General features: G+C 41.6%; 2 protein-coding genes and 1 pseudogene across 2 annotated transcripts; 1 reads left to right on the forward strand and 2 right to left on the reverse strand.

Annotated features, from left to right (window-relative positions):
* Nucleotides 1–15,013: 15,013 nt before the first annotated feature.
* Nucleotides 15,014–17,500, forward strand: LOC137900655 (LIM/homeobox protein Lhx1-like). Its single transcript, XM_068744779.1, has 5 exons — nucleotides 15,014–15,183; nucleotides 15,463–15,683; nucleotides 15,954–16,228; nucleotides 16,837–16,993; nucleotides 17,112–17,500. The coding sequence occupies exons 1-5, from the start codon at nucleotides 15,014–15,016 to the stop codon at nucleotides 17,498–17,500; spliced, it is 1,212 nt and encodes a 403-aa protein (XP_068600880.1).
* A 7,791-nt stretch (nucleotides 17,501–25,291) lies between these two features.
* On the reverse strand, nucleotides 25,292–49,959 carry acaca (acetyl-CoA carboxylase alpha). Its single transcript, XM_068744171.1, has 53 exons — nucleotides 49,730–49,959; nucleotides 49,043–49,175; nucleotides 48,603–48,741; nucleotides 48,408–48,517; nucleotides 48,041–48,122; nucleotides 47,852–47,950; nucleotides 47,481–47,587; nucleotides 47,267–47,377; nucleotides 46,958–47,167; nucleotides 46,703–46,873; nucleotides 45,754–45,915; nucleotides 45,447–45,610; nucleotides 45,196–45,346; nucleotides 44,969–45,072; nucleotides 44,635–44,862; nucleotides 44,293–44,443; nucleotides 44,061–44,195; nucleotides 43,689–43,835; nucleotides 43,409–43,597; nucleotides 42,816–42,916; nucleotides 42,432–42,520; nucleotides 42,188–42,312; nucleotides 41,812–41,925; nucleotides 41,277–41,390; nucleotides 41,091–41,180; nucleotides 40,854–40,972; nucleotides 39,589–39,612; nucleotides 38,409–38,552; nucleotides 38,207–38,309; nucleotides 37,940–38,047; nucleotides 37,786–37,842; nucleotides 37,512–37,556; nucleotides 37,140–37,181; nucleotides 36,671–36,886; nucleotides 36,407–36,562; nucleotides 36,097–36,321; nucleotides 35,491–35,646; nucleotides 35,266–35,412; nucleotides 34,301–34,570; nucleotides 33,949–34,046; nucleotides 33,701–33,821; nucleotides 33,405–33,515; nucleotides 31,435–31,578; nucleotides 31,227–31,347; nucleotides 30,411–30,507; nucleotides 30,224–30,320; nucleotides 30,004–30,139; nucleotides 29,750–29,927; nucleotides 29,553–29,665; nucleotides 28,795–28,949; nucleotides 27,894–28,064; nucleotides 26,725–26,861; nucleotides 25,292–26,631 (listed from the first exon to the last, which is right to left on the reverse strand). The coding sequence occupies exons 1-53, from the start codon at nucleotides 49,957–49,959 to the stop codon at nucleotides 26,505–26,507; spliced, it is 7,074 nt and encodes a 2,357-aa protein (XP_068600272.1). The 3' UTR covers nucleotides 25,292–26,504.
* Nucleotides 49,960–53,112: 3,153 nt separating this feature from the next.
* LOC137900304 (T-box transcription factor TBX3-like) lies at nucleotides 53,113–56,242 on the reverse strand (annotated as a pseudogene).
* Between the last annotated feature and the right edge of the window lie 4,706 nt (nucleotides 56,243–60,948).

The raw sequence follows: 60,948 nt of genomic DNA on the forward strand, positions 1-60,948 counted from the left end.
CACTGGATCATTGGAATCCATCATGAGCAGCCGCATTGGTCTCCACATTGACAGATCACATGGAGTAGACAACATACATGGGCAATGTCAAAAGAGAAGAGGGAATATTATCTGATAGGAGAGGGAAAAAAAGATGTGAGTGAAAGAGGGAGGGGGGGGGGACCAGGAGACAGGATGAGGTTGTTGTGGTCTGAGGAAAACCAGCATAGTGGAGCACAGATGGAGAGAATGTGAAGAGCTTCACCTCTGGTCACGGAGGAGTGTGCTGTGGGGGCTGGGAGGGCTAAACGAATGGGAGACATTTATCATTATCGGCTCATACTTTCCATCCCTTGCTCAATGACACCCCTCATACTGTTGACATAAATCATGATTTCTCCATAATAGATCCTCATTCCACCACAGAGGGGAATGAAATGCTATTCGTATTGATTTGAGCCTCTCCTCACTCCTCACACCTCCTCCTAATATTTCATCTGGGAAGAGTGATGCATAACCATTATCAAACCCATTCTTATTTACTTAGCATGGATGCCCGGAAAAGCTTGTTTTGCCACGGATTAATTTGGATGCGTGCGAGAGAAAAAGAACTGATGACAACAGTTTTTTTTTTTTTTTCTGTTGAAGAGAATGAGAAATGCGTGAAGCTCAAGATGAATGTCATTATCTTTAACAAGTGCTTTGGTCTGTTAGCCTCCATAAATCTAAATGTCATGCTTTGGGCTCAGACACCGAGAATCCAAAACCATAGTAATGTGGCCATAATGCATTTTCTCACTCAATAACATGTTGAACTTGGACCAAACCATCTCATCGGCCTCATAGAGGGGGCGATTTCTGACAGGAGGCGATGAGGAACAAAAACAAGAGGACAGCTCACTATAACTCAGTCTGAGTTGAGCAGGTATTAAAACATTAATAACTCCGCTGCGTGTTTGAAGTTCAAACACATTCATCAAGTCCTCCACATCTGAGCCCTTAACATGAAATAATTCACTGCAAAGTTCTGCTGCTAATTTCAACAAAGGATCAGTAACAAGGAAAAGTATTATGGTATAGTAGCTAAAATATCCTTTAATTAAAAATTACTTTAATATGCATTTTTTAAAAAAGCTAGATCCTTATTATTAAATGACAGAGTAGAGGCGCACAAACTCCAAATAAGAATTATTACCAAGATCATTAAGAGTGATAAATATTTAATTTGAAATCGCTCTTATAATTAGACATTAAAAATGTATATGTTCTTTAATATGTTAACCAGGAGGCACCACAGGATTGTGTTTTATAAGTATCTTGATGAATTGCTTGTCAGCAAACACATTTTCAAATTATACAATAATTCGTCATTCTGTGTTTCAGGTGTGGCTGAAAATGTCTGAGGAAACGTTTTAAAAGGGTTCCACAGACAAGAGAGTGACTCGTCATCAAGAAAAACAGATTTTGATCATTTGATAATCCTAAAATATTGTAATATTTTTAGATTTAATCTGTATTCATTTTTTAAGTACTTACTAATCTTATTCTACTAAATTGTGTTACTGCAGTTAAATGTAAAATTTACTATTTCTGCCTTGACTAGTAAAAAATAAGTTTATTGTTTTTATTTAGATAGACATGTAATTAGATTACTTGCACGAAGTCCTTTAACTTTCTAAACCCCTTCATGGACACTTAATTCAATTCTTTGGGAAAAGAAATGTGAAGCGAGGTCATGAAAGAGGGAGAATTTGTTGCTGTCACGACATTTTCAATAAAATCTCAATTTTAACTTTATCTGTTAACTTTATCTTCTATTTCAATAATTGATGGATGACGGGTTTGTTCCGCTGAAATGTAATGATTCAAATTGTGGTTGTAAAATATTGCTGCTTTGGTAGAGGATTGTAAAAAAAACTGTTTCAGAGTAGATTCCTGACAAGTCTACTTTATGATACCACGGTTTCAACTGTGCATATGTGGATTAAGTCATGCATGAAGCACATACACACAGAGCCTAAATTAATGACTGGAGGGTTAATTACAGTGTTCTCCGCTTGGATTGGAATTTATTTCCCTAATGATAAAACATGACTATCTCCCATCATCTTTCAACATCAGCAGCGTTTGGTTTGCCTGTCGAGATCTACGCACTCCACTGGCTTTCCAAGAAATCCTAATTAGGAGAAAAATATTATTTATCTTTAATTAGCAGAGCAAATTAATATATATCGATGTCATCTGTTTGTTGTGAGACTTATGAATGTTGCAGGTAAGATCACCATGACGATTGCAAAAGAAAATGACAAAATCTGTATGTATATAGACAGGTTAGCTCATTCCCTTTCCCTTCTTTTAAAAATGTAGCACGATTGTGAAAACGATGTGTGTAGATGCCATTAAATGCTCACAAATCACCATCTTATGGATCAAATATAATTGTGAAACATAACAGATTTTATTTCTTCACACAATAGAAATAGACAGATAATGGAGGAGGGGAAAAAAATCATCCAAAACGTAAAGACAAATAATGTTTCTGATATAGATAAGAACATAAGTGGTCCATCTAGTACCAAATGCTGAAACTGTAGCACTCCAGTCGCACAAAGCCACAGATGATGGGGAGTTGTTAGTAAATGGGAGGGTTATTATGGCAGATTGTGGGGGCTAACGCCTGTTGCCTTTCCATCTGCTCACCTTTAATGGCAGTTTACAAAATGTTTATCCACAAGTGTCATAATTTGGCCTAACAACTACAATTATGCCATTTATTTTTAGACCATATGTGGAATAGAAAAGACAACATCTCTCATTATAACTTGAATTTGTCGTCGAAGAAAGGATGCAGCCGAACTGTCGTTCAAACGACACTGAATTTTACCGTCGGAGCATAAAGTGTCTCCGATTGTGAGTGCCTGAACCTAAAGTAGGCCAAGGTTTTCACTCCTGACAAAAGCAGCGGCCAAGCAGCCCAAAAAAAGCAACAGGAGAATGGACAGTCGCACGAAAGACGTCAACAGCTTTGAAATGGGGGATTGGGGATTTAACGCCTTTGATGACTTGGACGGGGGACTGCTGGATAATTCATGGAAATATTATTATTATAAACTTATGAGATTGATTAAAGCTGAGCAGCTGTTTTTAATCATTTCATAATGTATTTCTTTTTTTTTTTAAAGTACTTCATTAATTCGAATAACTTGAACTCTGTCTGTGTTAAGAACGTGTCACCAGTGGTTGACACCCAGCATCCCTTTTGTGACACAAATACGTAGCGCTTAAAATATTCACCTTTTATTATTCACAGTGTGGAAACATAGACACACAAAAAACCAATTTGGGGAGCCAGTTGTGTATTAGCTCATAATTTTAACATTTTGATGGAGGCGTAAAAATGTCCAAGTTGGTATATTGCTGTTGATGCCATGTATTATTTGGTGTATTAGGATGGTGAAAATACTAAGCTGGATTCAATTTACCAAATAATCAAGTGTTGATTATTCCTACAAATCTATTTACACCACCCACATTACATTAGGGAATAAACATGGAGGATTGGATTTGTGAATGTCATCATCTTGTTCTTATTGACAATTACAAAGTCGAGACTCTGAGGGCGACAAGTGTGACTGATTTTTATGCCTTTATATAATAATATGATGTTTACATGCTCTGGATGAACAAGATGTTTCTGATAAACCAACCCTAACACTAAACCTTCATTTACATGATAGCAGCGCCACAGCATCACAGTGAGCATACCGAGGTCAGACCTCTGCTCTGTGGCCTTCGACGTTTGGGAGAGTGTGAGGCTGGGATGAGGGGGGGGGGAGGGGCTCACCCTCAATAATACACATTTACACATGCTTTCCAGCTTCCTTATCTGAGAGGAGAACAAAAGGTAAAACAATGAAAGGGCTCCAGTTTTTGACAATTAGGTGGAGAAAGCTGTATTACCATATTTGCTTTCTCATGTACAGCCAATTATGCTTAGATTAGATTGTTTGTTTGCTTGTTTTCATTCATATTTCTATTTATGCTATTTTGCAACGCATTGTATTCCATTTCAAAGTCTGATTTTGACTTAATTCAAATTGCAGATCTTCTTCTTCTTCTGCATTTCCTTTGTAAAACATGTGACACAAATAATGGGCCTTGATAAAGTAAAGGTTGCAGGCAATACATCTGGGCTTGGAAATAAATAAGTAATTTACAGTCCATTTTCTTAATATTCCAACAGCACCTGCTGGTTTTCTTTAATAGATCTGAATGTAATGTGTGAAGGCTTATGCCTCACCTCATGGAAGTCGGTGCCTGCGCTCTGCATGTCATACTGCCTTACTGGAGGAACAGAGCTCAGCCAGACTGAGTAACACCCAGAAAGAGTAGGGGGTCTTTATGTGCTTTCTTAAACCATCACTCTCTTCCCATTTGCTTCCCCCCCTTCCCCCTGCCATAACAGCATGATTACCCATCAGAAACACAATGAGGGGGTTACACATCCCCCTAGTCACAACCTGCCCCCACCCCCCCTCAGACCTGTACGTCCTAATAAGGATTATACAAGAAGTTAACAATGAAGGAAGTCTTGTGTGCGCTGTTAAATGAATTCTAGTTTGTGTTACTTTTCACTCTGGGCTTATTCACCACCTCATGTTTGAACATAAGCTGTAATCCTCTTATGCATCAAAGGTGGACAAATCATATTAATTTAGACATTGCTTCCCCAGAATCAACGGCACATTATGCGCCACACACAACCTCACCATCTGTTCCACGTCCTAACCTGCCGATGACAACCTAATGCACCTCTACCCTCATTCTCTCTTCTGATTTTTCCATTTCTGGCGGCCTACATCCCTCCTGGTCCAGCTGCTTCACCTTTATCACAGTTAACAACTGTGTACTGGCAGAGGTAGGGTTAGTGCTCAATCGAGGCTTTTAGGAAAGGACTGAGCCATTTTCCGGCAGTACAGGACAGGAGTGTGTTATGCATTCAACCCACAACCCGGAGATTTAAAAGAAAAAAAAACACTCAGTCAAAGAAGGATGTCAGAAAATGTTTTAAGAAAGGGAAAACAGCACAAAATCTGGGGGCTCCTTTCCATCTGAGATGAAGATTACATCAATTACAATTTAAAAATAGAAAATAAACAATATTGTTTGTAGTCTGTTGTTTCATTGCTTACAAATGACTTTTTATCAACATGCTTTCAAATATTTTACTTCTTCCAATGGAGTCCAGTTGATAAACTTCTCCTGTCTTCACACAGCGGTCGTTGTGCCTCAGGTGGTAGGGTGGTTTTCCGCTTAACAGGGTGTCGGTTCAATCCCCAGCCCCTGCAGTCAGTATGACAGTATGCTCCCAGCAATTCTTTTGCGTGTATTCATGGGAACAAGTTCTATTTTGCTTTGACGCCGTGCACTATATCCTCTGCCACGCTGTGCTGTAAAGTGCTTTGAGTGGTCAGTTTAGTTATAAATATAAAAGTATGGTCCATTTACCATTCACTAAGCATGAACTGCCTTTCCACATGTCTAAATGAGCCAATGTCATTGTAAAGCAAATTCACATGGTCAAAGCTCGGACCTTTAGAGATAGAACAAGATGAAAGTCTGATTCAGTGTCCTTTACCAGCAAGAGAAGAACTGATTTGCTGTGCTGTGCTGTGTGATTTCCTTAGTCTTTCTCCATCCACTTTTACTCAAGAGGAAATGTCCTCTCTACGGATCAAAATTTTAGCTGCGCAACCAACTTCCTTTCGACTTGAATTTTATCAACCTTCTGCCGGCCTCTCAATCAGACAGCACACACACACACGCTCTGACATGCATTAGCCGCAGACTGACTGATATTACCTCACCCAAGAGAATTCATGTTCAAATGAGTCCCTGACTTCTCATCTCTTTTTCTTAGCCCCGCTGCTTCTGGTCGGTTTTCTCCCCAAGCGCTGCTCTTGTCACTCAGCTGTCTATGAGACGTCAGGCTTCCTCCGCGTCCGCCAGACAGGTGCTGGCAAACGTATGATGGAGTAATTTGCCACAGAAGAGAAAAGCATGGCAGATCGGAGAAATGTTACCCGAGGTGGTGGAGGAGGACACTTGAAGGTCGAGGGTGGGAAAGAGAGAGGTATCCGTTCCATTCATCATGAGTACTGACAGACGTCCCAGCTCTCATTTTCCATCTTACCACTCTACATGTTTCATCTCATTAATGCGCTGCATCCTAATTCACCATCTGAAGTTGGTTCCTCGCAACATTTATGTAAATAACATTTGTATTTGTTGCACTAAAGTTATTTATTAGCAAGGCAGCGTTATTTAATGTAAACCCTGACTATGTATGAAATTTAAAAACAAAATTGCTGTGGGTAACAATGAGGCCCGGCACATAAAATAAATATATGAGATTAGTTTCATTATGACAGCAGTGAATGTTCTGTATCTCATCTAATATAATTTATTCAGTGAGATACTGACCTGTTAAAATACACAGCAGTGGATGGTCATGGTTCCTGCACATGACTGTGATGTCATAACGGAATGATGTGATGCAAATATACTATATTATCATGGAAAAATGTCTTTAATATAAAATATTATTTTGGGGGGAAATAATTTGTATACCAAATTATTCACCCAAATCAACTGAATCCAACCAATTGTGTTATTTTTGTGCACCGCAACAATAAATGCAATTACATGAAGAATAAAGCAGGATAATCTTTTCAATGCTTTGTTCACATGTAACACTTCAGAGGATCACGCTATGCCAATCAAGGATTATATGAGCTTCATGAGACAGATTGAATGATGAGAGGTTATGTCTTTGGGTTGCAGGCAGGGAGGTGTGTGAAATCACAGGAGCTCTTCAACGGATGCAGCGGAATAAAGCAGTGTAATCCTCTGGAGGAGAAATAGCATTAAGACATGATGCGATTAATAGGAATTGCAGAAGAAATAAGACAAACAGATACAGGTTTTGCCCCAGAGCTGCTCCCTGATCACTGACAGGGATGGGCGACACTCTTGGTGGGTGAGTGACGTGCCGTGGATTGTTTTATCTCACAATCTCCAGAGAAATGAGAAACTGGGAAGAGCTGATCACAGGTCCTGTGATATTATCTGGGGTCAGCTGAGAAGAGTCTGTGATTTTCACTTCTGCTTTAGGCTGCTGTTTTTTAATTCTCACCTGACCCTTGAGGGAACTGGGGCATTGTTAAGACAAGACCATTGAACGATTAGATAAAATGGCAGCATATACTGGTAAGGTGGCCTGAAATAGCGCCATGTAAAGCAAAAGACTCAGGAGGGATGGGTGATCAGTCTATAATGCACATTGTCTACTGTCCCTTATGAGGGAATACCTTGTCTCCAAATGTAATTAAATCGATTTTATATATATATATATTACAATTCATATGTGTCAACTCATTTGAGAAGATGATAATGTTGTAAAGATGCTGGGAGGAAACAGATTAGCACATTAACATTAGAGGTGCTGAATAAAGATTGGGAGCTCTGCCTCTGGCCATGCGCTCTTAGAGGAACTGCTGCTCGCTGACATCTGAAGACTAATATCTGCAACATGAAAAGGTTTTCAAATCAACCTCTACCCAGTCTATGTTTATGCACATTAATGTGGAGCCATGATTTTAATGTAGATGCACACAGATCACGATCTACATTAAAAGTAAATGTGCACCTTCCTGCTTACCTGCCTATCAGTGCATACTTTCATACCAGCGTCTATTGCCTCATTCCAGAAATGTAAAAATTACCAGGTAGCCCTGATTGTCGACTTCCCCTTCGCCCTCTGGGCAAATATGCAACCACAAATGAGAACACAAAAGTACGCCATGTCATTAAAGTACTCCCCTCTCTCTCCCTCTCTCTCACCGTCTCCAGGGATATTGACCCTGCCAGTTAAGTTCTGGTTGGCTGCACTCTGCAGAGATGTTGGGACTGTCAGAGGAAATATACGGGCCTTGTCAGGAACCCAGGTGTGCCGAGGCAAAGTGTTAAATTTGGTCATTACTCTTATAATAGTGCTTTTATGTTTTGTTCTCAAGGGTCATGTGTGCAACAGCCACAGGAGGGCTTTGCTGAAAGAGCCACAGAGAGAGGGATTGGCTGTGACGGGCGCACCCCAGAACATCTTTCTGTGTACAGAAAGAATGTTGAATGTCAGGTAGACATCTAGCAGCTCGTGTTGTAAAAGTAAAACATTTAAAAGAGAGAATTCATGAAAAAAAAACAGTGTAAAAATAAAACTAAAAAATGTTTGAGCCATGTCAAATCCACCATCTGCAAGTGTGTGCGTGTGTGTGCATGCTTGTGTGTGTATCCTCGTATCTCATGTGTTGATTTGTACATGCAAACTAGACTGGGGACTGAGAGGGGGGGGGGGGCGAAGATTGTAACGGCTTTTTGATGTAGATAAATGGCTTACAGATGGCTCACTCAATATATTCAAATGAGACCTAAAAAGAGGGGAGGGGCCATCAATACAGGGATTTCATCTAACTTCCATCGAAGCATGTGACTTTCTACAATTATCAACTTTATTCTCATGCTTTAGCGGAATCAAGGATATGATTTAAATTAGGGATGTCCTGATAAGGTTGTTGTTTTTTTGGCCTCCGAATCCGAGTCATTTGATTTTGGACTGATACACAGTATACTCGCTCCCTCACGTGATCGGAATCGGATCGGGACATCCCTAATTGTTGGATTTTCTGGATGTCCAACAGAAGAAAGGAAATATATGTTTTTTTCATGAAACTGGAGCAAAAGGCGTTTGTGATTAAGAGGCTGCATGTTCCTGGAGGTCCCTCTTGTGAAGTAGTAAAAACCAAAGTAAAAGCAAAGCTTATTTGTGGTAAGACATCAATTCAAAAACATGAGCATACAAATGAATGTAAAACCATCAAATAATAAAAGATAATACGGGAATATCCACTAGTGTAGAAAGCCTCTGGTGGTATTGCGACTCTCTAAAGATTCAGCAGACTGAATGGTTTATGTGTGAGGAGATAATCCTCTTCATTCAGCCATCTCAGTCTGCAGACAATATCCTGGAGGTAAGAACTGCCAATGGATTCCATGCTATAATGTTCGACAGATATAAACCATATTTATTCACATTCCACCTTTAACATCGGCATGGAAAAAAGACCAAATGTGATTAAGCACACGAAGAACTAATCCAGAGATGAGCATAGGGTAATGTTTGCTAATTATCCAACAGGATATTCTTACATCGTGATTAGCATATCTGGGTGGCCAGACAGGAATGGGAGGGAAGTAGGAGAAGAAGGAAAGGACACAGCTGCTGATAAGAAGCCCACACACACACACACACACACAAGAGTAGAGTAAGGACAAGAAGAGAATCAGCACTGCTCACAAGGAACGAAGTACTGCGAATGTGCACCAAAAGTCAAACAGCTAGCATTAATATAGACCAAAAGTATTAAAAGATATTTAAGTATTAGTATTTTAATGCATTTATTCAGTTGATGAAGATTGGTGATTTTACTTGATTGATTGGTTTAGTCAATTACGATGCTATTAGGCCAAGGGGATCCCTGAAATTAAAGAAAATCCCCCCCTAATGGTTCCATTTATTTGGATCCCTCCTCATTAAGAAATTGTTACCCCTTAAATGTAACTGTGTTTGGCAGTCAGTCACTCATACTACTAGTACTGTGGCACAGCTCAAATAAGTGATGCTCTTGTATTCCCCATACAAATGAGAAGAGATTTTATATATCTGAGATTATTTTCCTTTAAATTCCATCGGTAATGTCTACACATGAATTAGAATTAGATTGCTATGTGTGTGTGCAACATATTGACTTCTAGCAGCAATCCCCCCCCCCCCCCCCCCCCTCTTTACCGTCTAACCCATCGTTTCTCTAAGGTAGAGCTCGCCATGTTGTGAACAATACAAACAGCTTGCATTATCTTGCATTATGGGTGCTCCCTCACCCGAATGTGTGGTGTGAGCGTGAGCCACTGTATCAATTCTAGGTTTGGTATTTAGGTGTAATCAGCCATATAGGACACCAGCTTGCTGGGAAGCACGGGCCCTTTGTCAGACGCCCATCTGTTTAGTGCATTGGGACGCGTCCGGTCCCAAAGTGAAGGTGGAATGAAAGGATATGTGACGGCACAGCTGAAAAGACAAGCGGCAGCATCAGGACACAGTCTGTCTGCAACACTCGTGAAGTCCACTTTTATTCTAATGCAGCATGTATGAGTCCCCTGCTTGCATACAAGCCACAGATCAGAGACTGACAGATGCACCAGAGGAAGCAGGCTGGGACGTCTGACACATGCAAACGGCCACGCTTTCATGCGTGGCGTGTCTGTTTTCCCTTTGCTCCCTCTCTTTCAAGCTGCTCACCATTGACAAACCATCGTACGATATGCACAGCCCTGATGACCTCTTATTGGGACATATATATTTCGGCACAAATCGATTCGTGCAGCGGAGTCCCCCGCTCCTCACTGTCAGTTTTCAGCGAGTGGGCTTAGCAGAGTGGCATCAAGTGATAAACTGCTATATAGACCAATCTAACCATTCCAGAAGAGTGGAAACACTACCGCAGTAGGGCTGACTTTGCAGCCTGGGGGGGGCTGCTTGGTACTGTTACTTACTATTTTTATTCCGTCTTTAATTACAATTTCAGAAATGTGCAGTCATTTTTGACAAACCTGTACATTTGAGAATGTATTATTTATGTAGCTGACAACACAAAGAATCACTTTTCTATCTCTTCAAATGAGCAGCCTTGAGATGAAGGCAGGTGACCAGCTTGTGAGAGATTTGGCATGTGTTGCATGGAACCCTTTTCCTCTGCTAGTACGGCCATATGCCCCTAAGCTTCCCTGTACCCCCACTTCCTCACGAGCACGCTCCTCTCTGTGTGCCTCCACTCCCACCCCACTGTGACTCCCCTTGCAGATACTTCTGATAACTGACAGCAGCTGTGTTGATGAGCACAATGCGAGGGCCGAGGCAGCTCAGCTGGCCCCATTCCCCACTTGACACTGGTTTGACCTCTGGCTTGCGAGTCGTCCTCCCTGAAGGCTGCTCTGCCTATAGCCTGACGCAGTCTGTCTCTCCATCGCCTCTCCCCGCACACGTCGCTCCCGGCAACGGGTGCATCCTCAGGTCGTCCGGGTCAATTAAATTCAAATTGAGGATAAATGATTTGTAAATCATGTACAGATAAGGAGCTGGGTTGATGCTCAAACAGAGGAAGCACTGCTGCCTGCCAGTTGAGAAATATTCACACCAAGTTCCCCATGGATGCTTCATCAATATTTGCTTGCTTGTTGACTTTCATCCACCGACTCATGAGCAGACTTACAGTCTCTCATCGTGTGCATGGATCCATATTTACCCTCCATCCACGCCCTCATACGTGCCCCCATGTGTGCACAAGTGAAGCCAGTGTATCTATGAGTGAGCGTGAAAGGCTTGTAATAGCACTCCTCCCTCGAGGCACGGATGACACCATGGAAACCTAACAGAAGCCGATGGTGTGACAGAACTGTGTGTGTGTGTGGGAGGGGGGATCACTCCCCTTTGTCATTCAACTCCTTTACAACTTTACAAAATAGCCATTTAATTTGCTGCAGCGTCTGGGGTGTCTGAATCGTGCGGGCATCAATCACCATCATCACCAGGACCGTGGGCGCTGAGTCCCCTGGGCCTCCTTCACTGAACGGCCCTTCAGGCAGATCACCCTCTGTCACCTTATATGGGGCAGTTTCCCCTTCTGTGCCTTCTCTTGCTCCCCTATTCTTCTTTACACTCTGCAACTCCCTCATGAAAAAAATGCAGTAGAGAACCAGCGTGACCATTGACAGCATCATCTCGCTAGCTCTCAGCTGGTCATATTGAAAATCAAATGAAATGTCCATCTCACTGCAGAGGATGAGTCTAACAATGGTCTGTATTCCAATGGAGAAAAAAAAGATCAACAGGATTGATGCCTTGATTGATTTCCACAGTAGCTGTTTACATTATTATGAACTTCTCTGGGAGGCGACAGGAAATACTTTTGGAGATTTATCCCCACTCCTTCTATTCCTGTTGGTACAATTATGTACGTGCCGGTGATGGCCATGACTGATATCAATAAAAGAAGTGACGAAGATACATGCATGAATGAGATAATCCCCTGATGTAATCTGGCAGGTCTCTGTAGAGGTGGTCAGCGTGAATTACCCTTTGATTTTTAAATGTCAGAACGCAGTGATGGGTTTTAGTATTTGTGCGGAGGACGTAAATCTTTTGCCACAGCTGCAGCATTTTCTTTTTATTATTCTCTTGACTTTAATATATAATTTTTGTGGCTGAATGCGACTGACGTTTCAGCCAAGACATCACAACTCAAACTACAACAAACCAACCACAGATAGAACCATTAAAGTGTGACAAACTGGGAACCAATTACAACATTCATTTAAAGCTGACGGGATAACAGACGGACTTAGAAATAAGATGAGTCAACAACTTTTGTCACAATGATAAAAAATCTCTGGAGACTTCTGTTTGGCTGGATTCAGCATAGAGGATCTGAATAGATGAAGGCTGTCCTCTGGGCTTCAGTGATGAGCTATTCAGGCTCTTCAAGCTGCCAGATGTATTTGTCATGTCATGCTGTGTGTTGCCAGGTATTTTTCTCCTCTCTATAACTTTCCCCACCAATGTTTAATTAGCTCAAATTGACTTTAATTAGCATCTAGTAATTAATTTTGTTTTCTACAAATTATTTGTGTGAACCGTCCCAGTGGGTGGCCTGTTCATCTTGTTAGGGCTAATTAGCTGCAATTAACACACACTAATGAGAGGCTTTTTTCACTCCAAAACAAACAGTGCGCATCCTGCCAGATTCCTGCGCTGCAGCGAGCCTCTCTTGTGTGCTGGAGTGTTGCAGCCGGGCAGTGTACTGGGATGGGCTTAGAATCAACACCTCTAATGAACTTTGGATGCCTTCTGCCCCTTTTTCTTGTCACTTGCTGTTAATCTGCATTTTGCCAAAATAGATCAAATTTAAGAACTATGATATAAAATGCAAAATGAATACTTTTCATGCATTTTTATGTGGTTTAATTGTAAAAAAAATCTTTCAAATGACAAAAGATCATTATTATTATTGCACAATAGAGTTAATTGGAGATGTGTCCATACAGTCACCTGAGCTAGAGCCTGTTTACACCTGCGATTAGCAACTTGGATGAAAATCACAGCAGTATATTACTGCTGATCATATGTGTCTACCAGTCAACTTCTGACAATGTATATTCCACCGGAAGGTTAGAGGGCTCCAGTCCAGATGCGCTGATTATTTCACATCTGCAATATTTGTTCATGAAAGAAGCTTAAAGTTTGATATAAAACATGATATACAAACATAAAAGGACTCTTTCGATTGCAGAGGACAAAATTTATTTTGGAGTATAGCAGAAGAACAACAAAAGCCAACTGAACTTGTATGAACGAGACCTGGATGACAGAATTTGCATGGACTTGCATGCATGGATCTGTTAGTGCTGCTGTGTTAGAGGTGTGGTGCCATACTGTCCGAAAATAAAATGTCCATGGTATGTTTTCAACACTTACATTTATTAGCCCATTGAAAATTGTGATTAATTTGGAGTCAATAAAAATAGAATAAAAAACTGTGAATTGTTTCTCCAATATTGTTGAACAAAACCCTTCAATTCGTTTCACTACAAGACGACTTGCGGATCTATATTTTGTATTTATGAGGCCAAGAACAACAAAAAATCTGACGTGCACTGACGGGAGTTGAGATATCAGGCTCCGCCAGAGCTGGAAGGCTATATGGAAATGCGTTATCTCCATCCCCAGTGCGCCAACATGGCGCGATAAAATCTTGGACGGGACAGCCTATTGCCGCAGATTGTAGCCATTAGTGATTCTTGTCCTTTCAGACCCAGATGAGAAATAATGCTGGTGCACAACATTATGCGAAAAGATTGTGTTCAGCATGTTCATCTGTTCTCACTCCACATTACAGACAGCTGCTGATAAATGTTCATTCTCCACCGATGCAGTCGGTTTTTTCCCCCATGCATGCCTTTTCCATAGGAAATAAATTGTTGGCTTGATGTGATCATTGAACCTCATCAGGCTACCAGTGAGAGAGAAGCTGCTGAGAAACACAACGATTATAATGAGAACGTTGACGCCGGGTGCGTTCATTGTTTGTTTTTTTATTTCATATTAGTCATCTTTTCTCAAAAAACGCTTCTTAGCTTTTCAAGCTGTACATTTAACATCATTAAATGTAAAGTATAGAGCAAAGTTCCGGTCGTGTCTTTATTTTTCAAGCATCTTATTTTTATTGTATTTTATTATTATTATTTTAAAGGCGCATTAAGTCATATTTTTAGCCTTTTGGAACTGTTGGTCTTTTTGCTTTTCATACAGTAGAGACTGTTTTTTTTTATTTTATTATATTCGTGTTATTTTGGTTTTAGGCACCTTTAGTCAACGTGTGGTCCAGAGGAAAAAATAAAAGGCTGCTCATAGGTTTTCCCGGTTCTGACGTCACCGCTTTCTTAATAGGCAATAGGCTGAGCTTTACGAGGTGCGCTCATCGCAACGTCGCTCCGAGACCGTGAAGCTCGCCAGAGGAAAATGGAACGCAAGTAACGGGTCGCTCCTCTGGAGACACCTCGGGATAAATCGCGCCACAGTAAGCATCAAAGACTATTTTTTTTTTCCTGCGCGCTGATCATTTCGATGGGTCCCGCTATGATCCCGTAATTCTGTGTCAGAAATGCTGCTTTTTCAGCACTTCATCTGGAGCCGTTGGCCATATGTGGATTGTAAGAAAAAAAAAGAAAAGGGGGGAAGATGTAATTCTTAGTTAATTTGGATACACTGGATTTTCTGGATCATACTGAACCAACACCGAGCAGACGGGGCCGTTGGATCAACGAAAGTGTGCGTCCCACACTGAGCTGGGAATAACTCCGGACAATGATCCACTGTGCCAGCTGTGAAAAGCCTATCACCGATAGGTTCCTGTTCAAAGTTTTAGACAGACCGTGGCACATCAGATGCGTCCAGTGCTGCGAATGCAAGTGCACTTTGACAGAGAAGTGTTTCTCTCGAGAGGGGAAACTGTATTGTAAGAATGACTTCTTTAGGTAAGTATCCGAGGACAATTGCAAAAAAAAATCGTTTTATTTTTGTTCGTGTTTTTTTTTCAGAACAACAGCAAAAAAATAAAAAATACTTTTTTGAAAATAAAACTAAAAACAACAACACAGGCCAGGAATCATGCCATTTAATGGTACAAGTGTGACATAAAATACAATATAACGTCACATATAACCCTATGCTTGCAGGCCTTTCTTCTTTTATTCCATGTCATGCAATATTATTTACATTATTTATGTGACCTCCTCTCTCTCCTTTTTGAACAGGAGATTTGGCACCAAGTGCGACGGGTGCGCCCAGGGAATATTACCCAGCGATCTGGTCCGCAGGGCCAAGAGCAAAGTGTTTCACCTGAACTGTTTCACCTGCATGATGTGTAACAAACAGCTGTCCACCGGAGAGGAACTGTACATCCTGGACGAATTCAAATTTCTCTGTAAAGAGGACTATCAAAACAACAACGGGAAAGACACAATCCTCCTTTCAGGTGATCAGAGGCCCAGATTTATGTTTATAATGCTTAGTGTTATAGGGGTTATTATTTTAAAAATATTATAATTAATATATGAACTTCTATATGTATTATTATTATTATTATTATTATTATTATTATTATTATTGTTATTCTTATTATCAAAATCAGTTTATTAATTATTTATTTAATCCTTTCCTGACAAATCTATTTTTATTATGCCTTTCTAGCTTATCCTAATATATTTGAAATCTCTGATTCTGTACTGATATCGTGACCATATAGTCACGACGTGCAGCGACCCGAGTCTGTCCCCAGACTCTCAGGACCCGCAGGACGACGGGAAGGACTCGGAGACCGGACATTTATCCGATAAGGACGCGGCCAACAACGACAATGACGAGCAGAGCGCCGCCGGGAAACGACGCGGACCGAGGACCACCATAAAAGCCAAGCAGCTGGAGACCCTGAAAGCGGCCTTCGCGGCCACGCCGAAGCCCACGAGGCACATCCGGGAGGAGCTGTCACGGGAAACCGGCCTCAGCATGAGAGTCATTCAGGTGGGAAAAGAAAAAAGGGAACATTTCTGCGGGAAAAGCTATTGTATTTCAGGCCATTTGCGCCCCCCCCCCCCTTTGGGGCGTCTGTCTTTTACTGTTGCTCTGATTTATTTTTCCATTTTCTTCATCTTGAGCTCCAAATCCATTTTTTCCTGTAACCTTTTCTCCCACTGCCCCATAAAACCTTTAAAAGCAGAACGAGCTGTCCATGGCGGACTGGCGCGTTCTGGACATCCAAACGCATTAAATGCTATGAGAGTGGAAGTGGGCTGAATAAATCATGCATTCACACACCCGATATTTGTGGGGGTTTTTTTTATTTTATTTTTTATTCAGAATCTTTGTTCCATTTGAACAACCCATGGCTTCTAGCCCTGCGTCTGAGTTGGACCGCATAATTTCTCTCTGTCGTAAATTAAAAAAAAAAAAAATGTCACGGCCGCTACAGCAAAAACAAAAGAAGCGCAATGTAATAATTAAAGAAACGTTACATTTTGACTCAGCTTAGACATACTGAGGCCATGCCTGCGTTGAGCATCGATTCACTCGCCTGCTTACGTCATTCGTGCAGATCGAACGTGCTTCTCTCCTCTGTTCGTCCCTATAAGGTTTGGTTCCAGAACCGGAGGTCCAAAGAGAGACGCATGAAGCAGCTGAGCAGCCTGGGCGGCAGGAGACACATGTTCTTCCGCGGCCAGAGGAGGATGAGGGCGCTGGGGGAGAGACTGGAACCGGAGGATCTGGGACACTTCTCTTATTATGGAGGTGAGAAATGTCCTGATATTCAGTTTGGATGACGAGAGGCCTTTAAATAGCTTTTTGTGTAATCACACACTATATATATATATTCTGCTAATAAGATATTTTTTTTGGGCATATACAGACTATCCTGGTGAATACTACGGCTCAGGAGGGAATTATGAGTACTTTCAAGGCCCTCCACCTTCCCAGGCTCAGACCCCAGCAGACTTGGGATTCGTGTCCTCTTCTATCCCTGCCGGGACCCCTTTAGGAATCATAGACCACCACCACCATCACCACCATCCAGGCCCCCACTGTCCCGGGGAGCTGCAGTGTTTCTCTGATGCCGTACCCCATCATCCTGCGGACTCTCCCAGTCCGGAGCCTCATGTACCGGGATCAGTGCACAGCATCTCCAGTGAGATATGTGGCCCAGGCACACCTTACACCACGGTGTCACTCAGCGACAACGGCTACACCAACCAGCTGTCACAGCCCTCCTCAGAAATGAGCGAAGGCACCGTCTGGTAGCTGAGCCCAGGATGAACAATGCACACCTGCATTTTGAAGGCAAAATTTAATTTAATTGTATTTAATTGTATTTATTTATTTATTTATTTATTTGTGTATCTGTTTGTTTATTTATTGTTTACTGTTGAGCTCTATTTCACTTTTTGTAAATTGCTATATTTGTATGTTAGTATAATTGTTTATTGACTAGCCAATCAATAATATTTAAAATAGTCCCTGTGAGTTCATCTCATGCAGTGTCGGGCCTCATCGATCAAGCAATAAACAAGCACATTTATTTGCCACGGAATTTCTTTTTTTGGGGGGGGGTTCTTCTACATTTTGTTATAATAGTCCTCAAAATGTTAATGTGAAGGTTTATAAAATGCTTTATAACCGCAGCATCCAGACTGCAGTTCATGCGTATAGAACAAGATTGTAAAATTTCAGCCCATGATTGTTATTTTCAGTACAATTGACCAAAAAATCTTGCTCAGGACTGTGGATATACTCTGGTTTTGTTTGTCTTTATTTGCCAGGAATTTGAGTTAGGATTTTTTTTCACAACCAACAAATGTTCGCCTTCAAATGGAAATCTTTATAAAGATTAAAACTATATATGTAAATTGATTTGACTTCATCACGACATGAGTTTGACTGTATATATAAAATAATGTACAACTGTACAGAGCAGTCAACTGTTTACTTGAAGCTCCATATCAGCGTTGCATAAAACCTCTCGATTCAGATTTACTACAAACAAATCAAACTTTTGTAGCTGTACAAATGTGATAACTCGCTGTGCTAGTTTCTTGTCATTAAAAACATAAATACGGATAAACTGTTGCCAAATAAATGCTCAACAAATTTCTGAATATTTACTTGTGAGATATGGTCTTTTTTCCCCCTCATAATCTGAATATATCGGTATTAACATTCATCATATATATACTTAATTGAAGTGACAACAAATTGACTAATTTGCAATGATTCTAAATATAAATCATTCAGTTTTTACGCATTGTAGAAGTTTGCCCTCCTTCTCTGGCTGCTGTTTGTTTCGTATACGATCTCCATTATTTTGTCACAGCTGAGCTATCCAACTATAATATTCTGAGCTATAGCCTTTTATAACCTGGGATTATGTAGCAAATGTTTCAACAAAGAGATTCTGATTATAATAGAGAATCTCTCCACAATTAAAGATTGCGGTGTTGCTGATTGTCAATGAAAAACAAAAACAAAGAAACAACCCAATATCAATATCATGTCGATGCAATGGTGATTAAAAGGAATAGCAATGAAAAATAAATACATTATTATTATACTGTACATACAAATATAGATGCAAACCTTAAAAACAGTCATATTCTGTTAATTAAAGCCTCTGTCTCAAAAGCTGAGATGTTTGGCGATGACGTTAAGATGTTAGTTAAACTAATCCCTGCTTGTCTGAACAAAATGCATTTGATTGGAAGAGATTTGGAAGTCAAACATGAGGCCAGCAAATCAATTGAAATCTATCTGACGGCGACTGTGCGACTCTGCAGGCTGTGGTTGATCTGTATATCTCTTTCTGTCACTGTAGAATTCATGTAATTGTTTCCAGATGTGTTTGCTATAAATCTTACTCCTAGGCCTGATGTTTTGTCTCGTACATTTTACTGATCCTCCTGAAGTGGCACGTCAAAAATTAGACGGCATGGCCTTGAGCTGGATGATTGATAATCTGTTGGGTAATTTTTAGACCGTTCACCAAAATCACAAATTGTGTTTGCTTACAGTAAGTTATGTCAACTGGTTAGAAATAGTGAGAAGAAAGCATAAAAGTTCACTATGTAAAGGCTTTTAAAGGCCTTTTTTTTTTAATTACTCCTACATCATGATTTAGGAGTGGACAAATTATAACTACTGTATTTTAGAGAACCGAGTCCATTACGGCACCTAAGTTTGAAATATAATAAAAAGGATTATAAAATGCATCCCGTTCTATGAGTTTTATGAGCCTGAACACCTAAAAGCTGAGAGAAGGAGGATCTTAAACATGAGAAAAGCAAATCTGGGATGCGAGTTAATTCAAACATTACAATAGGACGAACATTATGACTGGATAATGCTGCGTTGCAATTTGAGATAGAAATCCTTTTCATTTCTCATCTAAATCTTATTTGAATTGAGAGTTGGCCTTTTGTTTTTCATCGCTGTTTCCTTTAAGTCTCTTGCAGAATCTGGCCCAATTTGCTAATTTAACTCTTTCTTTTTCCTTTTTTTTTAAGCCCCAGGCTTGGTAGCTATACTTTCTGCATGAAAATCATTCACACATACAATTTTATAATCAATGCCCACAGTAATAGGATTCCTCTGGCCATAGGCAATTAATACGACTTTCTTTTTTTTTCTCTCCATGCGTTGATCTCAAAGCTACGAGACATTGGCTTCTCCTCATTTACATATTTATTGCATTGGACTCAAATCTGGCGAGTGATTGATGTGGAGCCTGCCTCCTGAATTTTTAGCAGTCCATTATTATGAAAGCGAGGGAGTGGGGCTACAGCATGTCAGTGTACTCTTGATTAAAGTTGAAGAGGACGGATTTTTTGAGAGTTCCCCGCCTACTTTATTTTCCTAATCAGTGAGGCCAAGTGCTGAGAAGATTACTGCATGTTATAAATATTGACAAGTCATTCACTCACAAAAGCAAGAGCAGATATACTCGTTAAGATTTTAATCAACCTTTCACTAGCTGTTAATTCTTTGGGGATTATGATGACAATAAATGTTGCATTTAAGTCAGGATCACTTTGAGTTTTCTATCCCAGCAAGGTTTGATATTATTACAGTTTGTCATGCATAAAAATAAAAAATAATCTGAAACAGCTTTCCACACAAGCTTCATGGTGACCTCCTACACACTGTCATGGATGTTAACCATTAGTGAAGGACCCCAAAAACAACACACAGAAGAAATCTCCTCTGATCACGTTGGATTTTACACACTGCCACACATCAGCCTGAATTCCATCACGTCGCTTTGTGCTCTTTGTAGGAGCCCAGAGACAAAGACAAAGACAAAGACGCAACAGTGACGCAGCTTGTCATATTTCCAATCAAGCTTGATGATGTTCGAGTACATAGAAGGTTTTCTTTGGAAGACGCATGCATGCATATATGTGTGTAATGGGGTGGAGGCAAGGGCGGAGGGGGTGGGTGCCATATTGGATACGGTATGTCTGCCGAGGCCACGCCTCCTCCCTCTGCTCCAAGAACTAGTATTTGATCAAGCAGAGCAAAGCAAAAGCCGCCTTCTTCATTTAATTCTGAGCTTCAAGCAGCACATTTTTACAGCATTAAAGAGACACATTTGGTCCAGTGGCTAAACTGAGACTGAACACCTACAGAGTTTCATTAGAATTACATCCAGCTGTAATGTAAGTGATGTCTCAGCCTAAGCGATGCAAGGTAATGCCATTAGCAGGTCATTCGATCCCACGGCTCTGATCAACATTACTCCACCTCCCATTCAAACTGTCTATTGTCTCAGAATGCATCAGTACAATTTAAATGTTGGGCAGCGGTGTTATCAAATGGCTCGTCTGTATGCTGTTTTGTCAAGCCAGTGATTTCCCTGGTTGGCTGGCTTTCTCCTTCAGAGCCAGAGGACGCTGGTCGCAAATAAATCCATCCACAGGCCCCATGACAAACAGTGAACCACCATTTCCACAGGGAGTCGGGTTTTCCACGCTCCACTGATAGGCGTCTAATGCATGCATTTTAATGTGGTACATACACTTTTCAAAATAGGCCAGGGGTGGGCTAATGCTGGCATTCAGCTAAACCCTGAGTTAGCAAAACTGCATACTACAATTTATACGATGCATTCGTGTTCTGCAGACCACATTTTCCTGAGTGTGAAGGCTCGAGGCTTGAGACCACTAGTTTTAGCAGTTTACTTATCTTGATGGTTTTCATTTACTTTCTCCTACTACACTTTCAAATTTGATCTAATGTTTAAAAATTACAAAGTACACAATTACTGCTCTTTCCTTCCAAGTAAGTAGGTAGGTAAGTAATTTAATGAATATCATCCTGAGTTGCTGCAGATTAATTGCTGTTTTGGGTTTGTAAAATATGCAAATACTGTATCTAAATTTGAGATTTAATTGTGGTTGTATGGTTCTGATCTCCACTTTAAAAGGCTTTGGAATCTTTGGAACCCAGTGTTGCATGTCTGTCGGCAAAATTCACTTGCTAAAGAATATTCTGAGAATTTGAGCACTCCATGCAGACAACATGTTGATGTTTGTCATTAATTTTTTTGCACATTCAATGTTCCGTAACGCACAAACAGACGTTTAAAGACGCTCTACTTCCACTGGCTGCAAGGGTTAACATGTGAATGGAATTTAAGATGCTTTTATCAAGCTGGTTTTACTGCTTACAGTCAAACAGCAGCTCAGCCCGTTTTGTCTAAGACAGGAATTGGGTTTATTTGGTTTTGCAGTTATTAATAAATTCACACTCGACCATCGCTTCTCCTGATAGACTCTACAGATGGGCATGGAAATCTGAAGTTTATGGCCGCAACATGCCTAATATATTTTTATAGAGATTCCTCAACAGCGACGTCTGGCTAGCCTGGCCTTACCCGCTCCATCAACATGGTACATGGACCTGTCATTGCCTCCAACATTACTCTGCCAATCAATGGCCTGCAGTAATAATTGTGATATATGACCAAAGATGTAGCACCTTAGCTGCTGACCTTTCCCACAATCCCACACTGAGGTACATACACACTCGTTCACTCCTCCTTCTCCCCTTCTTCCACCAGTACTTATCTGGTCGGCAGAGGGAAGGAGGGGGGTGAGCGCCACTCCAGCTCCCCACACACCCCCATCCCTGCAACTCGACGTTAGCTCGATGTACTCGGCTTGCCACACTCCAGTGGCTCCATGAATGTTAATGCCGGGATGGGGAGGAGGGATGAAGGGGAGGGAGGCATACAGTGGTACAGGGACCAACTTCACCTGGTCTACAATGCACAGCAATAAGGAACGTTTTGCATGTTATAACTCATATTAGCTAAACTATGGTTGTATCTTATTAGGCTATACTTGACGGTGTACGGTATTAGAAGATCAAGACTCCATGTCAATGGTTATACAACAACACTGAAATTTGTTTTCCTTTGGAGATGAAACGTCCTGCTTAAACTGTACATTGAAGTTAAATGAAGATGCCTTCTCATGCTGCTGCCCTCCTCTACTGTCTGCAGCAGGCTCATTCATCAGGCCTTCGCTCTTTCATCCCGGCATACAGCGAGTCAGCCGATGTTTACCGAGCTCTGACAGAATAAGAATGTACGCATTACGTGGCGATGATCACAGGGTGTTGTAATCTTTGACCCTTGTGGCACGTTTCAAATGCAGATTGAAGATTAAGCCTTTCATGCAGCTGGCTGACAGGCTGCCTTCCCCCCCCGGAGAGATTTGCTGCCTGGCTACGACTCTGCAGGCCGGCCTCCTTGCATAAAAGAGACAATACATCATTCCTTTTTTTTTTTCGTGACGTATGGTTGAAAATTGTTTTGCAGAAATCCACATCATTAGGTTTATTTAAGCCTATCAAACACTCTTCATCTTTACAGCCTTGAAAGGTATGGGGAAATCTCAGCACCACAATCCTAAAATCTATATGCAAACAAAAACCATTAGTGTGACAATAAAGTTTTACCTCCCATCTTAATCCCAGCTAGATGCATGCTCATATATAATGTGACCAAATAATGATCTCATCAAATGATTTGATTTTAGAACTTCTTTTTTTCCAGTAATGCATGGGCAGGGGGATTTATGGTTGAAAATCACATGTGCACAGCTCAGTTGCATTTTTTAATACACCAATGAAGATTGTATTTTAGAGAAGTGTTGATTAGAGGGTTTGAAAACATGCATAAATACCTCATATTTTTTAAACTGTTTCTAGGTAGTTTTCTATCTTAGTGTATGTTAAATGCAAATTAAATCCTGATAATTGATGTGTGGTAAAAAAAAAAAAAAACATGCTAAAGCATAGCGACTGCTTAAACCATTTTAGTGCATTAAAGTAAACTTGCATTTAGTTCAAGCGTTAATATACCAGAGGCATACAGCACAGTTCATTGTGTACATATCGTAAAATAACAGCGGTGTACTTTTCTACAAGTGTGTAAATTAATGTTAATACACCTGACAAGTGATTTTAATAATTTTGGGAACTCTCAATATAAAAATGCACTTTAACATGGTTAGAGAAATGTATACATGGTCATGAAATATTGACTTAATTATTCAACAATTCATATGCTGTAGTGTAGTTTAGGTACTATAACTACAGTCCATTGTAATACTTTTATTTCAGGTTATGGGACTGAAAATATCCTGGAGGGAACCGTTAGATCACGAGCATTCTGCATTACAGTCGCAGGCTGATCCAGACTTTCCTTTAGTCAAGACAATCTGCCGACAGCTTATCAGAATATAAGACACATATGAAGAGTGTCTTAGTGTGACTGGCCCACTATGCACTTTCCAGAATGTCTGAAATATAAGAAGGCAGGCAGGCGGAGATGAGATGAGCTCTTGGAAAGCCTCAGCCTGGAGAGAATGAGAACAGCTGGGACTTGGCTCTCCCTCTGTTACGGTCTTCTCTTTGTCACGGGCAAAAGACTCTTGTTTTCAGGCAGTAATCAGACAGCCCTAGGGCTCTGTAAAGACCCTGTTCCCTTTTCATATCAACTGTTGCATACACCCCACTAATTGGAATCTCGCAACTGGGTCACAGGCATTGTCTCTCAAGTGCCGTCAAGTCATTGAAACACGCGAATGTGGAATTATGGCTGCCTCAGATGCACGATTGAGTCTAGTCTCTTTGCTATCTTAATGCCTCAATTTCAATCTCATCACCGATACCGATTTTCCTTCTTTTCTCCATTTATATTTTTTGCTCTACTCTCCCTTCTGCTCTGCTTCAAACCAGCCTTCTTTGGGGCATGGCAGTCTGACAATCTGAAGTTACTTCCCTTTTTTTTTTATAACCTCTAAAAAAGTACATATTGTACTTCTTTTGATCAGCTCAGGAAACTTCATGTATTCTATATTGAAAATCCATACTGCACAGAGTGAAAAAATGGTCTCAAGTTGCACCAAACACATGAAGAGCAGAGAAAAATCCTGATTCTGCATTTTGTCATAAGTGAAAGACAAATTAACCAGCCTGGCATGCCACCACAAATGAGCAAAACCCTCCGGGAGACCAGAGACAAGCGAGGCACATTTCCAATTATGCCCCCAAATGACTAATTTTCTTTTTTAGCCTGCTATAATTGTGGTGGGTATTGGGTGCATGCAACTCAATTTGTCTTACATATTTGTTGGTTGGATGGTAAAAGAGTTAGCAGAGCCAAAGGGGTTGATAACGAATAACAAATTAGACACAATAATAAAAAGGATGCGATAGATCTCTCAATAATTGTTTGATCTGCTTATATCCCCCTTAATACTGTTGAAGTTTAAAAGCCAGGAAGTAAATGCCACTTTAATCATCTGTGGATTGAGGACTGGATGAGGACTTTTAACGTAGTCAGAAAAAGCGTCTCCAGAGTCACGGACTTTGTTCTCTCCGCTGAAATGAATGTGGCTTTGAGTAAAGTTATTTGTCCCAAGAATTATATATAAAAACTACTAAATTGGGATATCAGAATACCACAGTTTTACAAGGTGGAGTTTTTGCATTACTTATTATTATTTTTTTAATATAAAACACATCACCGTACTTGGTTAATCTTTATTAAATGTCCAGACACATTTAGATGTCATCACGGTATATTCTTCTTCATCCTTGTGTGACCGGACTCCACATCAATATCAGGAAATAAAAGGCTCAATGTGGACTGTGATTTACTTTCACATTGTTCTTTGTCAATTCTTTAAACAAAAAAGCCTTTTCTACAATACAGTAACCACAGAGTAGCCACAGTTTGCCTTGTATTGATTAGAAACTCAAGAGAAGCAGTAATACGCCATTCAAACATGGTCTTTAAAAAAAGATGATTTAAAAATTAGTAACATCTGACATAAATAAAGTGTGTGGGACCATTGCCAGTTCTCTTTTAAGCTAATGAGATCTCTGCTAACTGCATTGCTTGTATGTGCGTGTATTTTGTATGCTAGATATTCCAACTTTACAGGTTTGATTCTGGGTGCGAAGCAAAGGAACACTAAGCGGTAAAGTGCATCTGAAGCATCGTGTGTGTGTGTGTGTGTGTGTTGTGTGAGAGAGGAGAGAAGGAACAGCTGTGGTATTGTGGTGAGAGAAGCTCCCCGTTGGTCACTGGAGGGTATCTGCGAAACAGTCGGGGGGTAAAACAGAATGCGTCTTTCCCCTTGATGGGCCATCCCATCCAGCTCTGCTGTAGTGTTCCCCATCTTTGTTCAGTAACGAAGTACTTTCTACTAAGGATTATCAAAATACCCCTTCTTCACCGCCGACCCCGACAAAGCGTTGTCATGTGCGAACTGAAAACGTCTGCAAACCTCAACACGCAAATATCGCATTCCAAGGTGCAGTTTAATCTAAAAATGTTTAAACATTAATGCAAACTCCACTTCAAATGGATACCACTGATCATCATGGACACATTAACACACACCAAATTCACCACCTCCAAATATATTCAGCACTCAATATTTTTAAGTTTTTTATCCCCCCCCCCCCCTTACACTTTTCTATAAAATACATGGATTAATCCAAGCAGCAGAATATGTGGTCAGAAAATGTACACGCTTTGGTGATTAATTTCAGTTGTCCCTATTCTAAACAGGAAGTGTCACAGCCAACGATTCATCAGTAGCCCGAAGGGCTCCTCACGTCAGCTCCTCTATCCTCAGTCTCCTGCCAGAGCGTGGCTGGCTCAAGAACCTTTGGCCGTGCACGTGGTCCGGAGCGGCGCTTCAGCCAGGTCGGGAGGAAAGGCTTGGTTCCCCCATTAGGAGGAGGCCGATGTCTCCATAGTGGACAGGATGCGTACGACCTCGGTCCTCTGCGTGGCTGAGATGTGTTGGGTCATGTGCACAATTGAGTCCATAGCGATCTCTGGATTGGCTTGAACGAGGCTGCAGAAAAGAATGAAAACTCATGTCGAGGGAACCGACAGATGAAACACGGCTGCACTGTGTGACCGACCCTGCATGATTAAGAAATATCACCTGCGTATCTGCTTGAGGATGTGATCACGGCGGATGTATTTGATGTTCTCATCAATGACGGACCTTGCGCCCTCTTCCTCAGCAAGTTGCTTCTCGAGCCAGACCACAACCTCTTCATTGTTGTCCCACAGATATGCCTGGGGGGGGAGGGGTCATCATGAGTGAGATTCAAAGGAAGCACTTATGTACAAGTGAAGAAAATGTACTTTTTCCTATCATGTAAATTCAAACAAATGGATAAAAACAATACAAAAAAAACCCAAATAAATATCCACAACGAAAGTGATGGCCAGACACAAACCAGCGGCTTGATGTCTTGTTGACTGGACCTGAGAGGGGAATTAGTATTCATGAGGGCTGGCATCTCTGATCTCAAACAAAGCAAGACTGGAGGGCTTAGCAAAGATTTCGGGGCTGAGGGCTTTAATGGGCTCTTGGCTTTTATTCTTTTTAAAAACAGTCCTGCTTGAGGTCCACATCAACATTTAATGCCCATATTAATCATTTTTAATCTGTTTGCTTTTAATTAAGAAACAGTGTGTTGCTCTCCTATCTGCACGTGCCAGGGCTGTGATTAATAGCGGCTTAAGACAGCTGGTCCTGATTGGGATAAAATATTAGCTAACAAGAGGGACACTTCTTAGGAGATCTCAAACACCGGGCAGACTCGTGTCACCATCGGAGCCAGAGAACGGGTCAGAGGGAGGAGCAGGAACAGTTCAAGCTCATCTGTATTAAATGGCAATGCTTTTATAGACATGATTAAGGCTTCCTTATCTTGTGCATGTTGTGCTGAAAGAAGAGGAGTTGCAGGTTTAAAAACTCAACGTAATCATTCCCAGGGGCTAAGAAGGTGATTACTTTGTATCGTCACTGAAAATAACTAACCTTTTTTTTTTAAATCGAATTTATTACTGGTAACAATCACTCAGAGGACCAGATGTGGATCAACAACTTGTGTAAGAGTATATATTGAAATCTTGAAATAAATCATCAAGCAAGCCTGAAAACTTCAATCCCGTGTTTTGGCACAGAATGCATTTAAAGGCCTCGTGAGAATTAAGAGATGGATAAATGGTATAAAATTAAAATCTATTTTATAAAGTGAATCTGCAAAATATTAATCCACTCCGCTAAATATCGAGGGACTAGAAGTACGGCACTTTCACCTTAACGGCGCCCTCGGCCTCCACGAACCAGCGGCGTAGCATCGCCTGGATCTGACCATCTGTCAGCTCGCCATTAGCTGCTTGGATTTTCCTCGTGACCGTTTCCTCCAGCAGCAACCGCCGAAGACGCCAATAGAAGAACTGACGGGACGTTTGCCATTCAAGGATATCCTGAGACGGGGAAAAGAGACGAAACAAAATACATATTACAAAAAGTAAAAAAAAGCCAAATAATGTACATGCATTTAATTCCAATGAAATGCTGAAATGAATTTTGAACCTTTTTTGCTCGTTATTTGTGCAGATATATAATATTTACGCACTTCTTTCACAGAAAATGTAGACAACTCTCATTTACAATCCCCTTGTTTACAAAGCATTCTAGGATTTTCTACCTTCTCTGTTTTGAGTCTGCTTCTGAAAACACCATCTGGAGGAATAGGTGACCGCTGCCCCTTCAGCCCCGAAGGAAAGTGGACAGACTACACACTAACACAGGAACGAACAAAACGGGGGGGCGGGGCTACAATCGCTGATATTTGTTGAACTGAAAATGCAGAGCGGTACAGTCAGTAATTGATACTCACTGTACAAAACACCCTGGCTGCTCTCAATCTGTCATCGACCCCTCTGGTCATGTGAGCAGTGTGTGTGCACGCTTGTGTGTGAAAGATGCGACTGGGAACGCAGGGATGAGACAGACCGCCTGAGGCTTTTCGGTGCGCTCTAAGGTGATTGACCAGGGTCATCAGAAGATAATTATGACGACGAGCCTCGCAGTCTGGTGAGACCAAACATTTGTCACGAGGCAGGTGCAGTGGCAGCCAGACTGATGCTCCCCTGTGGGGTTTGGGGGGTTATTCCCATACCACAATGATACATGCACATTTAAAATGCTCACCGTTATTACTCCTTTCTCTTGCATGCGGCCAGGGGTGTCATGGAGGTCTGCAAACTGCACAGCCACCTGGTGGTAGATGGGCAGGAGAAACTCTTCACGCTCCTTAAGTTTGGTTTCCAGCTCTTGACGATCGGGGGGGCTTAACTCTGGGGTTCCTGTTGGGAGTTTTTTTAAAATGACTAAGAAATAGCATCAAATCCTTTTACGATTTTAACTGCAAGCAGAGCATTAGGATGAGAACTCACGCTAAATGCTAATCGGAAATCATCCTCACGTGAATTGGCCTTTGCTTATCGTTATATTACCATCAAACCAGCTTCTACATGGAGCTCCGTGAATTAACTCCTGCCAACAGCGTTTTGTCTCAGAGCTCCCGAACCTTAGGCCGCTGTCACCAAAGACCGATTTCTGGCAATTCCAATCTGTAAACTCTTTAAACCTCCCCAGTAGCCCCGTCCTTTCAAACAGTTAACTCAAAGAGCCCACACAGCATCGGACCACAGTGGCTCTGAGCCTGGAGGAAAATCAATAGGCTGCACAGGAGGGAGGGGGGGGGGGGTAATTGATCTGAGGTGGATGTGATTGCCACGTATCCCAGGGGAGCGCTGGGAAGATGAGACGATCAAAGCACAATACAGGATGGTGGTGACAGCGTGCATGCTCCCACCCGATAGAGCGATATTTAATAAAATGGACTCAAGGCTGGGGGGGGGGGCACCCACAAATAACTATGATTACAATCAGGGTGGAGGACTCACCCAATTTTTCAGCCAAGCTCAAATAAACTGGATCCACTCTCCTCATGGTCTTCACCAGGTCCTTCCTCCTAAACTTGATCTCCACGGTTCCCTCTGGCTCCAACACTCCACCTCTGGAGACAAAACAAACAACATGAACAAAGATGCTTTTAGATGGCGAAGATCTTCACCCTATCTAGGCAAGCTGTTCAACGCACCGGCTGTCCTTGTCGGCGTACATCTCCATGTGACGAGGGTTGATGGTGGGGTCTATAACCACCCAGGACCCACCTCTCAGTTCGGCCTGTGGGGGGATGTAAACCAGCACCGGTTGGTTGTACTCCCGCAGCCCATCCACAATGTAGGCCCCGAATTTCAACACCTGATCGTACATATCTAGAGAGAGGAATTTCATGAGACACTAAACGGAGAGAGGAAAAAGTTTGCCAGATTACCACGGAAAAAGAAGCACCTTTCATTCCGCCAGAAAACCCCCTCCAGTTGGCAAACACCATGAGAGGTAGGCCTTCTCTGTTCAGGTCCTTAATGGCTTGAGCAGTTTTGAAAGCAGAATCTGGGAACCACACTTGTCCTGCCTGCTGAATGATCTTCAGATGCAGATTGGAGAACCGGTATGAGTCATGAGTGTCTAAATACTTGGATAGCAGTTCATGCACTCAGCACGGCCTTACCTTTGCCTCAGAGTCCAGATTGGCAGGATCGGCTGGGATTGACAGCTCCACTGACCTGGTTTCCACAGCAACCACCCCAGTAGGTATACCCCCCAGTCTGAGGAGAAAATACATTTCATTTAGCGTCAACAAAAACACAGATAAGTTTGTGTTTCATCCTGGTTTAGTCTTTTGCTGGAGCACCTACCTGGCTCTGCCCACCACCACGCTCTGAGCCCAAGGCTGCATGATCTCCATGAAGGAACCGTGGTCAAAGAAGCCACTCTGACTGGAACCCTTTGGAGCTGCATTTGGAGGTGAGAAAGTACCGCGACAGAGTGCAGAACAGGAAATAACGTCCATTACGGAAATGTAACTGAATCAGTTTTCACTCAATATTTTCTCTTTCTGCAGCATTTTGAAAAACCCTCTTGTCCTTGTTCAGTCTGGCGTTGTAAACCCCCCACCCGCCCCCCCGATCAGAATCTGTACTCTTAACAGCAGCCATGATGGATGACTGTATAAGAAAGCTTATTCAGCTATTTCTTCTGTCTGCACACTCCAACAAACATGCCAGGGCTGTAAGGCGACCGTTCAATTAAGCCTCGTCACTCATCGCTAGCAGAGACTTTGACTGGCTTCCAACATGATCCTCTGATCCTTGCTGTCCTAAGCAGGAATTCCACTGATGTGGAATCTGCTCAGTCTGGAACAACAGCATAAAAGTCCCCAGATCGATTTTACTGTTCTCTTGGTTTTGCTTTAGCAGGATGATGTCAGCTTGTTTTTCTCTTCGTTTCTTAATCTCTCCGGTCATAGTTTTGTTCAAAATTTGAAAATTACAATCCATTATTCCTCAGGGCCCTTGTCGACATAACAAAATTGTGTTGTTGTTTTTTGTTTTGTTAAAGGTAATCAGCAATAAAAATCTTAGAGATACTCAATTCATTGGCATAAAAAAAAAAAAAATACAAGATAAAAGTTTTGAACTTTTGCCAAACAATAACCCAGACGAAACACTCACTCTGGCTGGGACGCCCTGCCAACATCCAGCGAGGGTCATATGGAGCCTTTGTGGGAACGAACTCCACAAGCCGATCGATAGGATCCTTGGAACTGAGGATGGGCACCGGACTAGATTTACACTGAAGAAAGCAAATGGCTTTACTTTACAATGATGAAACACACAGACATTTGGATGATATTTATCGGGATGCATTTTAAAACCTCACCATGGGCATGTAGGACAGCCACTGCAGAAGAGCAAATACTCCTTCAAAGTCGTCGCAAACGGTACTGTGGGTCACACCATTGTTGTGCATAATCTGAACTCCTCCAAGTTGGTTGTTGGATGTGTACACCTCCCTGCCCAGCACCTGGAAATGACAAAGGAGGAGTGGATTTTGCATCAGGGAACGGAGTCTGTTCTCTGTTGAATGCCAGACACTGACTTCTTTAGTCCGTTTCTTTAGGCATGTGCAGCAGAATGAAACGTGGCTTTTGAGAGATGTTTTACACAGCAGAAAAGTGGATACACTGATTATGAAAATCTGTCCGGAGGTGACGGAATCCACTTTCCACATAGAGTACGACCCAAGCTTTCATCATCAGACCCCTGTTCTCCACCACAATGGTCAAAAGGCGCAGGTGGTAGCACATGGATGGTGTGAATTAACACATGCCTTTTCAAGGCGAAAACAATTCATTCAATAGTAGCTCACCTCCTGTTTCTGCATAAAACTCCTCCATCTACCAGGTGTAATAGAATCTGTCACACACAAGAAGAAGCAGCCACCAAACTATTGTTACCTTCACATCACTCCTACGCCCCACCTGAAGCCGTAAAACCTCCCACCCAGCCCACCCTATTTTCATAAGCAGCCTAGAACAGGTGACAGGGCCCCGACACGGCTCCATTAAAATCAGAGAGGGGCTCAATCCCTACCCTCTGCTCTCACCTTTTAGCCATCATTTACTTTCTTTATTACCATTAATGATTATGTATCTGGCTACAAATCTAGGACACTCTCCTAAAGCTGTCAGGAAAGACTGTGGCCCCAAGACACATTGCAGTCACCTTGACATACACAAAAAAAAGCCCACGCCTCCGGCCATCGGAGGCTTCATTGAGATTCAGCAGGAGAGAGAAGAGGGGATATAGAACCGAGGGAGATGGTTGGAAGGAAGAAAATGAGGGGCAAACAGAATGTAACAGCTCACTGGGGTATTTATGCTAGTAGTTACTACCCACTCCCCGTGAAAATATGAGAGCTTTCAGCAGCTAATGAAATGATGATCTCTGGGTGGCAGCCTCCTGCTCTCCATTAAGTTTAATTTAATAGCCAGCGTGCCACGTGATAAATGAGCAGGAAAAAAAAGATCCAATTTCTTCCTTGTGTCGCCAGCGAAATCAGGACCTTTTTAAAAAATAAGGACAAATGATTGTAAACAAAGGGTATATTGCTATACATCACCTGCATACCATTGACTCTCGTCAGTTAATGTAGCTGTGCCTTCACTCCCGCAGAGCTAAACGATGAGGCAGTTGAAAAACAATTGAGCTTTGAGCAAATAGGAATGCCATCATTGTGGCATTTGCATGATTTGTAATGTCGCAATCTGTCAACCAATTGGAAACGGAGTCATCTTAATGCACTGACAAGGACAGCGAAGGTAAGGCAAGACGAGAGGCAGTGAAGCATGCAGGCAGGCAGGCAGACAGGCACACATGCACACACACACACACACACACACGCACAAATACAATCTGGCTCGGTAAAACTTTTCATTTTGATTAAAAACAAATGATATGGGTGTCCTGCACTGCAGCCTCTGGCATGTCACTTCATTTCTATGCAAATACATCTTCATGGTTTGCTTCCAATTATTCCGCTATGAGTGGCAGGCAGGCCTGTGGCTGGGATTAGAAAGGGAATCCTGGTAGAACAGAATGACGGGGGGAAAGAGGCCTGACCAACAAGTTGGATCAGCACCAAAATCAGGACAGAGAAAATCTTGAAAATTGTTTTCCTTAATATCTGTAAACAAACATACCATTGTAACCTGTTGTACCGGTAATATAAATCAGAATCTACAGTTAATGTTCATTTATTTTATGCTCTCTGCACTTTTTTGTGCCTAAATTAACAACAGCATTCTAGTTTTAATTTAAAATACTTCATTAAACTGTGGGTGGTTTTACCTTGTTTAGTGCTCCAGCTCCTGTGAGGATAATGTGGGAGTTGTCCACTTGAATTGTTCTCTGTCCAAGCCTCACCAGATAGGCTCCAATCCCTATGGCTCTGCATGTGACCTACAGGAAAATACAATCACGCTAAGGCTTTAAATAAGTATGAGGTAACCAGCTGCTTCAACTCCTTGAAGCGCGCATGTCTCAATTCTTGAAAGGCGACACAATTGGGTATTTCAAGGCTAAGGAGGAGGTTGTATGTACATAGGTGCATTCTTTGTACACAAGCTTGGCCGCTTCAGTTTTACCAGGTTCATAGTGATGATCTCTTCATAAGCCAAAGAAGATTCCCCAGCAATCATTCCAGATCCTCTCAGGTTCTCCACACCCAAACCTTCATCTTTTCCTATGATGTCAGTGATCTTGTACCTGCATGAAAACACCTGCATTAAAGTCATTGATGCCACTTGTGCAAATTCGCGGGCCCATTTGATTGACGTTACAGCATCTTACAGAAATATTTCCATGCGTTCTTATATTTAACATAAATGCAGACCTGGATTCTCCCTCATCCTCCACATGTTCACAATGCACAGAGTTCAGGGCTGAAACCTTCTTGTAGTCCTGAGGCGTGAGGTAGAGATATTTGAAACCCTGTGGAGAGACAAAACAGTGGATGATTAGTTTTGATAGACAATGGCACCATACTATACTTAAACTGTATCTGACTGATTGGGGTGGGGTTCAATAAGTTTTACTTCTCCCGACTCCATTTCCTAATTGTTTGTCTATTATGGACTGTACAGCTTTTTTTTTTTAATAATCCATTTTATTTGTTTCTCTTTGGCCACAAATCTGTTCTAAATAAATAAATAAATAAATGTCATGCAACAGAAACTTGAAATGACCTTATATGGATCAGCTGGGTCCTGCCAGGCCACATGAAACATATGTCTGATTTCCTCTGCCAGGCCAATGCGGGCGCCACTATTGGCAGCGATGTAAAGTCGAGGAATGCCGCTCGCTCTCGCCATCTCCGAGGCCTGCAGGAACAACTCGTCCTCCTGGGGCCCAAATGAACCTATCTTGTGTGTAATGTCATTACTTATGACGATGATCTCACGTCCTGCTGGATATTCAGGAGTACGCAGGGTCATCCGCCATGCCACCATACCAATCTAAATAATGATGAAGAAAAAAAGAGGAACATTGCCCATTTAATATATACTTGTATGCAAGACAAATAAACCTTTGTTATTACAGTAATTTGAAATTATTGCTTAGATGGTCCACCTGGGATTCATATATTTTACATATTATGAAACAGACCATGAGAGTGTATTCTTGTTTTAAATGAGAGATAGATGTTTGTTTTCCTCGATGCACTTCAATGATTCATTAAGCATTTCCATGCAGCAAAAAAGTACTGTATTAAACAAGCTCTCAAGAACCTGATCAAGGAAACAGAGACACCTACTGTGTAAAACTGTAATTGCACATTTTAAAAGCAAAGGTGGGGAGAGTATTACAAAATCCAGTCTTATAGAAAATATAATTTATTTCCTGATGTCTATTTCCAGATTTTCCATGTCAAAGGCCACAACTAATCACCAGAATTAAATTACGTGTAACGTTTGGGGAAGCGATGTTTGCAAGAGACGCTCTGGACAAGATGCCCACCAATAAGATTCATTGCAAAAAGTATGTATCCAAAGGAATGTTGGAAAAAAAACAAGGTTTATTCATAAAGTTTGGTGAAACTAATATAGTTATTAGATGTAATTTTTTTTTAGAATGGACTGATGGACAGAAGCACTGATTTCAAACTACCCCCCCTACCGTTGTTTACATTTTGGCTGATAAAATAACTGACCTCGTTGCCCCCCGGCAGTCGATTCATCTGCACAAGCTGGTCTTGGGCATCGAGCACCAGCTCTGTGAAGGTCAGCAGTTCAGAAGGGAGAGGACATTTTGGTAAATCGGCATAGGCCTGGGTAGCGTGCCACAGTTTTTTCAGAGCCTGAGAAAAGAAAGTCAGAATTGTTACCCAAATTATCCAATGGAAGACTTAATGGGAGTTTCATTCTTTGTACTGTACCTGTCGGAACATTTCAGGAAAGTCGTAGACGTAGGTGGTGCCTAGAGACTGTGCTTGGAAGCGCTTGGACTGCAGCAGGTCCTTGGTGACATACGGCGTGTTGATTAGCATACCATGCAGAGGACCCTGCTTGTCTCCGTATGCTTGAAACATGATCTGAACAAAGAATGAGAGCGAGAAAGAGTCACGTTTAAATGTCTTTGTCAACCTTCGAAAAATATGACCTCTGAAAATAATGATTATAATGAAAATGGTGATGAGAAACTGAACTGCGATAACATTAGCCAATACAAAGTACGGGGTGTGACCGGAAGGTTTTAATGGAATGATGTATGCGATGTTAACTGATCAGCGCCACTGAGAGATTATATTACTATTAAATATTGTTCACCAGGCTAAGAGCAGGACAGCATAGTGGAGCCCTACTCAAACGCAATAAATCTAAAGCTACATAGAAATCATATCATTAGGTAAAATATGGCAAAATCTACATTTATTTTATTAAATATGCTGTTTAACCCCAATTTAAGAGCTGAGGTGTCCAGAAGCCCTTTTCCAGGTTCTGTAAAATAAGCAGATGAGATTGATGGTGTGCGAGTGCCCCACCTGTTGGTCTTTGGGCCCCACCTGTCCCGTTCGGGAATCAGTGACCTCCTTATACAGGCTGATGTCCAGGTAGTAGCCAGATTCATTGGTGAGGAAGAGCCGGATTGGGATTTGCTTGCCTGTTGGAGTCAGGCGGATGTTAATTTTCAGTTCCGCCTGCAGGACACGCAGCTTCCACAGACGGCTGCCGTACCGCATCACCATGGAGCGCACAGACTCCTCGATCTAAAATTTTGCCAGAAAGCTTAGTTAGAAAAATAGTGGCGATGTCTGATAGTCACTGATAAAAGCATGCGACAGGGTCACAAACCTTTGACGGGTCCATGATGACTGTGGGGACAAAATTTAGGAAAATATGGTTACAGTCAGTCCGTACAGTCGTGTTGTTGAAAGCCACCTCCAGCTCATCCATGGCCTCCAGAAGGAGACGCTCTGCCTCATTGTGGAGGTACTCGAAAGATGCCTCCTGATGAAGTACAGACAGAATTGTCAGCAGTGGCTTTGTGTTGCCACATGAAAAGACGTTTCTCTGAAAACATAAAAAAACGGTGAACATGATCCACCATTGCCTCACCTTTGTGATCAGATCAGAGTGGCGGATAATGGCTCGCACAAAGAAACGGTAGTCCGTCACCTCTGCGCCTGCTTCCACACGGGCCGCACCTAAGTACAGGTGCATCTTGTGGTTTGCACATGGAATAGCAGTCAGGGCAAAATTGCGCATGCGGTTGAGCTCCAACTGGAAAGCTAGTGCTGGCTCCAAATGACGGTAGATCCTGTCTTCGCAAAACTATTGACACAAGGTAGGGGACAAATATAAGTACAAAACAACTGTAAATGATCACTATAATTTCTTTAAAGAAGATTTTCTTCTTTTCATAAATATATTTTCCCCCAATTTGTCGATTACATGCACTGAAAGCTATACAAATTTTAATCTGTTCAATACTCATGCTCATTTCTACATAAGACAAATCACAGCACACAAATAATGTGTTCAAAGTGACGATTGGACAAATGCTTTTTAACCTGCGGAAACCCACCTTGTTTCTGGCACGGAATGTGAAGAATTTGGGAAATTCTCTCTGTGTGAAAGATAAAGAGACAAACCAATTGGAAGATGCAACAGCTCATAGCCTACACAGCAACCACTGCAGTGTACATGCCGGAAACCTTTGACACAGAGATTACAAATAACACTCAAAAGATTTTAAAGTGGGCAGGCAGAATGGCGGAGATCACTAAAAACACTCTGTATCAAGAGCCACATTTAACATAACTGTCAGTTCCATACTTTGGAACTGAATGTCTAATGAATATTTAATGTGCACTGCAATGGTAAAAAAATAGATTGACAATTCTCCCACATGTCAAATCACAGCGCTCCCTGCCCTCCTTGGTTTTCCTCTACTCACATGAAACCTCTGGTCCACCTCACAGTTGATTTGCTTCCTGAAATCCTGTCATCATAAACGCGGCAAAAACAAGGCATGCCGATAGAGACAGAGACAAACACAATGATAAGCTCAATTTCAGAATGCAAATTATTCCAATTACTATGACAGTGTTAGAGATGATCAAATAACAAAAAATTATCATTCATTAGAACAAGGTAGATGGTACATGCTGTTCAGAACTGTTGAATTAGGGAGGTGCAGTATCAGTAAAGCAAATAAAGAGTTAACTCACCTCCTGAGCCACGAGCAATGTTAGCCTACGGATTCCGTGTTCAAACAGCAGAGCTTTCTGGGGGGGGGGCAAGGCAGAAATGTCCATCTGAGTCATCTCAAACTCTTCAAAACTCTAAACATTTTCATCAATCCCAGTTGTCGACTGCTCCGACCTTAGACATGGTGAACTCCAGGAACTTTTCTGCCAGGCCATCATCATCAATGTCACTGTCAGTCTTTATAGCGACATTCAAGATATGGATCGGCTCATTTGTGCTAGTCTGGGTGACACAAAAAATACACATTTATTTAAAGCATAATAAATACTTGAAATTAAATTAATACTTGAAATTCTAGACATGGTTTGAAATGACATCAGACTAATGTGACCTAACATGCAGACTGGATTGTTCTATCAGACAGATGACTGCTCTGGTCACCTTGTTTTCCTCTTCGCCGTACAGGACAGGACTACCTCCTTCTGGGAAGGTTGGACTTGGGGGAGGAGAGTCAGAAAAACAGCTCAACACATCCACGATGTTCCTGCAGAGGATCCAAAATACACACCGTAAGTCGTACTCAAAATATTATCTCAGCTAACCTAGAAAGTATATCCGGGCTGAAAAACATTTTAGCACTGACTCGGTGAAGTCCTGGAAGGTGCGGAAGGAGACCATGGCCCCCATGCGCTGACAAGGCGGTGTGAAGGACGTGTCGAGCAGAACGTCGCTGACGCTGGCTACGTGCACCATGCCGTAGTGGTTCAGGTTAGACGAGAACGACATCCTATGGAACAACGCACGGTGCGGTCATTTACACAGCACATTTCATCCTCACAGGCAACTCAAAGCGCAGCACACAAAGTTAAATAAAAAATACAGGCAGAGGAGTAAAAACAAGCGTAAAACTTCATTTTTACACAGAAAGGGAGCCATTCTAAAACTGGATCGACTCAGGGAAAATGTCCCCTATTCACCATTGAGAACCTCACAAACGATTAACATATATTTAAACACCTAAAGGCCTCGGGTGTTCGTCGCGGGGGGCGCTAATGTGGGTTCAGAGTATAAAAAGCAAGCAGTAACATTTACATTCCATGTAGATACAGACAAACGCAGCAGTGGAATTTGTCAAGAAAGTATGAGGGAGAACATTAAACCTAAAATTAAGGGAACAATGAAACACAAAACCATCATAAAGACCCGTAATTATCATTATTGTTTTTGTAACAAGCAGTACAAGAGATTTACACCCACTGAAGGGACACAAGGGGTCTCCGTGTGTAAGATCTGTCCCCGATTTGTTATCTGCGGTATTTGTTCCCTCTCAACACAGCATCCTTAGATTTATTATCTTGTCCTGGGTGACTTTTAAATGACCCAGCATTGGAGCCGACATTTAACTGGTAGGACATTTGAGAGATTTGTACTAAAACATTTCTCCAAATTTCATTTAATGATCTCGTGCCACATTACATTCCTTGTTGTGCTAAACGTTCAAAGTATTGAAGCTCATACACAAAAATGTTAGGATTATAACACTTTCACAAAGACAAAAAACAACAACACACACACACACACAGGCGGACTGATGAAAAGACCGACACTGACATTAATTGCCCAGAGCCATGCTGTGGTCAGTACTTTAGAAACATGCTCAAAATCAGCCTAAACTCCAGGTGTTGCATCAGTTTCTTTATCAGAAATGTCAAAGTACCAAACAACGTGTCGAACTACATGCCAGATCCATCAACCTTTAACACTGCTTTGACCATGCAAGCTAGCTATTTTAGTCTACGCAATAAAAAGAATGTTTACAATACCTGTTACGAGTGGGGATGTTCCCTCTGCAATCAAACAACATTGATTACTAAGTGATTAGTCGCAGGCACCAAGAGAGGAAGGCAGTAAAGGTGTAGGGATGAGTGTACTCCCTCCAATGGAACGTTATTCTAGATTGATTGATATCTAAATCCAATGAATGTGAAAATGGAGGATGACGGAAATATTCGGGAATCATCGACTCTTGATCACATTTCACTTCCTGACTGCTTGGCTTTACACCATGCATTCCTACATCCTGGAGCCTCTTCGGGGCGGCTGTGGCTCAGTTGGTAGAGTGGGTCGTCCAGTGATCGGTAAATCAGTGTTTAGAATCCCGGCTCTGACTGTCCGCATGTCCTTGGGCAAGACACTGAACCCCAAATTGCTCCCAGTGGGTCTGGCGGCACCTCGCATGGCAGCAGTCGCCCACTGAAGTGTGAATGTGTGTGTGAATGGGTGAATGTGAGGCCTAATTGTAAAGCGCTTTGAGCTTTACAAGTGCAGTCCATTTACCATTTGTCCTGAGGTATACTCTGAACAAAAAGAGGGGATCAGTAAGGAGGGACGTGCCAAACATCAGATACATAAAAGCACAAACATGCATAGAACTGCCAGTGTAAAGCCATTCTGAGTGTTTTTGCGCCAAGCAAGCAGCACCAAATTTGTTTTTTTTTTTACATTAAATAAATTCAAATAGCACTACAAAGAAGCAACAGGCACGTACATAGAAACATATTCACACGAGACCAAACGGGACATAATAACATAGGCGGAATGCAGGATGTGACTGCAACACAAAAGACACAATACTAATACTTTTCCAAAATGCTGAGCATGTACAAACCATATCCAAGAGTTTTTGTACTTTCATGTAGAACAAGAGCGTTCGAGAGAATGACTTTTGCTGCTCACGACATTCAAACTTCTGACAAACCAAGAGAGGAGTTTCCAGTTGTACCGAATACCTTATTTTGCACACGAGGAGCATCTAAATAAATAATTAACAACTATGAGCAACAACACACAGCTGGGAGGATGGAAGAGGAACTGTGGGGTCATGGATGACTGAAGTCGCCTGCAGGTTCTTCATTCTACATTTAACTTGTTTATCCTTAGAGTTTCACCTGATACTGTCGGAGATGCGGTACAACAGTAAGTGGATTCTAGGCATTGGAATGGCATGGTTTATGTAAATCCAGCACACTTCCACCAACTTCTGCCAAGACAATGAAAGACAACGCACGGCGTGTTGCGTGTGCAATACCTATTTGGATGCGAGGAGGGAAGCATGAACTGGAACTCGACTATACAGGTGTTGTCCTTCAGCTGTCGATGCTGAACGCTGTTAAGCTCATATGCAATGTATGCTCTGCGGACATAGACCTTCAGTCGTCGGCAATAAAGCAAAAGAAGATATTAGTTTGACATGTCAAATCGACAGAATTTTCACTTTCAGCCAGATAAAGCTGAGACTAATTGATAAGATTGGTACTCCTCTCACCTCTAGGGCGGCCATCCTGACTACCTGATTACTGTGGTAGAAGAAGTTGGGCAGGACGTCAAAAATGGAAGTTTCTGAAAGGATCAGTTTCTAGAAAAAGAAAAGAAAAGCACATGGCATCTTTGAAGTAATGTACAGTTTTAGATCATTATGGGAATCCACAACTGCTGCTCCTTTGCTGCTTACCTGCAGGTTCTCAATGCAAAATTGGTGTCCGTACATATCGATGGCAGACAGGAAGATGGACTCCACCTGGTTGTGTCGTAGCTCATAGGAGGGGAGGTGGGAAGCAATCAGCACCTATAGTATGAAGAATGTATGTTTTTCAGGTACAGGCTTTATGCAGGCCTAATTTCACATCCTGTCTTCTAACAACACCTTTTAGAAATGAAGTGCAGTTTTAAATTGGAAGTCAATTTCTCCACTCCAAGCCCTGATTTTATCAAATGGAGTTACTTTAAATATAATGATGTGTCACTTCATTTAATCATCTCTCCATTGCTCAGCAAGACATGGCAAAGAGAGAAAGGAGAGCAGGTTTTTTGGATGCAAACAATTTTATATATGTTCTCTCATTTTAGTGGGTGAGATATCAGTTTAGTGTAGGAATCGCTGCTGGTTAGTTGAATAAGTGAATTTAAACCAACCAAATGTTGAAAGCAGCGCATTTTCAATGTAAAATAAAGCAAAATGTAAGTGAAATTAGGAGTCTGTATCTAACCTGCCGGGCACGCAGCGCCACCTTGGCATTGGTCGTCTTACTGAGCTGGGTGAATTCGGACAAGATCGCCATGAGTTCATCTGTCAGTGTGGAATCACGGCCACACAGTTGGTCCTGGACACAAGAGAGAACATTGGATACAATCACTAGATAGATATAAACAGCATGTAAATTAATAGGGGAAAAAAACAGGGCCGTTACATTTTGAATTTACTCAATTACAGAAATCAAACTACTGATCACAACTTTTATTTGAAGTGCAATGGGTAAGGAGTAATAATTACTGGTACTTGTAGTCATAATACGCATTAACAGTGTATACGTAGCCATACATTTATAAGAGAGCACTATACAAGGCTGTCAATCAAACACTTACAATCAGCATAATAACCAGCAGGTTCTTCTTGGTGACTTGAGCATGAGAGAAGATATAATTGAGCACATTGGCCATGTCGCCTTTGTTTTCCTCACGCAGTATGAACACACACTTGTCATAGTGTCCTGTTAGAAAAAAGAAAAAGACTATCAGAACTCCACAGTTGAAACGCTAAATTAAAATACTGTGCCCCACCTAGTGGGCATCAATAATAAGTGCATGTTAGTGTTGCACTGCTGCTCACCATTCTGAAACTGGGTCTCGACTCTCAAGTACTGCCTGAGCAAGTCCATCACCACTGCCTTCATGTGACCCCGGATGCCGCTACGATACCTGTAGGAGACAAATACATGCTGATCTGACAAAAACAAAAACCCACACAGCCATGTGCTAACTTGACTCCAGACAGAATAATCAATCAGCTGTGAAATAGGTTATTACAGTAACAAAATCTAAAGCAAATTAATAAATGAAATCCTGTTACAAAGCAAATTACATCATGGGTGCTCCAAATGTGTTTCTGCCAGAGATGTTCTAAGAGCTCGTCGATGCAAGCAGTCACTCAGGCCGTGTGAATGTATCGGTAAATCTGTCTGATCATTATCCAATAAGACAGCATCACACTCACTTCTGTACCAGCTGAACGATGCTCTGTGTATTCATAAAGAAGACTTCTCTCTCGGACTTCTTGTTAAGAGTAGCTGCATGGCTGTCAAGGATGTTTGCAATCTGGGACATAAACAATACAAGCATTTAATCCAAGTGGCACACTGATGTCTCAATCCCATTGTGTGAGATCCTAACTGACCCAATGCAGACAAAGTCATAAAACAGCCCAAGTGAACTCATCTACTCTATGTAAACATGTATTTGTAGAAATATAATTTAAAATAATTTGCAAATAATAGTTTGCACAATAAAATGCTCAAAAGGAATTTTAGAATGGAAATCAAAACTGCAGTTGAAAAATTTCACTGGTAAACCAAAAATATTCTACTCTGTAATGGATAGTTTAATGTGGCAGGATTGAAAATTCACACTACCGGTACATCCGTTCATAATAAATCACTCTCTGGATTATTGTGGTAAACAAATACTAGCACTGCTAGCAAAGAAAAAGAACTATTAGGTGTATAAACGGAAGATTTACAATTATTAATATTTAAAACTTTTAATGGAATTCTGTGGGGTGCAGTTTACACGCATGTGTTGGTGAAGCACCTGCTGGCTGGGAAACTGGCAGAGCACAGAGGTGATGTTGCTTGCATACTGAGCCATTTCCTTCTTGATGGCCTTCTCCACAGCAGGAGGGATGCGACCCGACACACTCGTCATGATGTCTTGGAGCTCCAACAGCGGCAAAGAGGGATCCCGCATGGTTTTCATCAACCTTTCTACCCACTCTTTCAACTAGACAGAAAAAGAAGGAATATATATATATATATATATAATATATATGTCCTGGAAGACATGTCAATATTGGGTGTGCATGAATTGTTACCTTAACACTGAAGAAAGGTTCAGGAAGACAGTAGCCATTCATTATGTGAACAAGGTGATCCAGCGTGTTGTGAAAGACTCTGTGCAGTTTCTCCCCTCTCAGAGCTACGGCCTGAATCAAAGGCAGAGTCCCGGTGTACAGCTCTGCCTGAAAGACAAACGCCAACTCTTACCATTACATCAATAAGATACAGCATTGTCAATCATGTAGTCTCGGAGGATGTAGCGGGCAAGCTGCCCCACCTAAACGCAGGTGGCAGAAACCTGGTTTTAATGTTTGAGTAAGTAAATATCTGAAGGAAGAAATTAAACATATTGGGTCAAACGTTCTGGACTTGTGTAGATTGCATTAGTCATACAGAACATAGAGTACCTGTTGCACTCTACTTGGGTCATCCAGCTGCAACTTAGCAATGACGCAACCAGGCTCCAGTGCTGCTCCAATCCTCTTCACATAGTGAATACAACCAGATTCTGCAGCTGTAAGAGTCATGACCATCTTCATCACCTGGAAACAGAAGAGGCACAATGTTGACAACTCATCTAAGAGTTACATTCATTTGAACCGATTGTATATTTCTTAAAGGCAATATAACCTTCTGTACCTCTATTTCAGCATAGCACTGGCCAGAAAATACATGCCCGCCGTCCTCAACAGTGTACTGAATGATTTTTCCTGCTGAAGGAGATCGTAGCATCGAAGGATCATTCTCCTTTTCAAACACACAAGTCTTGTTGCCAATTGTGACGCGATATCTGCAGGAGAAAAATATCCAGAAAAACTTTACTGCATCAAGTCATTTCAGGCAAATATGTTAAGTTCGCAGGGAAATTCCAAGACAATTATTAGGTTATAGATATGTCATGTTATTACTTTCAGATTCACTATTTATCTACTTTATGGTAATATTACAGCTAAATTTTTTTTAAGATTCTCTTCCTCATACCTGTCCACTTCTTCCTTCATGTAGGTGGTATAGCTGCTTCCATCATAAGACAACAGTAGTCCTCCATCACTGAGCCGATGGACGTCCACCTCAGCGGAGGAGTTGTTCATGATCACCACATAGGAGTTGGGAGACTGGCGCGTCACTGTGAGGACATACTTAATACCTTCATAGATAAGCTCCACATCCACAGTGTTAAGCAGAGTGTGTGCTGGCAGCACCTGGCCCCTGGTCAGAAAGCAGAACGCATCTAGTGTTTAAATGCACTACTTGGATTTGTCTCCTAAGAATCTACTGCTTGAAATTCTTTATGATGATAATGTCGTAGTTTTACCTTTCCAGAGAATGCAGGAAGTTGGATACGCTGTTCCTCAGGTTGGCATCTGCTACATGAAGAGCCCCGCTGACGATTCCCAGCATGGTGTCAGGACGCTCTGCCTACATACAACATATACACTTTGCTTCTGTTCCAGATAAACACCCAATATGCAAGCTTCAAGTGAAGGAAAAACAACAAAGCCCCATCATTAGCTTGGATACATTTGAAGCAGATCTACTCACCTGCATCTTCTCTGAGATCAGCCTGTCCAGCCAGCCAGTGTCGATGCTGTTGTGCTGAAAGCTTTGAGTCTCCAGCAGTTTAATGAGGTATTCCACTGTAGTCCTGAAGTCTCCTCTGATTGACAGCTCTTTCAATGCCACCACCATGTTTCTGTAAAATATTCATATATTTAACCACATATTATTGTACCTACAAAAATTAGACAAGTAAGAAAATCCAGCTATGTTTTTAAAATTCCATCCAGACTCACGAGATGGCCTCTTCCCGATTTTCTCCCCAAGAGAAACAGTGTCCAAACTGGGAGTCAGCAAACTCATGCAGGCCTCCAGCCGCTGCCACGCTGAAGTAGCCCCATACATTCTTGTTGCTTCGGAAATTTAGCTCTTGCACAGTTCCAGAGCTTGGCTTGAAACCCTGCGATTAGTTCATAAAAAAATACATTATTTCTCAAGTATTGATCAAAATCAAAAACCCTCTATCACTTTATACAGGTCGAGCGTTGGGTTGCAGATAGTTGCGAGCAAATACTTTGTGTACCAGGAGAGAACGAACCTTACCTCGTCAGGGTTTTCACTAGTGATTCGAGCTGCGATAACATGTCCCCGTGGGGAGGGCACAGTCGACATACCCTCAAAGTCAATGATGGAGTCTCCCCAGGGCTGGAACCCATAAAGCATCCTGAGATCTTTGATCCTCTGAAGAGGAATGCCCATGGCGATCTGAAAGAAAAGAGTGGAACATGAAGGACATTACAAACAACTCAATACAGCATCTATATATGAGTGTAACACAGAATAAACTAGAAACGTGCAAACCTCTGCCAAGTAGCTCATTCACTCATAATTAGATTTACACCATCCACATGTTGATCTGGATCGTCATCAAAAGGCTATAAATTGTTCTTGTTATCGTTATACACCAACCATGAAAAGTAAAAGTGAATCGGAATTGATGTGTATTTTTAACTGCTTTTTTTTATCCATAAATGGAGTTTTCAATGTTAACATCTAATATTTTTTTCCTGACCTCATTCTGGATCATATCTAGAATACATTTTCCATGACAGCACATATCGGACCCCTTTATGACTGTGATTTCTGGAGAGTGAATTGAATGTATATTTTACAAGATATGACGATCAAGATATTTTGTATCCAGACGGGTATCCGGAACACTTTCAAAATTGAATGGGATCCAAGTTAGACCAAGACCCATCCTCGCCCCCCCCCCCCCCCCCCCAGAATGCTTATCCGAAATAAAACACACTGAAACACACTGTCAGTCCAATTTTCGCCTGGCAAAAGATATTCTCATCCTTCTGTTCTCCGCTGGAATATGAAGCTTTCCCAATCCTAAACGCTGCAAAAAAAGAAAGTGCCACAAACACCTGATGAACTGCAGTCAGCTGCCATGCAGAAAAGGGGCCTATCTAGTGTTGTGAAGCATGAGAGTCACAGACTATGTGACATATCAGGACATCATCTTTCCTGTCAGGGTGAGACTGACCTGTAGTTGAGCAGCAGGGAGGTTGACATCAGCCACCATTTCAGTGCAGGGGTGCTCAACCTGCAGTCGAGGGTTGAGCTCCAGAAAGTAGAAGCTGCCATCCTGGCTGAATAGGTACTCCACTGTACCTGCACTAATATAGCCAACCATCTTGGCAAGCTTCACTGCACACTGAGGAAAGAAGAGAAATCCATTACTACTAGAAAACTATTAATTAGATAAATAGGAGTATAAATCATACAAGATGAGTTGTACCTGTTCCATATCCTCAAAGACATCAGATGTGGCGATGGAAGCAGGAGCCTCCTCTATTATTTTCTGGTGCCGTCGCTGCACAGAGCAGTCTCTGCCAAATAATGAAATTGCATTTCCATATTGATCAGCCAAGATTTGGACCTCTAGATGCCGGGCATGTTTGGCTAGCTGCATGACGAAAATAGGTGAGCCTGGAACTTCTGCCTGGACCTGGAGAACCAGAGAGGAAGCACTTAACAAATGCACAAAATTGTGAAAAGTCCTACATAATATCCGAACTTGTAAAATTGGCGTGAGCCTTGAATTTACCTGTCTGAAGAGGTTAGGGAAATCTTCAGCACAGTTGACTTTACGGATGCCTTTTCCTCCTCCTCCCTCTGAGGCCTTCACCATTATGGGGTAGCCTATCTTCTCTGCCGCCTGAAACCGGAAACGTACAACTTCAGACACACAACAAGTATCGTAAAGCACATGCCGCATGCATTTTGGAATTATGGATTCAAAGCTCAATGGTTTGGCTTACCTTGAGGCCATCCTCTACATCCTGGATGCAACCAAGTTCGTAAACATCAGAAGGAACACTGATGATTTTCTTTTTTTGGTTGTGCTCCGTCCATTCTACCGTCAGGCCTAAGAAAGAAAAAGCACCAGGCACGCTTCTTAAATTACTGACATGAGAATTTTCTTTTACAAAACGTCAGGTATCTGAAATTAAACATTACATATTTGCGGCAGAAGAATGTGATTGGAGAAATGTTTCAAGAAGCAACATTCAAGAACTACTGATCCTCTTTTTTATTATTTGATAACTGGCCTCTTTTATGCAGCATATTTTTTTCATTTGATTTGAACAGTATGAACAGAAGGTGGTCTTTGGAAACCATACACACTTACCTGTACCACTCCATGGCAGGGTTGGGATGCCAGCTGTCTGAGCTACAATGGACGAGGCGATCTTGTCTCCGAGAGCCCACATAGCCTGACTTGGGGGACCTGAAGAAAGCACAAGTCGAGACAGAAACATTAGAGATCATGTTGTACGAAGGGGTGGACAAATTGACACTTAAAGATGCTCCTCCCTACCCATGAAGGCAATGCCATTCTTCTGAAGCAGCTCTGGGAGTTTAGGGTTCTCTGAGGCATGACCCCATCCAGCCCACACTGCCTGTAAGACACACATGATGACAGGTAGGCAATCATAATATGATTACCTAAATGTGGGACTACTAAAGATGTAATTAGATTACATTAAGCTGTGTCACCGTGCAGAGTACAGGTATTGAGAAGTTTTGAAATACAAAAAGCATTGAAGTGCAGAGGAACATGCAAATGTGTAGAAAGGTAGAGGGTTATGCCATGCAATGAAGATATTTAAAATACTGAGGAATTAACAGTATAAACAGAATGGACAACATTGTGGTAGCAAAATAGATAAAGTGTGTGCTGCTACCTGAACAGGTATCCGTTTAGCAATGTCCAGGATGAGCTCCACATTGGCATAGTTGTTATTGTTCGTCCCTCCAGGCACAGGAACGTAATGATCTGCCATTTTGATGTATTCTGTGAAAGACATAAACACGAACATGTATCCCACACTGCCATACAGGGATTCCTTCAGACGTGTTCCCGTCACGTTGAAGCCCACCTGCGTTGGCCTTCAAGTCCTCTGGGGTCACCATCACAACGAAGCGGATTGCCCTTTCATTGCGAAACATCTCGTAGGACCAGCGGCGGATGGAGCGCATGCACTTGACGGCTGCAATACCATTGTTTGCAATAAGTACCTGGAGAAGTTAGTTGACATTATTGAATCACTCTTAAAAAAACATTTACATTTAAAATAATTCTCAATCAGGGTTTGCATAGTCAAACCGGAGGTATGTGACACAGTGAGTTTACTTCATGTGCGAGCATAGCAAAAGACTTGCCAGCATAGCATAGTTGCTATGTTTTTGTAGGGTGATGACGAAAAACTAAATCGTGTTGTAGAGTCCTTCGTTGGCTTGTTTTCATGTTTAAGGCACTTTTTATTTTATATGGGATGACTAATCCCTGAAAGGAATGTAGTAGAGGGAAAATCAATGCCTTCTCGATAACTTTGTTGCCACCAAACCGGGTGACAAATTCTGCAGGAGAGGCCACAGTGAAGTCCCTCTGGAGATCGATCCGCCGGCGTTCTCTGCCTTGCTTCACCAGATGCAGCCCCGACATGCTTGGCCTATTTCAAGACACAAACAATGAAATGCATGTAAGCTCTCATTCGGGAAGGAATTCATCAGTAGTTTGCAAGCAGAACTAAACAGTTTAGATGCATGGCACTGACGCTGAGAAGGCACTGGCTTCACATTTTAATGAAAGAGAAACATAACCAAGAAATAGAGGATTTGACTACCGTTTGTTTTCCATTCTTAAACTTGTGGCTCCCATCTACAACTTAATCGATGGTGATTATAAATATTGATATAGAGACCTGCAAACAGCAAAACTGAAGTACCAACAAGGTTAATTCACAATAGAAAACAGGCATTGTATTCCATAATTGTACCTTACACATACACTTACAGGAACTTATGCCTTTGGAAGGCTTTGTGTTCTTGATAACATCCTTTATCTGGGCTGTTTCTCTAGATTCAAAATATATCCAGCTTGACCTTTTTTGAGGTTTGGACATGCAATATTTTTAAAATTAAGTAAAATGTTTCACGGTGTGTCTTAAGTTTTGATCTGAAGAAAATAAAATGCAAATTAATTCCACCAGGCATGGATTCAAACCTTAGATTTTGCGTGGAGCCATCAATCTGGTCAAATCCCATTTCGTAAGTGCTGTCGGAGCTACTGGAGGATGGAGACAAGGATCGAGGCTCCTTCTCCTCCAGTTGCACATCAGGCTTCGTTTGGCTCTCGTCCTCAGAGTTCTCCTCAGACACAGATCCCACCATAAAGCGAGAGAGCAACTTTTTACCACCAGGCTTCTTCTTAGTGATGCCATTCTGCTGTGCCATGGCTGGTCGCAAAACAGGCTGCGAGTACTGGCAAGAGACACAAAAATGGCAGGATCAGATATGTAGGGTCCAAATATCAGGGCACAGTGCGACACAAGGTTGGCCAACATGTGACGCTGCAGACAGTGAACATGAGTATCTTAAAAAAAAAAGTTATTTTGCAACACCTGCAAACAAACACACTGCTATATAACTGGACAGTACAGTACTAGCCCGCCTATGCTTTCTTAGGTGTTTTATATCGCGTATGCATAGAGAGTACCCCCCCCCCCCCCCCACACACACACACACACACCGGTCACACCTTACCCATCTGTAGCTCCTTGTGGGACCAGAAAAACAAGCCGAGCACTGACTGCACGTTAGCAACGCCAGCCTCACAAAAGGTTGCCGAGACCGGCATTATTTAGCTTGTTAGCAGTGACTTCTGACATGGATCCCCGTTCTATTAGACATATGAAGCGAACAACTTTCTAGCTGCAGCTAAAGTCCATTAAACAAACTTATTATTGGCATCACTTGTCAAGTCAGAGCCGCCACAGTAGAGACATATAAGCTCGACGCGATGCCAATCATTTTAGCTAGCTAACCGGGACAGGCTAACACAGTTACCGCGCCACAGACAGTGTGCCGCAGGTGTACTGCGTGAACGCAACTCATGAACAGTTGACTTGCGCAACACTATCGGATAAAAGCCGACGAGAAACTCACTGGTGAAGATCAAACGTAACGTAATCCTGAGACAGTGGAGTCCAAGAGTCCGGATAGATTAACCCCGTCTGTCAGACATCCCGGTTTCCAGCAATGAAAGAAAAAAGAATCGCCATAATAATGGTGAGGTCACAGAGCACCAGCAGCCGATGTCACAGCAGAGAGTGGGGTGATGTGATGATGCGCAGGCAGGTTACTCCTGGACATTGACCTATGACCGCCACTTCCGCTATAGAAATGGTGTAGCATAGAATATGTTCATGTACAGTACTACGGAGGCAAAAAAAATTGAACACATTTATAGCAGAATTTAACTTTTCCCATAACCCTTGTTTGTAATTTTATTTTGAATTTACCTGTATATTTTATTTTTCTTCTTGTGTTTATTTTTGGATTTCATTATTTTCCTTCTAATTCTTTCCTTCCTTTCCTGAACATATTGGTGATTTTATATTACTCCTTCTATTTTGACCTCGGAAAATGTTAATGTTTTGTATAAGATCTTTTCAGTGAGTTTGTACTGGTGAGCTTTGTTAATAAAGTTTTTTTTTTTTTAAGGAAAGAAATGTACAGTACTACGGAAACATGACAATTTTCACATTAACAGGGTATATATAATTGCCCAATTTATTTAAAAAAATGAATGCCATCTTGGATTTATCACTGAATAGCAAAATACTCGGTAAAAGAGAAACGCGCTGTAATGTAGCATCTACTTCACAAAGATCTAGGAAGGGTTCGTTCGAAGAGAACCAATCATAATGCAGAGCGACTTTTGTGGGCGGATTTTGTAGATGTACATTGTACAGAAGGAAGGCTGCGTCTTGGAGGAGGGGGTTGTAAATGTGTTGCACGTCTTGTGCATCATTTCGGTGGAAATGTAGTCTGTGCAACGCAGGCGTCAAATTTCAGAATCTTACTATTAATTAATGGATAAAAAAAGATGCACACACCTGCATATGTTTAACTTCCAAAGCTAAAAATGTGCTGACAAAGACATTTTGCGCAACAAGATAAGGTACTAACGTAAAAAAAAAAGACGTCTAAATACTGTACTTATTTTTTCCTGGCTTTTTTTTAGTACAGGTAAAGCCCCCCCCCCCCCCCCCCCCCCAACCCCTCCCCAAACGAAAGAGGAAATGTTTTGCCTAATTTAAAAGGTTGTTTAAAACTGTAAACTGCAAGACACTCAAAAAGACGAAAGAAAAGAAAGAAAGAAAAAACGCACACACATTAGCAGGAGAAGAAAGAAGGGGATTTGAGAGAAAGAAAGAATGTTAGCTTCGTACATGAATCCGATCATGTTCCAAAATGTACACTTAATGAAATAATGCTCGGTTCCAGTATTTTCCATCAAAATATTACTTTCTGGACTGTGCTGAAGTCTAGTTTTTATTTTATTTTTAAGAATATAACGTCACTGCCATTGTGATCCACAAGATGGCTTCAGAGACCAATGCAGCCCGTAACCTTGGTGGAGTTCACTAGACTCTCTATCATTTCATGATGAGAGAGAGAGAGAGTTTGGCAGTTGACCTTGACATATTTTCGAGCCAGCGGAATCAACTATGTCAATTATTAAATATGAATAAATGGATTTTTGTTTGTTTGCAGTACATCCTGCTCATACTAGAACTCATTTGTATTTCATTTATTTCATTACCATTACCTTTATTCATTTTCATTTTCATGAAAAGCACACAAAAACATTGCTTTAAATACTCGTATAAATTCTAAACTTGAGTTTTTGAACATCAATCAAAAGTAAAACTGTGAATCGGTAGCAAATAATTCTCACACATCTCATTGGCAGTTTCATCAGATATAATTTACAGCATTCAGTCTCAAAAGGCTTTGAATAGTGATGTTTTATAATTGTATGTGAAAGCAAAAAGGGATATATAACAATTACGTAATTATGTAGAATGAAGTGATATTAATCCTCTTCATTTAGAAAATAATATTTTAATAACATGATTGTCCTTCTATAGAGGATTCTACCTCTAGGATATTGCGTTTTGCATAGCTTAATTCCTGCAAATGAGTATTTCTTTATTAATTAATAATATTATTATTATTACTATTATTATTCTATTACTATAATAAATAATATATAAAAAAATATGAATAATATAATGACAACACAAATAATATTGCTATTATTATTAATTCATTATTTTTTCTGTTGTTTTTCTAACTTATTATGCACTGATTTATCTGCTTTATCTACATGATATTATACTATATATATATACATATATAGTGCACATATACGTGTGTGTGTGTGTGTGTGTCTCTTACTGATTCCACAAATGTCACAAAGAATCAAATCACCAAATCATTGCATATTTAGTGGTGAGATAACAACATAGGTTTCAAGAGGCTAGTGAGTAAGGCTTCATGAACTTGTCTGTCTGTTCATCCAGCAGTCATTCAGTGCTCCTAATCTGTGGGAGGGAGTGGTTTACCAAGTCCTCTCACCAGACTAGGTATTTTATGCAGCTCATTCAAAGCAGCCTGAGCATTTTTCATTGGAGCAGACTGCTTGTTCTTGGTTCTGTTGCTCTGATTGTCAGACACAGGACTCGAGTCTCTGCTCCTTGATTTAGACAGCTCAGACTGAGCTTGAACCGTCAGCCAGTCTGTGAGCAGGCTTTGTCTCGAGATGACAGAGCTGGGGATCAGATAGGGGTTGAATCGCAGCCAAGGTGAAGGGCTGCAGTAACAGTGGTTCCTGGCCAACGTGGAGGATGAGGTACAAAAGGGGAGAGCTGGAGCAACTGGTCCTGCTGCTCCCATGCAGCGGTAAGGATAGGCAAACAGTCCTCCGAGAGGTGTCAGTGATATTCCCTGTACAAAATAGAATAGAATAGTTAATATACACTGATACTGGACTGTGGATGTTTTTTGGGTTTTTTTTCAATCACAACCTTGTTAAATTTAATATTTTGTTTACTGGTTATTATGTAAACCCACCAGGGGTACGGAACAAGTTAGCCTCCAGGCCTCAACAATGCACTTTTAGTAAAAGGTCTTTTGCTGGCTGAAGCCTACCTGAGATGTAACTGTGTTATGGGACAGGTGGAACATTACGGTAGATGGTGAGGCGGCGCTTTGAGAAGAGAGGCCTCCATTGTCTTGATTGTTTACTCCATGTAAAGAGGAAACAAGATGTCCCGTACCCCTGGTGGGAAAAGCCTCCGGATTACTTGAACGCTGTCCAGGATGAAACAACAAAGGTTTTCCAAGTTTAAGAAATGACTGCCTGTGGGTGTTATTGAGAAATCAAAAGTCTGAAAGTGACTATGGCCGACGGGCAAGTTCTGCGTTTGAGACATCACAGGACTGGCCCCCCATCTTCGATTTCACTCATTTTTGAAAGATCTCTCTACAAAGAGCTCATGGCTTCAGACTTTCTGAGGATTGGTGCATTTTTTGCTGTGTCCTGATTGTCATTGCTTTTACAAACAGCAGATTTGCTCCGTGGTATCACCTCGCTTCTTTGGCTCCAAGTAGACCTATGGTGGGTCCTGGAAGCACCGGGTTCACCAGCAGCAGTGTCCTGATCGGTTTCTGAATCACTTCCTGTATTATTTTCATCTGCAGGGAAAATAATTACATTAGAAAAGACTAAAATAGTAGTGCATGTGAATTTCCTAATGAAATGAGTTATATGTTTACAATCATGGATGGATGATTGAAAGACATGAATATAGCAAGTCTTAGAGAAACTCCGTCATATTGCTATAAACGTTATTACAGGCATTTATAGTATAAAAGCTGCTTAGTGTCCAGTTATACATGATGAATCACACCTTGACAGGTAGAGGTGGACATCAGAGGGCTGCTCCCCACCTCCCGAGGAGAACTAAATGGATCACTCGTACTGGGTCTCTCACATGAGTCATCAGAATCAGCACAGTCCTGATCTGCGCTGCCTTGGTTCTCGTACAGCAGTGAAATGTTTAGCTGCTTATTCCTGAGGATCACAAACAGACATATACTTATATGCAGATGGGGCCTTTGAAAATATGATGAACTCTCATGGAGAAGATAACTGTACCTTTTCTCTCGCTTCTCATTTCCAGATTTTCTGAATCCTTTGGCAAATGGATTGTTGTCAATTTTTAGCTGCGTAATCTTATGGCGAAATATGAGAAGTTAGTAACTCGGTCATTGCAAAAAATACAGACCCTCATGTGTAGTTGCCAGGTGAATGCATGCAATCATGCACAGGTAAGATCTGAATTGTGTGCCTGCATGGTGCAGAAAGTAGGAAAGTAGCAAGGATCACCTTTTCATTCTGATACGCAGTAACAGCGATGAACTCTGTCTCGGGGAAAACATAAGTGCGGAAGGTGCTGTATGGAAGCTTCATTATGTCATTGGCTCTCACAATATGAAATCTGGGTTGGTATTTATGCATGGAGTTCAAAATTGTCTGAAAAATGAAAGAAAAGAAGTGAGACATTTATATAAAATATGAAACACAGAACAATTAAAAATAATTCAAATGGAATTATTGCTGCTTACAAATCCATGCTTGTCTGAAATATTATTGGTGAGTTTGAGTTTATGGAAAGCAACAGGCTTGCTCATCCACTGCCCTCCTTTGGAAGGGCTGTCCGGGTGGATGTACATGCGCTTTGGCATCTCCGGGTCAGCCTTCCCAGCCGCCATCCAGGACGAGTTGTGAAACTTGTAGCGGCAGTCATCAACAGCGACGATGTCCATCAGCAGGATGTACTTCGCGGTCTCATCCAGTCCGTCGACGCGCACTTTGAACGGCGGAAACATCCTCCTATAGAGAATGAACGAAAACGCACCCATAAAGGTTTATTTCAGAGTTTGTTCACATGTTGATTGAAAGGTTTAAACTTCTAATCTAAAAGGGATTGTAATATTTTTAAGTAATTTAGGGGAAAATAGAAATATTTTAACTGGATTAGGGCACCGATCTATATGGATTATAAAAAGCATTTATAGCATATACAAATTACAAATACATGTAAATGGCCTACCAATTTCCTTATTTGAGTTCAATTTAAATAATGAATAAATAAACATTAGTGGTTGTTGTACCTGCAGTAAAATTACACATTCAGTTGTTATTTTTAGCGTTTTTTTCTAGCCCACAATACAGCTAAAAATATAATAATTAAAAAAATAATAATTACAAATTAAAATGGTTAGATTTAAACGTTTGATGCACTTAAGGAATAATGAGACCGCAGTTTACGCACCGTCCTGATTTTGTAATAACCATCTCGGTACTCCTTTCGTGAAATTCACTCCATAAATCCTGTGCGTTCAACGTGACTTTCGGGTCATCGTCCAACCTTTCCTCCGAATCCAGGTTCTTTATGGGCCTCGGATAGGGAGACCGATGCTGGAGTCTGAGAGTTGCGCGCAACCCTGGGTCAGCTGGAGCCCCCTCCACCAGAGAGGACTCGGGCAGGGAGGTGACATCTGGGCTGGTCGGCGCAGGGGAAAACGAGGGCTGAGATGCAGCCAAGATGACTGACAGGGGCAAAGCACCTGGCCGGTGAGCGTGGAAAGGATGATAAGCCATGACAAGCAGCGGGATCTTTCATCAGAACAGCTCGACCGGTTACTGCAGAGTCTGAGCCCGACTGCTGTTCAAGGCGCACGACGGTCTACATCCAAATTGCAACAGCCTTTGGAGGATTTCCAAGTTGGCCAATAGATGGAATGCAAGAATCCTCAGGTGTCCATGTCCCAGGTTATTAATAATTAGCCCTGTGTAGATCCACCAGACTGGAAAGCGCACTTTGGAACCACGCGCAAGACTTGTAATACATTTTGCAGCGACCCTGCAGCAGAGGATGCAGAGGGACGGTCGTGGACACAATCACATGTTTAATCCTATCCTGCAAAGTCCCTCACGATCCAAGCCTGTGTTCTTCAGGCCTGCTGGGCGGGGTTTGAGCCCCCCCCCTCCAGAAGGAGATGACCGCATTTGGACGATTCATCGTGGGTTGGACAGCGTGCATGTGCGCACCATAGAGAAGGAGCGCGCATCGTAAATGAATAATAAAAGCAGTTTTCAGCTATTTTAAAACGTTTAAATGATTACCCCCCCCCCCCCAAAAATAAATAAATAATAATAATCAGGAATCACATGTTGTTTTTAATTAATTAATTAATGTATTTATTTTTGGAAATGTTAACCGGCTTATACATTGTATTTGATAAAATAAAAGTAAAAATATTTTCAGCAAACTCAGCTTGCTCATTGTGTGTGAAGCGTCAATGACGCAAAGGCATTATTATTATTAGTTATCAGTAAGTGATGGTTACCGTCCCTTTTCTCTTTCAAATGACGAGCATAGGTTTTATGAGGAGAAACTTTTGACGCATGTCGCGACGCGTCCCTGCTCCTCCACACTCGCTCAGCTCTCTGTCCTCCCGAGCGCATCGAAGGGTTTTTGATGAAGTGGGAATGTATGAAACTCTTAATTAAGGCAGACTTGGCGCCGGTTAGCTGGCGTCCCACGAAGAGCCGGGAGCTCTCTCCTGTCACTTCACATTTAGGCAACTCTCGAAATCCTCAGGCTGCCTGCTCCAGTTTTACTTTGTGCAGCCAACAGTCCATTGGGTTATCTTTAAAGCAAGATGTTACGAACGCGCAAACCTCGAACCCAAAAGGGTCTAAATGTACGTATTTACATGATTGAGGAATAATTTTAAATTGATTGTTAATTCACCGTAAAATCAAGAAGTGTCTAATTTTTCAGTGGAATTTTTAATTCAAAAATGAAAGCACTTTTTTTGGGGGGGGGGGGGGGGTGGTGCATTTATATCTCGTTACAAAGTATATTAAACAGCGCGATTTATGGTATTTAATCTTATTTTCTGTTGTATTTTTAAATGGGGAGGTGTTTTTTTTGGGTGGATTAAATAGTTTGCTTTACAAAAACCATTCAAACATATTCAAAAGGGCCATCTTAATCAATGGGGTTTTTTATTTTTATTTTTTCCCCTTTATTTTCCTGTTGAACAGAAGTAGTTTTGCCTGTCTTCAGAATTATTTTAATTAGGATTTCTAACCCATCCAAATCCTCTTTCTTCAGTAACACATTTTACTGAGCTGTTGTATTAACTGGCAGAAGTTAGTGCAAAGCCTTTCATGTCGAAATAGCTGAGTAAGGCAACTGGTTTTAAAATGTTCGCACAACATGTCAAATATCACAATACTTTCATTAAAAGTAGTCACACACCTACACACACACGCACACATACACACAAATGGAGAGACAGAATTTCTGATAATAATTAACAGACATTATCTGTCATAGGACACTCATCATAGAAAAAAATAGATAAGGAATGAAGACATGAAAAAAGAGCCGTCGTTTATCTCTTTGTTATGAAAAGCCAAACTGCAATAAGTACAAGGTGAAGTGTAGTGCTGCCTGACAAGTTACAAGGCAGCCAAGGCTCCGGATAGGAAGTGATCTCACAGGTCAGACACATGATGAATGAGCCCATGTAGTCTAGGGCAATATGTTTTAATCAAAGCCAAAGAAGCCATAAGTTCAAATCAAGAGAAGAAGGGTAGGACGACATCATGCTGCATTCCTTTTGGTATAGCTTCACTGAAATGGTGTGTGTGGGGTTGCCTGTCCAACACAGGCATGCACTGACAACACTAGAGAAAGAGTTTAGGGTTGAAGAGGGGGAGTGTATGTGGTCTGCCTTTTCTCAATCAGCACTTTTGTGAGGGATGGTGTTACCATCCCTCTCTGGGGCAGCTCCAGCTGATGGCTTGAGAGAAGCACCAGAAACAGGAAAGAGGCCATCAATCTGAATGATGGTGCATGGATTTCACCTCTCTGGTCACAGTCCACACCTGGGACAAATTCAGAAGAATGTTAGGCCACTGAGCGGTCCTGGCGAGTCATCCAAAGGGCAAGCTAGTAAAGTAGCAGTAGTTAGTAAAATCTAATTTGGATTTGCTTGATGACCTTTGAGAGCGAGCCTTGCCGGAAGCAACTCTCTAATATGTACTGTTAGAGTGTAATTTTGTGTCATTTTGGTTGGGGGTGTGCCGCAGGATTTTGTAAATGTAAAAAATGTGCTGCGGCTCAAAAAAGGTTGGGAAACACTGCTCTAATAAACCCTTTGTGATACAGGCGACTGTCAGGGTGATGAAAACAGCAAAGCAAATCAACATGGAGCTGAAAGGATAATATTGGCCTCAGAAATGTCAGGAGACGAGACACATGACTGTAAATAAATGTCAATTTGCTGCGTCTGCGCTAAATAACTGCAGTCACCTGTTCATCACTTTAAAACAATTGCACTATAACAATTCGTGGATGACCCGTTGTTCCCTGTGGACACCGAGGAACGTCAGGGTGACGTCTGAGGAATGCAATCCCAGACTGGAAAGACATCTCATTTGAATGGCCACCATGTCACAGGACAGGTTTAACTAATGTTCTGATATGAAGGTGATGCATCACTGCTGATTGAAAGTGGGAATAATAATTTCCATGCTTAGCCTGTTGACATGTGCCATTGGCCAGTAAACACAAGGCACGACTGAGGCTACTTTGAATGTTAATTCGTTTTGCAAGTATATGGCCATAAATTAAGGTATGGACAATTAAGTTCCCTTGATACAAGCGGAACGCAGTTTGAGTTTGGCGTCTGGGCCCCCGACTGATTAAACATCTGGAAATGACTATTCTCTTGATGCAAAGTACCACTTCATCTTTAGATGTATACATTCCCAGCGTTGGAAGCTGTTGAAGTTCATTCTAAAGAGCTGCTTCAAGTGCACGCTCTGCTAGATGCAAGTCAATAAAGCTTGTAAATGCTCAGTGCAATACTGGCTAGATGTTCAACGGGATTTGAAAAAAGCAATGTTTGCCTCACTTGGATGAAAATATGTTTGCTTTCTAAACAGTTAAACATTTGCCCGGAGACTTCTTGTTCTAGTTCTGCACCGTTGAACTATAATTCTACAAATTAATGTATCTATGTGCACACCACTTACACAAGAGAGTGAATACATGAATTGTAATTGTAACAAAATGAAAAGAGTGAGCTATGAGGTGTGATGGTGCCGACTCTTACCTGATCAGTATAGTGAACATTGTGGAGGTGCTTTGTGAACTGTGAAGGTCCACATAATGCTGATCAACATATTGGGTGTCGATCTCATGACTTACCGCAACAAATCCGTCCATTCAGCTGCTATCAGCTAACATACATGATCAGAAACATTCTGCTTCATCACAAGAAAAATCCGAGTCTGGAACAGAAGCTAATCATTTACGAGGGTAAAACAGTTCAGTTAATTGCTTTAATGGTGACAATGATTTGATCACAATCCTTCCTGCCATATTTGAGTTAAAGCAAAGGGACAAAAAGAGGGAGCACGTGATTTCTCATCAACGGGAGAGTGTGTTTCTCCGCATAGCTTTTACTCTCAACTCCAAGAGCAGCAAAGGATAAGCCATTAAAGGCCTGTTGAAACATTACAGATATTGTCAGAAGGAGACGGGAGACCTGGACAGGAACAAGTTGGATGGGCTCCATCAAAGGCTTGTGACACTCACAGTTGTCACCGCTTCAGTCCACGAAGGTGCAAGACGAACATCAGTCTAATTTAATATTCAAACTTTCAAGGGATGCTCTTAGGAGAGCTACAAGGTTGGAAGCTGCTGTAGCCGTAAGCTAATGCACTTCTGTGACATGCATGTTACACAGAGATGGAGTTGAAGTAGAACCCAAGGATGTAAATTAGATATAGCATTAAAACAGATGCAGACACAGATCCACCATCTGCCTGTGGGGGAGGTTGGGCCTCCATGGATCAGACTTTTCAAGTGATGCTTGATTGATTTAGATCTGGAGGGTTTGGGTTGCAGTTCATCTTCTGCCATGTTGATCCGTAGCAGGGTTTAGGTGGGTGCTATAAGTTAAGGGAACGGATGTATGGACTGGACCAGATTGAAACAATTGTATTTACCGATTTGTCAGTGCGAGCTTGGACACTTTTCCCATTGAATCAGTCTTGTGCATGAAGGATTTATGTTGGTGTTGATGTAAAAATTAAGTGCTAGCATTGCAAGCCAGTGCATTTCATTCCTGAGTCCCCGCTAGGCCACTAACATGATGTTGATTTGTGGAAAAATACCAGGGAGAGGAGGAGGAGGGAGCGATGACGGACACTGCCGCTCCACTGGCTGATAAACAGTGACAGACTGTCTGCAGTAAGTGGGGAGTGTTGCATGCAAGGCAGGT

This window comes from Brachionichthys hirsutus, chromosome 10 (assembly GCF_040956055.1).
Source record: "Brachionichthys hirsutus isolate HB-005 chromosome 10, CSIRO-AGI_Bhir_v1, whole genome shotgun sequence".
NCBI classification, from domain to species: domain Eukaryota; kingdom Metazoa; phylum Chordata; class Actinopteri; order Lophiiformes; family Brachionichthyidae; genus Brachionichthys; species Brachionichthys hirsutus.

Coding starts and splice junctions, on each gene's coding strand:
- acaca (XM_068744171.1), bottom strand. CDS start 49,959: ATGGCACAGCAGAATGGCATCACTAAGAAGAAGCCTGGTGGTAAAAAG. Junction 30,140..30,223: donor ATCTGGACTCTGAGGCAAAG/GTAAGGCCGTGC, acceptor CTGCATCTGAAG/ATCATTCAGCAGGCAGGACA. Junction 28,950..29,552: donor GAGCTTGGCTGAAAAATTGG/GTGAGTCCTCCA, acceptor AACTCCCAACAG/GAACCCCAGAGTTAAGCCCC.
- LOC137900655 (XM_068744779.1), top strand. CDS start 15,014: ATGATCCACTGTGCCAGCTGTGAAAAGCCTATCACCGATAGGTTCCTG. Junction 15,184..15,462: donor TGTAAGAATGACTTCTTTAG/GTAAGTATCCGA, acceptor CTTTTTGAACAG/GAGATTTGGCACCAAGTGCG. Junction 16,229..16,836: donor TCAGCATGAGAGTCATTCAG/GTGGGAAAAGAA, acceptor CGTCCCTATAAG/GTTTGGTTCCAGAACCGGAG.